General features: G+C 43.1%; 1 protein-coding gene across 1 annotated transcript; it reads left to right on the top strand.

Moving 5' to 3' along the window:
* Positions 1-18,398: 18,398 nt before the first annotated feature.
* LOC135518961 (NGFI-A-binding protein 1-like) lies at positions 18,399-66,597 on the top strand. Its single transcript, XM_064943945.1, has 7 exons — positions 18,399-18,562; positions 33,117-33,952; positions 34,163-34,296; positions 43,464-43,515; positions 53,808-53,991; positions 62,388-62,552; positions 62,706-66,597. The coding sequence occupies exons 1-7, from the start codon at positions 18,538-18,540 to the stop codon at positions 62,774-62,776; spliced, it is 1,467 nt and encodes a 488-aa protein (XP_064800017.1). The 5' UTR covers positions 18,399-18,537; the 3' UTR covers positions 62,777-66,597.
* The last annotated feature ends 5,492 nt before the right edge of the window (positions 66,598-72,089 follow it).

The raw sequence follows: 72,089 nt of genomic DNA, 5'->3' as shown, positions 1-72,089 counted from the left end.
CTCATCGACCCCTTGTCTGTAGGAGGCATTAAAAACTGAAATTCTGTGTGCCTGAGATCATCAAAGCACTTAGAAAGTACATCTTGTTTTTTCTGCAGCTGAGCTAGCAGTCGGAGAATCTCTGCTTGATGATGATACATTTGGGACAGACAAAGAATTTATGGACACATATCCCAATGACTGACATGTGACTCTAATATCAGTGGACTGTGATGCAACTGGTTTTGGAAACATATCCAATGACTGACAGGTGACTCTGATGTAACAGGTTATGTATGCTGTTTCTTCTGACAGGATCTGATTATCAATCAACATTGAGTCCGTCTGTCTATCAGTGGTTGTGGGAAATAATGCCTCATTACATGGGGAGAAGGGGAGAGAGAGAATGGAGGGAGGGATGTATTGAAGGAGAGAAGAAGAGAGTTAGGAAGAGGAAAATTACTGAAGGGAGAGAGAGGGAGGGAGGGGAAGGAGAGGGAGGGAGGGAGGGAGGAAGGGAGAGAGGGAGGGGAGAGGGAGGGAAGGGGAGGGAGGGAGGGAGGGAGGGAGGGAGGGAGCTGAAGGGAGAGGAGGGAGAGAGGGAACTGAAGGGAGAGGGAGGGAGGGAGGGAACTGAAGGGAGAGAGAGGGAGGGAGGGAACTGAAGGAGAGAGGGGAGAGGGAGGGAACTGAAGGGAGTGAGGGAGGGAGGGAGGGAACTGAAGGGAGTGAGAGGGAGGGAGGGAACTGGAAGGGAGAGAGCACCCGGCCTCACCCTACTAGAATTTAAATTAAATGACTGAGAGTGTGTCACCAACCAAGGAGTGCCTACAGCAGCAGAAGATAGATTCTGAGACCTGTGGGTAAGACAAAAACAATGGTGGGAGGGACCCTAGCCATTGTGTAGGCTTAACATTCTGTATACTTTGACCGAAGGGTAAAAAAAGGAACTAAACCCATAAAATAATCAGCATAACTGGGCACTTGTATAGCCTGAGAAAGTAGCAGAAAGGGAGGGACTTACAAATTGGAGTGGAACAGCCACTTTACAATAGTGCATCTAAATCATTAAGGGGGTGAGAAGGATTACTTATCCTATCCTAGGTATTCCTTGAAGAGGTGGGGTTTCAGGTGTCTCCGGAGGGAGGGAGGGAGGGAGGGAGGGAGGGAGGAGGGAGGGAGGGAGGTGGAAGATAACTGAAGGGGAGACTCCGCTGTCCTGGGGTGAGGGAGTTTGTTCCACCATTGGGGGGCCAGAAGAACAGTTTTGACTGGGCTGAGCGGGAACTGTACTTCCTCCCAGGCCAGAGGTGGATCACCCTTGTTTGGGTGTAGGGCCTGATCAGAATTTAAATTAACCATGGTCTACTGTTTGGAAGCCTGGAGAGAGCGGAGGATGACGGGAGAGAACTGGTGCTTCTGTCACAGGCAGGGAGCCCAGCCAACAGCGAGTGCCGGGAGATGACAAGTGCCTGGATTAGGAGCTTCCTGTGTGAGGCAGGGTCGTACGGATGTTGTAGAGCAGAATCTTCTGTCCAGGATCAGATTCTGTCTGGGAGGAGACCAATGTGCCCTGACATTAAATCTCAGTAAGACATCCAAATACACATGGTGTTCCAAAAAAGGTCCAGGTTATGACAGAGCCAAGTGACGGGACAAAAAGATAGAACAGAGCCCTGGGGGACACCATTCCATCTGGACACTGTCAGGTAGGACGCCCTGGGCCGCGCCGGAGATGACCATTGTCTGATGGCTTAAGCCGATTCTGATATACTTTGACGGAGCGCCTCCGTGATACAGAGAAAAGTAGTTGAATGAATTGAAACCTGACTGATTTGGATCAAGAAGGTCATTCTGAGAGAGATAGCGGGAACTGGCCAAACACGTTCAAGAGTTTGGAGAGAAAAGAAAAAGGGATAATCATCGGAGGGATCGAGTGTAGGTTTTTTAACTGAATTTTGAAGACGGAAGGGAACCCGGTCAGGGAAATGAGCGAGGTGAGGTAAGGGAGAAGGTTCCGGAAATGGTCTGGAGAAGAGAGGAGGGGATAAGCGGGCAGCCTGATTTCATCTTCAGCGGTGTCGTTTGACTTCATCTGCAGAGAGGGAGGAGGGGGGAGGGGGATGAAACTTGGAATTTTTGAAAGTGGCTTTAGCAGCAGAGACAGAGGAGGAAAATGTAGAGAGGAGGGAGTGAAAGGATGCCAGGTCCGCAGGGAGGCGAGTTTTTCTCCATTTTCGGCTGCCGGATCTGTGAGCTCGCAATGAGTCGCCGAGCCACGGAGCTGGAGGAGGGGACGGAGTCAAAGGATGAATAAGTCGTCTTGAACTTTGTTGGCAACATAGTGATATATTCTTATATACTGTACCCCAATGCGGGTGAAGGTCGAGCTGGTAGAGGAGGACCCTTACACCATTCAGAAGGTCAGCTGGTGCCCGCAGAGCTGACACGGAGATAGTGGTGAGTGGATGAGAGATGTTTCCTAACCCGCTTCCCCAGTCAGTTGAGGAATTAAACTACAAAATACTTCTCCCATTTTTTTTAACCTTTTCCCCAACCACAAGGTGTACAAACAAAAAGTATTTAAAAATAATAATAAAATAAGATAATGAATACAAAACAAAAATGCAAAGAACATAAATCAATCGACTCTAATTAGCACATGTGGGACAATATGCAAGTGTGTGTGCATGGACTTTGCAGATGTATTTCTCACATGTGCAGCACATAGTATTTATTTTCCAGTCCTTCTTTGGGGGGCAGAATTGGCATCTCCTCCTCTTGCCTGCCCCAGCTGCAGCCTCAGGTGGATCAGGACAAGATTCAGCCACCTGAACAGCTTTCACAAGCGCTGCAGAGGTTGCTGTGCGGTGACGTGCTCTCTTACCTGAATGTTTGGGGTTACAAGTGTCTTTCCCAGCTGCCCCAGGAACACCCTCCTCTTGTTCTGCTTATCAGGCATCCAGGTAGGGTTGATCTTGTTCCATATCACGAAGGCATTGTATGAGGACATATCAATGATGTTATGGAAGATGACCAGGGGCCAGCAGGCAGTCATCCTCCTGCAGCTGTAAGTTCCAATCACCTTGTCCAGGTTGTCCATGCCTCCTTTGTTATGGTTGTAGTCCAGGATGATGGCTGGCTTCCTGTCCTCATAATAACTGATCTCAGCCATTTTGTGCAGTGTGTTCAAGAGGACCACATTCTTGTTCCTCTTTGGGAGGTCAGAAACTTGAGTGGTGGTTGGGGGTCTTGACTCACGGTTGCAAGTCTTGACTTGCAGGTCTTGACTCACGGTTATCAAATCGTAGTATTCTTGAGAAAGTGTGAAAGCCTTTCAGCAGCATTGTGGCACGGAAAATTGCCCTTCCACTCTTTGTATCCCAGAGACTACATGTAGCCTCGCCTCGGGACCTATACACACCTGCTAAGATTAGCAGCCCTATGTAGGCATGCAGGTCAATCTCATCCATCCTTTTCCAGTTGTCCATATTTACGGAAACTCTCCAAATTTGTCATCTCCAGGATGATTTTTTCGATGGCTGGTGTGATGGACATGTAGAATATTTGAGGCGATGGGCATGGGCAACTGTATGTCTTGTGGGCCCTGGGGTCATCCTTATGACCTGGTTGTCATATGGTGACAAAAATGTCTCTCTTTCAGATGGGGATTTCTTCTTCATCTGAAGATGATGGGGCGGCAGGGTAGCCTAGTGGTTAGAGCGTTTGACTAGCAACCGGAAGGTTGTGAGTTCAGACCCCGAGCTGACAAGGTACAAATCTGTCGTTCTGCCCCTGAACAGGCAGTTAACCCACTGTTCCCAGGCCATCAGTGAAAATAAGAATGTGTTCTTAACTGACTTGCCTGGTTAAAAAAAATGTTTTAAAAAATGATGCGTCATGCTCTGGGTTGTATTCTTCCCCATCATCTTCTTCAGATACCTCCTTCTCTTCTAAATCATTGTTCTCTTGTTCCTCCTGGACACCTGAATAAATCAGACCTGCACTCAGGGCTTCAGCAAAGAGAGAACTGGGGGGACTGTAAACTGCTGCACCTTTATAGGCTATGACTGCATTCCCCGTTAGTAACAATGTTTTCAAGAAATGTTTATTTTGTCTGAATTGTTTTTATTTTGTCAGATGTTTCTTTAATTGTGTTGTGTGTGTGTGGGAGGGAGTCATGGAGGGGAGATGCTGCACATGCACAAGGAGGTTTTAGTTTTGTCTGAGTTCAATCAGTTGCACACATAATCTCAATTTCTCATTTGTGTGTGTGTGATTTTTGTATTTTGAGTTTTTGTATTTTGCACTAGCGTCCCACCTAGCCCAAAGCGGTTTTAACAAATGGGCTGTGTACAGGTGCAATGATCAGTAAGCTGCTCTGGCAGCTGATGCTTAAAGTTAGTGAGGGAGATATAGGTCCCCAGCTTCAGTGATTTTTGCAATTCTCCAGTCATTGGCAGCAGAGAACTGGAAGGAAAGGCGGCCAAACGAGGAGTTAACTTTGGGGATGACCAGTGAAATATACCTGCTGGAGCATGTGCTACGGGTGGGTGTTGCTATGGTGACGCACTGTACCACTGAGGAAGTACAGCCCAGCCCAGTCAAAACTGTTCGCTGCTCTGGCCCCCCAATGGTGGAACAAACTCCCTCACGACGCCAGGACAGCAGAGTCAATCACCACCTTCCGGAGACACCTGAAACTCCACCTCTTCAAGGAATACCTAGGATAGGATAAGTAATCCTTCTCACCCCCCTTAAATGATTTAGATGCACTATTGTAAAGTGGCTGTTCCACTGGTTGTCAGAAGGTGAATTCACCAATTTGTAAGTCGCTCTGGATAAGAGCGTCTGCTAAATGACTTAAATGTAATGTAATGTAATGTGACGAGTGAGCTGAGGTAAGGCGGGGCTTTACCTTGCAAAGACTTATAGATGACCTGGAGCCAGTGGGTTTGGCGACAGATATGAAGCAAGGGCCAGTGAACAAGAGCATACAGGTCGCAGTGGTGGGTAGTATATGGGGCTTTGGTGACAAAATTGATGGCACTGTGATAGACTACATCCAATTTGCTGAGTAGAGTGTTGTAGGCTATTTTGTAAATGACAAGCCAAAGTCAAGGATTGGTAGGATGGTCAGTTTTACGAGGGAATGTCTAGCAGCATAGGTGAAGGAGGCTTTGTTTGCGAAATAGGAAGCAGGTTGTAGATATCATTTTAGATTGGAAATACTTAATGTGAGTTTGGAAGGAGAGTGTACAGTCTAACCAAACACCTAGGTATTTGTAGTTGTCCACATATTCTAAGTCAGAGCCGTCCAGAGTAGTGATGCTAGACGGGCGGGCGGGCACGGGCAGCGATCGGTTGAAGAGCATGCATTTAGTTTTACTTTCATTTAAGAGCAGTTGGAGGCCATGGAAGGAGTGTTGTATGGCATTGAAGCTCGTCTGGAGGTTTGTTAACACAGTGTCCAAAGAAGGGCCAGAAGTATACAGAATGGTGTCTTCTGCGTAGAGGTGGATCAGAGAATCACCAGCAGCAAGAGCAATATCATTGATGTATACAGAGACAAGAGTCGGCCCGAGAATTGAACCCTGTGGCACCCCCATAGAGACTGCCAGAGGTCCGGACAACAGGCCCTCCAATTTGACACACTGAACTCTATCTGAGAGGTAGTAGGTGAACCAGGCGAGGCAATAATTTGAGAAGCCACGGCTGTTGAGTCTGCCGATAAGAATACGATGATTGAAAGAGTCGAAAGCCTTGGCCAGGTCGATGAAGACGGCTGCACAGTACTGTCTTAAATCGATAGCGGTTAAGATATTGTTTAGGACCTTGAGTGTGGCTGAGGTGCACCCATGACCGGCTCGGAATCCAGATTGCATAGCAGAGAAGTTACAGTGGGATTTGAAATGGTCGGTGATCTGTTTGTTAACTTGGCTTCCGAAGACCTTTGAAAGACAGGGTAGAATGTATACAGGTCTGTTGCAGTTTGGGTCTAGAGTGTCACCCCCTTTGAAGAGGGGGATGACCGCAGCAGCTTTCCAATCTTTAGGGATCTCAGACGATACGAAAGAGAGGTTGAACAGGCCAGTAATAGGGGTTGCAACAATTGCGGTGGATTATTTCAGAAAGAGAGGGTCCAGATTGTCTAGCCTGGCTGATTTGTAGGGGTCCAGATGTTGCAGTTCTTTCAGAACATCAGCTATCTAGATTTGGGTGAAGGAGAAGTGAGGGAGGCTTGGGCAAGTTGCTGTGGGGGGTGCAGAGCTGTTGGCCGGGGTTGGCGTAGCCAGGTGGACAGCATGGCCAGCCTTGGAAAAATTCTTATTGATATTCTCGATTATTGTAGACTTATCGGTGGTAACAGTGTTTCCTAGCCTCAGTGCAGTGAGTAGCTGGGAGGAGGTGCTCTTGTTCTCCATGGACTTTACAGTGTCCCAGAACTGTTTGGAGTTTGTGCTACAGGATGCGAATTTCTGTTTGAAAAAGCTAGCCGTTGCTTTCCTAACTACCTGTGTATACTGATTCCTAACTTCCCTGAAAAGTTGCATATCGCGGGGGCTATTTGATGCTAATGCTATACGCCACACAATGTTTTTGTTCTGGTCAAGGGCATTCAAGTCTGGAGTGAACAAAGGGCTATATCTGTTCTTCGTTCTAAATTGTTTGAATGGGGTATGCTTATTTAAGATGACGAGGAAAGCACTTTTAAAGAATAACCAGGCATCCTCTTCTGATGGAATGAGGTCAATATCTTTCCAGGATACCCTGGCCAGGTTGATTAGAAAGCCTGCTCGCAGAAGTGTTTTAGAAAGCGTTTGACAGTGATGAGGGGTGGTCATTTGACAGTGGTCCCATTATGGATGCAGGCAATAAGGCAGTGATGGCTGAGATCCTGGTTGAAGACAGCAGAGGTGTATTTAGAGGGCAGGTTGATCAGGATGATATCTATGAGGGTGCTCATGTTAATGGGTTTAGGGTTGTACTTGGTAGGTTCCTTGATAATTTGTGTGAGATTGAGAGCATCTAGTTCAGACTGTAGGAGGGCCGGGGCATATCCCAGTTTAGGTCACCTAAGAGTACTAACTCTGAAGATAAATGGGGGGAAATTCATTCACATATGGTGTCCAGGGCACCATATGTGAATGAGGGCGGTCCATAACAAGCGACAACAGTGAGAGACTTATTTCTGGAAAGGTGGATTTTTAAAAGTAGCAGCTCAAACTGTTTGGGCACAAACCTGGATAGCATGACAGAACACTGCAGACTATCTCTGCAGTAGATTGCAACTCCATCCCTTTGGCAGTTCTATCTTGGTGGAAAATGTTGTAGTTGGGGATGGACATTTCAGAATTTTTGGTGGCCTTCCTAAACCAGGATTCAGACACGGCAAGGACATCAGGGTTGGTGGAGTGTGCTAAAGCAGTGAATAAAACACATTTAGGGAGGAGGCTTCTGATGTTAACATGCATGAAACCAAGGCTTTTACAGTTACAGAAGTCAACAGATGAAAGCATCTGGGGAAGAGTAGTGGAACTGGGGGCTACAGTGCCTGGGTTAACCTCTACATCACCAGAGGAACAGACGGGGAGTAGGATAAGTGTACGGCTAAAGGCTATAAGAACTGGTCGTCTAGTGCATTGGGAACAGAAAATAAAAGGAGCAGATTTCTGGGCGTGGTAGAATAGATTCAGGGCGTAATGTACAGACAAGGGTATGGCAGGATGTGAGTACATTGGAGGTAAACCTAGGCATTGTGTGACGATGAGAGAGTTTTGTCTTTGGAGGCACCAGTTAAGCCAGCTGAGGTCTCTGCATGTCTGTGGGGTGGGACAAAAGAGCTATCTTAGGCATGTTGAGCAGGAATGATTGCTCTACAGTGAAATAAAACAATAAGAACTAACCGAGACAGCAGTAGACAAGGCATATTGACATTATTGAGAGGCATAAAGCAATCACAGGTGTTGATCAGGAGAGGTGAGACAACAACGGGTAAATGGCATTGAATGGGCAGAGCAGGTCAGTTAGGTACAAACAGGACCTGAGTTCGAGGCTGGGGCCGACAGATAAACAAAATGACATGCTGTGTTATTGAAACAGTCCAGGAGGCATCAGCTGTGTAGCCGAGTGATCATAGGTTCAAAAGAGCAGCAATAGGTGAGTCAGGGGGCGTTCGGTAGTCACAACGACGCTAGGCGAGCAGGGGACACAGCGTTCAGAAAGCTAGTGGGCCGGGGCTAGCAGATGGTTCTTCGGCGATATTGTAACAGAATAGCCTGTTGAGACCACATTGGGCGATCACGTTGGCAGTCCAGTCGTGATGGATCGGCGGGGTTCCGTGTCGACAATAAAGGGTCCAGACCAATTGGCAAAATATTGATATTGTAGCCCTAGAATTAGCTGGTATATCAAATCAAATCAAATCAAATGTTATTTGTCACATACATATGGTTAGCAGATGTTAATGCGAGTGTAGCAAGATGCTTGTGCTTCTAGTTCCGACAATGCAGTAACAACCAACAAGAAATCTAGCTAACAATTCCAAAACTACTACCTTATAGACACAAGTGTAAGGGGATATGAATAATAATATAAAGAATATGTACATAAAGATGTATGAATGAGTGATGGTACAGAGCAGCATAGGCAAGATACAGTAGATGGTATCGAGTACAGTATATACATATGAGATGAGTATGTAAACAAAGTGGCATAGTTAAAGTGGCTAGTGATACATGTATTACATAAAGATGCAGTAGATGATATAGAGTACAGTATATACGTGTACATATGAGATGAATAATGTAGGGTATGTAAACATTATATTAGGTAGCATTGTTTAAAGTGGCTAGTGATATATTTTACATCATTTCCCATCAATTCCCATTATTAAAGTGGCTGGAGTTGAGTCAGTGTGTTGGCAGCAGCCACTCAATGTTAGTGGTGGCTGTTTAACAGTCTGATGGCCTTGAGATAGAAGCTGTTTTTCAGTCTCTCGGTCCCAGCTTTGATGCACCTGTACTGACCTCGCCTTCTGGATGATAGCGGGGTGAACAGGCAGTGGCTCGGGTGGTTGTTGTCCTTGATGATCTTTATGGCCTTCCTGTGACATCGGGTGGTGTAGGTGTCCTAGAGGGCAGGTAGTTTGCCCCCGGTGATGCGTTGTGCATGGGCCTAGCTCGAGGCTAGCTCAAGGCTAACTGGTGCTTGCTTCGAGGTAGAGGCGTTAGCCAACAGTAGCCACTCGTTTGCAGCTAGCTAGCTGCAATTATCCGGTGTAATGATCCATCGCGGCAGGAATCCAGTGATGTGGTAGAGAGAAGCAGTCCGATAAGCTCTGTGTTGATATCGCGCTGTGCAGACTGGCAGGTATTGTCCGAGCTAAAGGTGAAGCCGTGGCTAACAAAGACTAGCAGCTAGTTAGCTGGCTAGCTCCTGATGGAGTTTCCAGTTATAAGGAATAAAAATAGCAGATCCGACCCACATTGGGTGAGGCGGGTTGCAGGAAAGTATATTTAGATTGTAGATAGAAAGTGAGATTAAGACACTGTATATACGGGAAAAAAACGTCTATTTACACAGGACAAGACACGGGATAAGACAAAGACAACACACGTCCGACTGCTACGCCACCTTTGTTATTACAGTATTTCCCCAAATCACAATGTTAATCATTAATTATTCAAGGTACTCCTCCCTCTTTTGTTTGGGTTTCAACCCTGTGTTTTTGATGTGTGTTTGTTTGGTCTTCATCCCTGTGCCTTTACATGGCACACTGTAATTTGGGGCATAATTTAAAAAAAACTGTTAGACTATTAGACATTCCTGCGCCTGTCTCTCGAATCTCTTCATACCAGCGTGACAAATACATTTTGATGATTTTTGTACTTTTGTACATCTGTGGTGTTCCCGGTCAAAATGACCGGTCATTAGATATGAATGGGTGAGACTACAATTAGTGTATAAAATTGAGTTCAGGCACATGCCCATTCATCAGATGGACACACTCTCCCAGACCCCCACATGCATGTGTGTTTGAACACACACACACACACACACACACACACGCACACACGCACACACACACACACCTCACTCCCCTTCTTGGCTTCCATGGCAACCCCCACGGGAACCTTTCCCCAATAGAATCTTGTCCCACAGGAACCACACCTGTTGGCATTCTCACAAACAATCACAACATTGTTTCAATAATACTTAGAACTTTTCTCGCAGCTCTGGTATATAAAGCATTTTTGAGGCCTTGCTCACAATTCATTCTGTGGTAGCACAATGACCAAACGATATACTGTATGTGAGGCTCTTGATCATATCTTTGATCATGACACTGGTGAGGAGGAGAGAGTCCTTGTTAAACGTTGACACAAAGTAGTCTGTGATAAATAGCACAATATGTTTCATCTGAGTATTTGTTATAGTCAAAATAATCCATACATTGTTTTTTTCTCAAAAACGAGTTGTATGAGCTCAGGTCAATGAGGCCTACAGGCCATAAATAGCAAATAGAAGTTCAAAACCTGTAATGTTCACAAGAACTTAAGTTGATAAAAAGATCTAACACAACATTAGGTAATAATATATGTATTATTATGGATTTATAATCAGCTATAATGGGGTGGTCATTTTGGACCGGGAAAACAGAATTAATGAACATGAAACGAACACAACAGAAGGGTTAAGACCACACAAGGGCTAGAGCATAGAAAAACTATACATACCTCGGCCTAAACATCACCGCCACAGGTAGCTTCCAAAAACCTGTGAACGATGTGAGAGACGAGGCAAGAAGGATCTTCTATACCACCAAGAGGAACGTAAAATTTGACATACCAATTAGAATCTGTCTAAAAAATACTTGAATCAGTTATAGAACCCATTGCCCTTTATGGTTGTGAGATTTTGGGTCCACTCACCAACCGAGAATTCACAAAATGGGATAAAAACCAAATTGAGACTCTGCATGCAGAATTCAGCAAAAATATCCCCCGTGTGCAACTTAAAACACCAAATAATGCATGTAGAGCAGAATTAGGCCGATACCTGCTAATTATCAAAGTCCAGAAAAGAGACGCTAAATTCTACAACCACCTAAAAGGAAGCAATCCCCAAATCTTCCATAACAAAGCCATCACCTAAAGAGAAATGAACCTGTAGAAGAGCCCCCTAAGCAAGTGTAACGGATGTGAAATGACGAGCTTAGTTAGCGGTGCGCGATAAATAGCAGTGACGTCACTTGCTCTAAGACCTTGAAGTAGTAGTTCCCCTTGCTCTGCAACGGCCCGTGGCTTTTGTGGAGCGATGGGTAACGATGCTTCGTGGGGGACTGTTGTTGATGTGTGCAGAGGGTCCCTGGTTCGCGCCCGGGTATGGGGCGAGGGCACGGTCTAAAGTTCTACTGTTACACAAGCTCGTCCTGGGGCTCTGTTCACAAACAGAGCCCCAGGACAGCAACACAATTAGACCCAACCAAATCACGAGAAAACAAAAAGATAATTACTTGACACATTGTGCAGCCAGCGGGTTTCTCCACGCATCGCGCCGACAGAAACAAACACCTTTCTGGTAAGAAGAGGGGCAGGGGCGTATGCCTTATTTATTTATTTCACTTTTTTTCACCTTTATTTAACCAGGTAGGCTAGTTGAGAACAAGTTCTCATTTGCAACTGCGACCTGGCCAAGATAAAGCTTAGCAGTGTGAACAGACAACGCAGAGTTACACATGGAGTAAACAATTAACAAGTCAATAACACAGTACAAAAAAAGGGGAGTCTATATACATTGTGTGCAAAAGGCATGAGGAGGTAGGCGAATAATTACAATTTTGCAGATTAGCACCGGAGTGATAAATGATCAGATGGTCATGTACAGGTAGAGATATTGGTGTGCAAAAGAGCAGAAAAGTAAATAAATAAAAACAGTATGGGGATGAGGTAGGTGAAAATGGGTGGGCTATTTACCAATAGACTATGTACAGCTGCAGCGATCGGTTAGCTGCTCAGATAGCACATGTTTGAAGTTGGTGAGGGAGATAAAAGTCTCCAACTTCAGGGATTTTTGCAATTCGTTCCAGTCACAGCCAGCAGAGTACTGGAACGAAAGGCGGCCAAATGAGGTGTTGGCTTTAGGGATGATCAGTGAGATACACCTGCTGGAGCGCGTGCTACGGATGGGTGTTGCCATCGTGACCAGTGAACTGAGATAAGGCGGAGCTTTACCTAGCATGGATTGTAGATGACCTGGAGCCAGTGGGTCTGGCGACGAATATGTAGCGAGGGCCAGCCGACTAGAGCATACAAGTCGCAGTGGTGGGTGGTATAAGGTGCTTTAGTGACAAAACGGATGGCACTGTGATAAACTGCATCCAGTTTGCTGAGTAGAGTGTTGGAGGCAATTTTGTAGATGGCATCGCCGAAGTCGAGGATCGGTAGGATAGTCAGTTTTACTAGGGTAAGTTTGGCGGCGTGAGTGAAGGAGGCTTTGTTGCGGAATAGAAAGCCGACTCTTGATTTGATTTTCGATTGGAGATGTTTGATATGAGTCTGGAAGGAGAGTTTACAGTCTAGCCAGACACCTAGGTACTTATAGGTGTCCACATATTCAAGGTCGGAACCATCCAGGGTGGTGATGCTCGCCGGGCATGCGGGTGCAGGCAGCGATCGGTTGAAAAGCATGCATTTGGTTTTACTAGCGTTTAAGAGCAGTTGGAGGCCACGGAAGGAGTGTTGTATGGCATTGAAGCTCATTTGGAGGTTGGATAGCACAGTGTCCAAGGACGGGCCGGAAGTATATAGAATGGTGTCGTCTGCGTAGAGGTGGATCAGGGAATCGCCCGCAGCAAGAGCAACATCATTGATATATACAGAGAAAAGAGTCGGCCCGAGAATTGAACCCTGTGGCACCCCCATAGAGACTGCCCGAGGACCGGACAGCATGCCCTCCGATTTGACACACTGAACTCTGTCTGCAAAGTAATTGGTGAACCAGGTAAGGCAGTCATCCGAAAAACCGAGGCTACTGAGTCTGCCGATAAGAATATGGTGATTGACAGAGTCGAGACGTGGTGTGATCACAGAAACATACAGGAACTCAAATCCTTCTGTTCACCTGATTTAGAATTCCTCACAATCAAATGTCGACCGCATTATTTACCAAGAGAATTATTTTCGATTATAATCACAGCCATATATATTTCCCCCCAATCAGACACGTCGATGGCTCTGAACAAACTTTATTTGACTCTTTGCAAACTGGAATCCATGCATCCTGAGGCTGCATTCATTGTAGCTGGGGATTTTAACAAGGCTAATCTGAAAACAAGACTCCCTAAAATGTATCAGCGTATCGATTGCGCCACCAGGGCTGGCAAAACCTTGGATCACTGTTATTCTAACTTTCGCGACGCATATAAAGCCCTGCCCCCTTTCGGAAAAGCTGACCACGACTCCATTTTGCTGATCCCTGCCTACAGACAGAAACTGAAACAAGAAGCTCCCACGCTGAGGTCTGTCCAATGCTGGTCCGACCAAGCTGATTCCACACTCCAAGACTGCTTCCATCACGTGGACTGGGACATGTTTCGTATTGCGTCAGGCAACAACATTGACGAGTACGCTGATTCGGTGTGCGAGTTCATTAGAACGTGCGTTTAAGATGTCGTTCCCATAGCAACGATTAAAACATTCCCTAACCAGAAACCGTGGATTGTTGGCAGCATTCGCGTGAAACTGAAAGCGCGAACCACTGCTTTTAATCAGGGCAAGGTGACTGGTAATATGACTGAATACAAACAGTGCAGCTACTCCCTCCGTAAGCCTATCAAACAAGTTAAGCGTCAGTATAGAGACAAAGTAGAATCTCAATTCAACGGCTCAGACACAAGAGGTATGTGGCAGGGTCTACAGTCAATCACGGACTATAAGAATAAATCCAGCTCAGTCACGGACCAGGATGTCTTGCTCCCAGGCAGACTAAATAACTTTTTGCCTGCTTTGAGGACAATACAGTGCCACTGACACGGCCTGCAACGGAAACATGCGGCCTCTCCTTCACTGCAGCCGAGGTGAGTAAAACATTTAAATGTGTTAACCCTCGCAAGGCTGCAGGCCCAGACGGCATCCCCAGCCGCGCCCTCAGAGCATGCGCAGACCAGCTGGCTGGTGTGTTTACGGACATATTCAATCAATCCCTATACCAGTCTGCTGTTCCCACATGCTTCAAGAGGGCCACCATTGTTCCTGTTCCCAAGAAAGCTAAGGTAACTGAGCTAAACGACTACCGCCCCGTAGCACTCACTTCCGTCATCATGAAGTGCTTTGAGAGACTAGTCAAGGACCATATCACCTCTACCCTACCTGACACCCTAGACCCACTCCAATTTGCTTACCGCCCAAATAGTTCCACAGACGACGCAATCTCAACCACACTGCACACTGCCCTAACCCACCTGGACAAGAGGAATACCTATGTGAGAATGATGTTCATCGACTACAGCTCGGCATTTAACACCATAGTACCCTCCAAGCTCGTCATCAAGCTCGAGACCCTGGGTCTCAACCCCGCCCTGTGCAACTGGGTACTGGACTTCCTGACGGGCCGCCCCCAGGTGGTGAGGGTAGGCAACAACATCTCCACCCCGCTGATCCTCAACACTGGGGCCCCACAAGGGTGCGTTCTGAGCCCTCTCCTGTACTCCCTGTTCACCCACGACTGTGCGGCAACGCACACCTCCAACACAATCATCAAGTTTGCGGACGACACAACAGTGGTAGGCTTGATTACCAACAACGACGAGACGGCCTACAGGGAGGAGGTGAGGGCCCTCGGAGTGTGGTGTCAGGACAATAACCTCACACTCAACGTCAACAAAACTAAGGAGATGATTGTGGACTTCAGGAAACAGCAGAGGGAACACCCCCCTATCCACATCGATGGAACAGTAGTGGAGAGGGTAGTAAGTTTTAAGTTCCTCGGCATACACATCACAGACAAACTGAATTGGTCCACTCACACAGACAGCATCGTGAAGAAGGCGCAGCAGCGCCTCTTCAACCTCAGGAGGCTGAAGAAATTCGGCTTGTCACCAAAAGCACTCACAAACTTCTACAGATGCACAATCGAGAGCATCCTGGCGGGCTGTATCATCGCCTGGTACAGCAACTGCTCCGCCCACACCCGTAAGGCTCTCCAGAGGGTAGTGAGGTCTGCACAACGTATCACCGGGGCAAACTACCTGCCCTCCAGGACACCTACACCACCCGATGTTACAGGAAGGCCATAAAGATCATCAAGGACAACACCCACCCGAGCCACTGCCTGTTCACCCCGCTATCATCCAGAAGGCGGGGTCAGTACAGGTGCATCAAAGCTGGGACCGAGAGACTGAAAAACAGCTTCTATCTCAAGGCCATCAGACTGTTCAACAGCAACCACTAACATTGAGTGGCTGCTGCCAACACACTGACTCAACTCCAGCCACTTCAATAATGGGAATTGATGGGAAAGGATGTAAAATATATCACTAGCCACTTTAAACAATGCTACCTAATATAATGTTTACATACCCTACATTATTCATCTCATATGTATACGTATATACTGTACTCTATCATCTACTGCATCCTTTTGTAATACATGTATCACTAGCCACTTTAACTATGCCACTTTGTTTACATACTCATCTCATATGTATATACTGTACTCGATACCATCTACTGTATCTTGCCTATGCTGCTCTGTACCATCACTCATTCATATCTTTATGTACATATTCTTTATCCCCTTACACTGTGTATAAGAAATTAGTTTTGGAATTGTTAGTTAAATTACTTGTTGGTTATTACTGCATTGTCGGAACTGGAAGCACAAGCATTTCGCTACACTCGCATTAACATCTGCTAACCATGTGTATGTGACAAATAAAATTTGATTTGATTTGATTTGATTTGACACATTGGAAATAAAAACATTTAAACCCAGAGAAAACTAGAATGCTTTTTGTCCCTAAACAGAGAGTACACAGTGAATACCTGACCACTGTTACTGACCCAAACTTAAGGAAAGCTTTGACTACAGACTCTTGCTCGTGAGAAAGGCTGCCATAGGCAGACCTGGCTCTCAAGAGAAGACAAGCTATGTTCACACTGCCCACAGAATGAGATGGAAACTGAGCTGCACTTCCTAACCTCCTGCCAAATGTATGACCATATTAGAGACATATATTTCCTTCAGATTGCACAGACCCACAAAGAATTCGGAAACAAACCCAGTTTTGATAAACTCCCATATCTACTGGGGGAAATTCCACAGTGTGCCATCACAGCAGCAAGATTTGTGACCTGTTGCCACTAGAAAAGGGCAACCAGTGAATAACAAACACCATTGTAAATACAACCCATATTTATGTTTTTGCACATCATTACAACACTGTAATATAGACATAATAAGACAATTGAAATGTCTTTATTATTTTCGAACTTCCATGAGTGCAATGTTTACTGTTAATTTGTATTGTTTATTTAACTGTTTTTTTATCTACTTCACTTGCTTTGGCAATGTTAACATATGTTTCCCATGCCAATAAAGCCATTGTATTGAATTGAGAGGCAGGGAGAGGAAGAGGAGAAGAAGATATATGAAAGGTAAAGAGAGAGGATGAGAGAGAGCCCATCCCTGGTGTCTGCTAGTGAAGTAGTGTGTGTGTGTGTGTGTGTGTGTGTGTGTGTGTGTGTGTGTGTGTGTGTGTGTGTGTGTGTGTGTGTGTGTGTGTGTGTGTGTGTGTGTGTGTGTGTGTGTGTGTGTGTGTGTGTGTGTGTGTGTGTGTGTGTGTGTGTGTGTGGGTGTGTTTGTGCGTGCGTGCGCGTGTGTGTGTGTGTGTGTGGGTGTGTGGGTGTGTGTGTGTGTGGGTGTGGGTGTGTGTGGGTGTGGGTGTGGGTGTGTTTGTGCGTGCGCGCGTTTGTGCGCGCGTTTGTGCGCGCGTGAGTGGACGCGTTTAACTATGCTTGTGAGGACCACAAGAATAGTAGAAGAACAAAAATTGGACCAAATGGGGATATTTTGTTCGTCCCCACAAGGTCAAATGCTATTTCTAAGGGGGTTTAGGGTTAAAGTTAGAATTAGTTTTAGGGTTAGAATTACGTTCAGGGTTAGGAGCTAGGGTTATGGTTAGGAGCTAGGGTTAGGTATAGGAGCTAGGGTTAGGGTTAGGGGTTAGAGAAAATATAATTTTGAATGGGAGTGAATTGTGTGTTCCCAGAAGGTTAGCTGTAGAAGACTGTGTGTGTGTGTGTGTTTGGAGAGACTGCTTGCCTGCTAGCTGAATCACTCAGTGTGGGAGTGTAAATATCCTGTAGTGCCTGCTGCATGTGGGACCTCATCCTGTCCTCTCCCGCTCTGTCACTCTTTCTCCATCTCCTGTAGTTCATCTTTTACATTACATTTACATTTAAGTCATTTAGCAGACGCTCTTATCCAGAGCGACTTACAAATTGGTGAATTCACCTTCTGACATCCAGTGGAACAGCCACTTTACAATAGTGCATCTAAATCATTAAGGGGGGGTGGTGAGAAGGATTACTTATCCTATCCTAGGTATTCCTTGAAGAGGTGGGGTTTCAGGTGTCTCCGGAAGGTGGTGATTGACTCATCTCTCTTCCTTCTCTTCTCCTTCTCCCTCCACCTCTCTCCACCTATCTCTGATTCTCTCCCTCCACCTCTCTCCCTTTATCTCTCTCCACCTATCTCTGATTCTCTCCCTCCACCTCTCTCCACCTATCTCTTATTCTCTCCCTTTACCTCTCTCCACCTATCTCTGATTCTCTCCATCCACCTATCTCTGATTCTCTCCCTCCACCTCTCTCTTAACCTCTCTACTCCTCTCTCTCTCCCTTCACCTCTCTCTCTATCTCTCTCTTCCTATCTCTCTGTCTCTCTTCCTCCACCTCTCCCCCTCGTTGACCTAAATTACTCCTCTCTTGATCTTTTTCTCTCTCTTTCCCTGTCTTCTCTCTCTCTCTTTCTCCTTTCTCCTCTCTCCTTCCATCTTTCTCAGATATCACTGAAAAAAATAAGTGAAAAGAAGGTGGCAATGGAACACACTTGAATCGCAACAAAAACATAGTGGAGAGGTTGCCCCAAAGACAGTAAAATAGGCTACATAATGCTTTTGTGAACCGCTGCTTATTTGGTTGACAGTGTTAATTGACATTTGGGCGTAGACCTATTTTCAGTATGCTACAATTGGCTTTTCAAAATGAAGTCAAACCTCTGCCATCCCTCTGACCGCGGTCGCTGCCTGGTGTGATAGGATGCTTGGTATTCCACACAGCGGCTCCCACGCCCCCAGACACACACGTGGGGATCTGCGTCACGCAGTCGCGTGGGAGTGAGAGATGTAGCGAGGGAGGAGCAGCCCAACAGTAGGGGAGTTGGGTGGAACGTATAGTTAGCAGGTCCTTTATTCTAAAACTCTATTTCACGTACTCATAATTTGTTTTCTCGCCGTGAGAGAACAGAGAAGTGAAGAACGGAACGAGAGGTTGGATGAGCGGCGTGAAGAGTTCTGCAGGTAGGCTATAGATGTTTTCTTTCCTTTTCTAGCAGGGCGCAAACTTGAGACGCATCCATAGACGATCTTGGTTGGACTTTAATTGGCTAAATAATGTTGTAGACATGAAATGGCATGACCAATATCACAAAGAAGGGAGTGATAAGACTAATTGTTGATAAGCGTACCTATTGTTGATGAAGTGCACGTCCTGTAAGTGTCTTTCATTATGTTGGCACATAAACTAATTGATACGTTTTGTATGACTTTTGTATGCGGAGAGTAGAGTTGTGAACTGCTCTGCATTTGGGCAACAATGACAGTGGAAGCGGGACGGAGTTTTTAGGCTAGTCTATGAGTGGGAAACTCAAACCCATTATTCCCGGGCGCGCAGGGACACAACCGGTTGGTGTCTACACTACCCCAATGTGTTGTCACTACTCAAAACATTTGAGGAATATGAAGAAACCTGTTGCACTTAGTATATCTGAGTACAATTAATTAAAGTGATTTTGTTGTCATTACTAAAACCGAAAATTACAACAACAACAAAAACACACACAGCTGAAGTCTATTGATGCACCTGTGCGTCAACCTAATTAACATTTAAAAAAAAAACATCAAAATCCGCCAGTTTAAACGAGAGAGATCCGTTTTTTTTTGTTGTTGTTGCATGGGCTGCATCTCAATCCACCACATCCGCCTTGTCGGCCTTCAGCATCTGCAGTGGAAAGTGGCAGAGCAACAGCACTGTTTGACAGATTTGGAGATATCCAGGAAATCGGTTTTACCGGGAAAACATCTGGAGTGACTGAACCATTTGGGTTACAAACTAATATGACCCCACTATGTACTGTATTTTTTTTTTAATTCAGGTGGTTAGTAAACTATACTTGAAAATACAATTATTTTGACTTAAGTTTTTTGTTGTCATCTTTAGTGATTATAATTACTACTTCACTGTATGTCACTTAGCAAAACCAATGAATTCAACATAAGATAAATGCATCATTTTTAAACAAATATTTGTGTGTAAAAACAATTACAAGGAAAATTGTGTCTAATTAATTGACTAAATATTTCCTTTCAACTGAACTTTACTATACATTTACACACTGTTGTATGGTTGAAGAAAGAAAAGCGCATTTCTATATTAATATCAAACTATTTGCTATGCTAGGACATGTAATGGATCATTACCATTCTCACCGTTAGCCAGATCATGCCGCCACTCTTGACAGAGGCAAATGCATCAAGCTACAGTACAATGCTTGCAGCTTGACCTCCAGTTAGTGTTAGTGGAATGAGCACTGCGCTCAACAATTCCTGCTAATGAATTGAGATGAAATGCATAAATCCTTGTTCAACACTAAGACACGATCATTGAAAGTAAAATATATAAAAAAAAAAAATATATATATATATATATCTCCTAGATACAGGACAAACCCGTTACTCCTTACGATGAGGTTTTTGACTGTCTGTTCTTCATTTCTATCGGCTATAGTAGTAATGCCCACGACCCGCATGCAATATTTTTTATCAAATAATTGTTTAATATTTTTTCAGATACCAACAGGGGTCCTAAAATTCCAATATCAAATGGCTAAACTACCCCCCCCCCCCCCCCCCACACCGCCCCGCCCCCATTTTGAGAAAGTTAGAGGACGTTTACTGTAAAACTTAAATTCATAGGCGTTTATTTGCTTTCATCACTGGACACAACAGCCGCTAATTAGAGACAGGCGTCGATTTCCTGAATGCATACAGCTTTTGCTAATTTGCATAGTTAATTGTTTCATTCCAGAATTTTAATCAATTTCTTAATTTCCTGCAATAATGTGTTCACACAATGTCATGTTTCTTTTGTCTTCGTATGGCTCTATAAAAAATAGTTTTCCTTGACAGAATAATTAATTATTCTCCTCTTTTGACTGTGCATTTTCGTCAATTCTTACTTACGCCACTAGAAGGTGATCAGATGATTTCTTAGGGCTCTGTTCTCTCGAAATGGTTGATTGTTTTTTGTGCTTGCCGGTTACCTAGCGGTTCTCAGCTGTTACCAGCCAATGGCTAGCAGTTTCTTACTGCCAATAATAGAGGATGATTGCCATAATTTGTTCAAATCAAATGTTAAACCTCATAAACAATTCATGGTAATCTTGTAAACAATTCATTTAGACCAGGTGTTTATTTTTTTATGTCACCTTTATTTAACCAGGTAGGCTAGTTGAGAACATGTTCTCATTTACAACTGCGACCTGGCCAAGATAAAGCATAGCAGTGTGAACAGACAACAACACATTGCTGAAATGTATGCTGGTGCCTGGCTATGAAAAGTGACAGGCGGCTATTTGAGTTGAGTTGAATTGAAGTTTTACGGTATTTTTTTAAACCTTTGTTTAACTAGGAAAGTCAGTTAAAAAAATTCTTATTTACAATGACGGCCTAGGAAGTTGTACGGTACAAGGTTAACCTCCTTGTTCAGGGGCAGAACTACAGATTTTTACCTTGGCAGCTCAGGGATTCGATCTAGCAACCGTGCGGTTACTGGCCCACTAGGCTACCTGCCCGCTCCAGCACAGGGTATGTGCACAGCTGTCTCTGTAGTGTCCTGGGTAAGGGTGTGTGGAGGTAGACTAGGTGTGTGTGTCGCTCTCGTGTGCTGGGTTAGGCTGTGTGTAGTTAAGCAAGGTGTAAAGCTTGTTCCACGGTTTCTGACTTTGGACGGGGGAAAAAGGAAGCCCATGCAGCACCTGTCTGTCTGGATCAGGGTGACTCACAGACAGGGAGAGAAGGGGAAGGAGGGAGAGGCAGGGGCGAGAAGGAGAGAGGCAGGGACGAGAAGGAGAGAAGGGGAGAGGAGTGTGAAGAGAGAGAGAGGATATGTGGAATAGTAAGTGACTGAGAGAAAGAAGATAACAGAGAGATACTGACATTACCACCATGCTAGCTGCACTCATCCTCCTCTAGCCTTCTTGCCCTGTCCAATTGTAATTGATCTTTAATTGAGATGTCAACTGACACCATTTAGGAGTACTGGGACTCAGCCACAGAGCAGTGGGACTCAGCCACCGAGCAGTGGGACTCAGCCACCGAGCAGTGGGACTCAGCCACCGAGCAGTGGGACTCAGCCACAGAGCAGTGGGACTCAGCCACAGAGCAGTGGGACTCAGCCACAGAGCAGTGGGACTCAGCCACAGAGCAGTGGGACTCAGCCCACAGTTCGAGACTATATAGTACGGATGTTTGAATCTCAATGCTACATTCAAATCTCCCTATCATGATATCATTCAAATCTCCCTATCATGATATCATTCAAATCTCCCTACCATGATATTATTCAAATCTCCCTATCATGATATCATTCAAATCTCCCTATCATGATATCATGATATCATTCAAATCTCCCTATCATGATATCATTCAAATCTCCCTATCATGATATCATTCAAATCTCCCTATCATGATATCATTCAAATCTCCCTACCATGATATCATTCAAATCTCCCTACCATGATATCATTCAAATCTCTCTATCATGATATCATTCAAATCTCCCTATCATGATATCATTCAAATCTCCCTATCATGATATCATGATATCATTCAAATCTCCCTATCATGATATCATTCAAATCTCCCTATCATGATATCATTCAAATCTCCCTATCATGATATCATTCAAATCTCCCTAACATGCCTATCATGATATCATTCAAATCTCCCTACCATGATATCATTCAAATCTCCCTACCATGATATCATTCAAATCTCCCTATCATGATATCATTCAAATCTCCCTATCATGATATCATGATATCATTCAAATCTCCCTATCATGCCTAACATGATATCATTCAAATCTCCCTATCATGATATCATTCAAATCTCCCTACCATGATATCATTCAAATCTCCCTACCATGATATCATTCAAATCTCCCTACCATGATATCATTCAAATCTCCCTATCATGATATCATTCAAATCTCCCTATCATGATATCATGATATCATTCAAATCTCCCTATCATGATATCATTCAAATCTCCCTAACATGATATCATTCAAATCTCCCTATCATGATATCATTCAAATCTCCCTACCATGATATCATTCAAATCTCCCTATCATGATATCATTCAAATCTCCCTATCATGATATCATTCAAATCTCCCTATCATGATATCATTCAAATCTCCCTATCATGATATCATTCAAATATCCCTATCATGATATCATTCAAATCTCCCTATCATGATATCATGATATCATTCAAATCTCCCTATCATGATATCATTCAAATCTCCCTATCATGATATCATTCAAATCTCCCTACCATGATATTATTCAAATCTCCCTATCATGATATCATTCAAATCTCCCTATCATGATATCATTCAAATCTCCCTATCATGATATCATGATATCATTCAAATCTCCCTATCATGATATCATTCAAATCTCATGATATCATCAAATCTCCCTATCATGATATCATTCAAATCTCCCTATCATGATATCATTCAAATCTTCCCATGATATCATTCAAATCTCCCTATCATGATATCATTCAAATCTCCCTATCATGATATCATTCAAATCTCATGATATCATTCAAATCTCCCTATCATGATATCATTCAAATCTCCCTATCATGATATCATTCAAATCTCCCTATCATGATCATTCATGATATCATTCCCTATCATGATATCATTCAAATCTCCCTATCATGATATCATTCAAATCATGATATCATTCCTATCATGATATCATTCAAATCTCCCTATCATGATATCATTCAAATCTCCCTATCATGATATCATTCAAATCTCCCTATCATGATATCATGATATCATTCAAATCTCCCTATCATGATATCATTCAAATCTCCCTATCATGATATCATTCAAATCTCCCTATCATGATATCATTCAAATCTCCCTATCATGATATCATTCAAATCTCCCTATCATGATATCATTCAAATCTCCCTAACATGATATCATTCAAATCTCCCTATCATGATATCATTCAAATCTCCCTAACATGATATCATTCAAAATCCATCATGATATCATTCAAACCTATCATGATATCATTCAAATCTCCCTATCATGATATCATTCACATTTCCCTAACATGATATCTAATCCAATATGACACCAATGTCGATGAAATTTCAAAAATAAACCGAGCTCAATATCTAGGCATTGGATAAGAACGAGACTTCAGCATCTGTAGCCTAGTGTATAGAGCATTGGACTAGTAACCAAAAGGTTGCAAGTTCAAATCCCAGAGCTGACAAGCTACCAAATCTGTCGTTCTGCCCCTGAACAGGCTGTTAACCCACTGTTCCCAGGCTGTCATTGAAAATAAGAATTTGTTCTTAACTGACTTGCCTAGTAAATTAAAGGTAAAAAAAAACATCTATAAAGTGATCATTAAACTTGCCACCTTGTCGGACTGAAAACGTTTATGGTGCAACAGTTTTGATTAAATGTATAATATGTCGCTCTCACATGCTCATTTCTGTAAATTAAGAACCAACGATATGCTACTTTTTTTTAGCATTTCTGACTATGCTAACATCTATTTTAGCCGAAGCGCAGAGTTCTAACACTGGGTCGGTTGCTCGGCAACAACACAGTTGCTTGCACCAGACTGACAGTCATAAGAAGCCTATGTGAACTAACCTAGGATACTGTAAATAGCTAGCTACAGTGCCTTCAGAAAGTATTCATACCCCTTATTCCACATTTTGTTGTGTTACAGCCTGCATTGTAAATGGATAAAATACTTGTTTCATCTCACCCATCTGAACACAGTACCCAATAATGACTAAGTGAAAACAGAAATATGAAATACAGAAATATCTAATAGAAAAAGTACATTTCTTTGCCACATTTTTTTGCAGTATTACTTAAGGATGCACCATGCGGAAATCACTCCACCATTTCATGCTTCCTGAAATTATAACAAGCGTAATGTAAAGAATCATTGTACCATTTAAACCGTGAAATATATAGTTTTCATACCCCCCCCCCAAAAAAATCCCAGTTGTTTTGGAGTAGAAAACTGAAAGTAAAAGACACAAAAATTACATTTTAAAAACGGAAAGCATAGAAATAGAACATATCTACCACTTCTTAGACTTGCTTTTAATGAGAATTTGAGTTCTATACCTTGCATTTCTTTGTGAATATGGTCAGGTCGCCCAAAAAGTGACATATTGCAGCTTTAAGTGCCTCGTTGAACTGTACAGACGTTCTTCTTTTCACTCTGTCATTTAGGTTAGTGTTGTGGAGTAACTACATTTTCAGCTTTCTCATATCTCAACGATTAAACTCTGCAACTGTTTTAAAATCACTATGTGGCCAATGGTGAAATCTCTGAGTAGTTTCCTTCCTCTCTGGCAACTGAGTTAGGTAAGACGTCTATCTTTGTAGTGACTGGGTGTATTGATACACCATCCAGAGTGTAATTAATAACTAGGGATATTCAGCATCTGCTTTTTATTTTATTTTTTACCCATCTACCAATCAGTGCCCTATGCGAGGCATTGGAAAACCTCCCTGGTCTTTGTTGTTGAATTTGTGCTTGAAATTCACCACTCGATTGAGGGACCTTTACAGATAATTCTATGTCTGAGATTGGGTACTCATGCAAAAATCATGTTAACAACTTTTATTGAACATGGAATGATTCCATGCAACTTATTTTGTGACTTGTTACGCATATTTCTACTCCTGAACTTATTTAGGCTTGCCATAACAAAGGGTTGAATACTTACTGACTCAATACATTTCAGCTTTTAATGCTTTATTAATTAAAAAATATTCTACAAACAAAATTCCACTTTGAAATTTTGGGGTATTGTTTCTAGATCAGTGACACAAAATATCAATGTGATCAATTTTAAGGAGTGTGAATACTTTCTGCAGGTACTGTTGGTTACTTTTCCCACATGTTGTTATGTTGCAGCTCTATTGTGCATTTTTTTTTTAATTTAGTCCATTTTACATCAATCTACACACAATACCCCAAATTGACAGAGCAAAAATAGTTTTTTTTAATTTTTTGCGAATGTATTAAAAATATAAAACGGAAATACCTTATTTACATAAGTATTCAGACCCTTTGCTCAGGTGCATACTGTTTCCATTGATCATCCTTGAGATGTTTTTACAACTTCATTGGAGTCCATCTGTGGTAAATTCAATTGATTGGACATGATTTGGAAAGGCTCACACCTGTCTATTTAAGGTCCCACAGTTGACAGTGCATGTCAAAGCAAAAAGAAGTTTTCCGTAGACCTCTGAGACAGGATGTGGCAAGGAACAGATTTGGGGAAGGGTACCAAAAAATGTCTGCAGCATTGAAGGTACAAGAACACAGTATCCGCCATCATTCTTAAATGGATGAAGTTTCGAACCACCAAGACTCTTCCTGGAGCTCGCTGCCTGGCCAAACTGAGCAATCGGGCCTTGGTCAGGGAGGTGACCAAGAACCCGATGGTCACTCTGACAAAGCTCTAGAGTTCCTCTGTTGAGATGGTTCGCCTTCTGGAAGGTTCTCCCATGTATGCAGCACTCAATCATGCGTTTATGGTAGAGTGACCAGGCGTAAGCCACTTCTCAGTAAAAGGCACATGACAGCCCGCTAGGAGTTTGCCAAAAGGCACCTGAAGACTCTGACCATGAGAAACAAGATTCTCTGGTCTGATGAAACCTAGATTGAACTATTTGGCCTGAATGCCACGCATCACATCTGGAGGAAACCTGGCACCATCCCTATGGTAAAGCATGGTGGTGGTGGCAGCATCATGCTGTGGGGGTGTTTTTCAGGGACTGGGAGACTAGTCAGGATTGAGGCAAAGATGAACGGAGCAAAGCACAGAGAGATCCTTGATGAAAACCTGCTCCTGAGCGCTCAGGACCTCACACTGGGGCGAAGGTTAACCTTCCAACAGGACAGCAACCCTAAGCACACAGCCAAGACAACGCAGGAGTGACTTTGGGACAAGTCTCTGAATGTCCTTGAGTGGCCCAGCCTGAGCCTGGACCTGAACCCGATCGGACCTCTCTGGATAGACCTGAAAATAGCTGTGCAGCAATGCTCCCCATCCAACTTGACAGAGCTTGAGGGCATCTGCAGAGAAGAATGGAAGAAACTCCCCAAATACAGGTGTGCCAAGCTTGTAGCGCCATACCCAAGAAGACTCGAGGCTGTAATCGCTGCCAAAGGTGCTTCAACAAAGTACTGAGTAAAGTGTCTGAATAATTATGTAAATGTAATATATATTCAATACAGTAGCAGTGAAAAGTTTGAACACACCTTGGGTGGCAGGGTAGCCTAGTGGTTAGAGTGTTGGAATAGTAACCAAAAGGTTGCAAGTTCATATCCCCGAGCTCACAAGGTACAAAAATGTAATTTTCCCCCTGAACAGGCAGTTAACCCACTGTTCCGAGCCTGTCATTGAAAATAAGAATGTGTTCTTAATTAACTGACTTGCCCAGTTAAATAAAAGGTCAAATTTAAAAAATCCAGGGTTTTCTTTATTTTTACTATTTTCTACATTTTAGAATAATAGTGAATACAAAAAACTATAAAATAACACATGGAATCATGTCGTAATCAAAAATGTGTCAAACAAATCCAAATATACTTATTTGAGATTCCTCAAAATAACCACCCTTTGTCTTGATAACAGCTTTGCACACTCTTTGTATTCTCTCAACCAGCTTCATGAGGTGCATTTCAATTAATAGGTGTACCTTGTTAAAAGTTAATTTGGGGAATTTCTTTCCTCCTTCATGCGTTTGACTCTATCAGTTGTGTCGTGACAAGATAGAGGTGGTATAGAGAAGTTAGCTCTATTTGGTAAAAGACCAAGTCCATATTATGGCAAGAATAGCTCAAATAAGCAAAGAGAAATGACAGTCCATCATTACTTTAGGTAAGTCAATCCGGAAGAACTTTGAAAGTTTCTTCAAGTGCAGTCGCAAGAACCATCTCTGCGCTATGATGAAACTGGCTCTCATGAGAACCGCCACAGGAAAGGAAAACCCAGAGACACCTCTGCTGCAGAGGATAAGTTCATTAGAGTTACTAGCCTCAGAAATTGCAGCCCAAATAAATGATTCACAGAGTTCAGGTTACAGACACATCTCAACATAAACTGCCAGAGGAGACTAGGTGAATCAGGCCTTTGTGGTCAAATAGCTGCAAATAAACCACTACTGAAGGACACCAATGAAAATAAGAGACTTGCTTGGGCCAAGAAACACGAGCATTGGTCATTAGACAGGTGGAATCTGTCCTTTGATCTGATGAGTCCAAATTTGAGATTTTTGGTTCCAATCACTGTGTCTTTGGGAGACGCAGAATAGGTGAACGGATGATCTCTGCGTGTGGTTCCCACCTTGAAGCATGGAGGAGGTGTGATGGTGTGGGGGTGCTTTGCTGGTGACATTGTCTGTGATTTATTTAGAATTCAAAGTACACTTAACCAGCATGGCTACTACAGTATTCTGCAGCAATACGCCATACCATCTGGTTTGCGCTTAGTCCCACTATCATTTGGTTTTCAACAGGACCATGACACAACACATCTCCAGGCTGTTTGACCAAAAAGGAGAGTGATGGAGTGCTGTATCAGATATCCTGGCCTCCACAATCACCCGACCTCAACCCAATTGAGATGGTTTAGGATGTGTTGGACCGCAGAGTGAAGGAAAAGCAGCCAATAAGTGCTCAGCATATGTGTGAACTTCTTCAAGACTGTTGGAAAAGCATTCCAGGTGAAGCTGGCTGAGAGAATGCCAATAGTGTGCAAAGCTGTCATCAAAGTGGCTACTTTGAAGATTCTCAAATTGAGAAAAATATTTTGATTTGTAACTTCTTGGTGACAGGGGGCAGTATTTTCACGTCCGGATTAAATGCATGCCCAAATTCAACTGCCTGCTACTCATCCACAGAAGATAAGATATGCATATTATTAGTAGATTTGGATAAAAAACACTCTGAAGTTTCTAAAACAGTTTGAATCATGTCTGGGAGTATAACATAACTTATTTAGCAGGCGAAACCCCGAGGACAAACTATTCAGATTTTTGAAGTCTCTTTTTTCAATGGGTATTCATTGGGAATCCATTCTTGTAGTTCCTATCGCTTGCACTGGATGTCAACAGTCTTTAGCAATTGGTTGAGGTTATTCCTTTGTGTAATGAAGAAGTTTGGCCATCTTGAACGAGGGTCACTTGAAGTGTACTGTTAGATAGAGGCGCGTGACCAGAAAGCATTCTTCAGTTTGTTTTCTTCCTGTATTGAACACGGATCATCCCGTCTTCAATTTGATCGATTATTTACGTAAAAAATACCTAAAGTTGTATAACGAAAGTAGTTTGAAATGTTTTGGCAAAGTTTACTGGTAACTTTTGAGATATTTTGTAGTCACGTTGAGCTAGTTGGAACCGGTGTTTTTCTGGATCAAACGCGCCAAATAAATTGACATTTTGGATATATATCGATGGAATTAATAGAACAAAAGGACCATTTGTGATGTTTATGGAATATATTGGAGTACCAACAAAAGAAGATTGTCAAAGGTAAGGCATGAATTATATTTTTATTTCTGCGTTTTGTGTCGCGCCTGCAGGGTTGAAATATGCATTCTCTCTTTGTTTACTATGGTACATTTTCCCTGGCTTTTGGCCAGGTGGGACGCTAGCGTCCCACATATCCCAGGGAGGTTAACACTTTTTTGGTTACTACATGATTCCATATGTGTTATTTCATAGTTCCGATGTCTTTACTATTATTCTACACTGTATGAGTAGGTGTGTCCAAACTCTTCACTGGTACTCTGTATAAAGTAGCAAACATAAAAAAAAACATACACTCAATTAGTATTTGGTAGCATTGCCTTTAAGTTGTTTAACTTGGGTCAAACGTTTCAGGTAGCCTTCCACAAGCTTCCCACAATAAGTTGGGTGAATTGTGGCCCATTTCTCCTGACAGAGCTGGTGGAACTGAGTCAGGATTGTATGCCTCCTTGCTCGCACACGCTTTTTCAGTTCTGCCCATAAATGTTCTATAGGATTGAGGTCAGGGCTTTGTGATGGCCACTCCAATACCTTGACTTTGTTTTCCTTAAGCCATTTTGCCACAACTTTGGAAGAAGATTTGGGATCATTGTCCATTTGGAAGACCCGTTTGCGACCAAGCTTTAACTTCCTGACTGATGTTTTGTGATGTTGTTTCAATATTATCCACATGATTTTCCTTCATGTTCCATCAATTTTGTGAAGGGCACCAGTCCCTCCTAAGGCAAAGCACCCCCGCAACATGATGCTGCCACCCCCGTGCATCACGGTCGGGATGCTGTTCTTCGGCTTGCAAGCCTCCCCCTTTTTCCTCGAAACATAACAATGGTGATTATGGCCAAACAGTTCTATTTTTGTTTCATCAGACCAGATGACATTTCTCCAAAAAGTACCAACTTTGTCCCCATGTGAAAACTGTAGTCTGGCTTTTTTTATGTCGGTTTTGGAGCAGTGGCTTCTTCCTTGCTGAGCGGCCTTTCAGGTTATGTAGTTATAGGACTCGTTTTACTGTGGATATATATTCCTCCAGCATCTTCATAAGACTCTTTGCTGTTGTTCTGGGATTGAGTTGCACTTTTCGCACTAAAGTACGTTAATCTCTAGGAGACAGAACGCGTCTCCTTCCTGAGCGGTATGACTGCTCCGTGGTGCCATGGTGTTTATACTTGTGTACTATTGTTTGTACAGATGAACGTGGTACCTTCAGGCATTTATAAATTGTTCCCATGAATGAACCATACTTGTGGAGGTCTACACAATGTTTTTTCTGAGGTTTGATTTTCTTTTGATTTTCCCATGATGTCAAGCAAAGAGGCACTGAGTTTAAAGGTAGGCCTTGAAACACATACACAGGTACATCTCCAATTGACTGAAATTGTCAATTAGCCTATGACATTTTCTGGACTTTTCCAAGCTGTTTAAAGGCACAGTCAACATTTGTTTGTAAACGTCTGACCCACTGGAATTGTGATACATTGAATTATAAGTGAAATAATCTGTCTGTAAACAATTGTTGGAAAAATTACTTGTCATGCACAAAGTAGATGTCCTAACCGACTTGCCAAAACCATAGTTTGTTAACAAGAAATTTGTGGAGTGGTTGAAAATTAGTTTTAATGACTCCATCCTAAGTGTATGTAAACTTCTGACTTCAGCTGTAGGTAGCCAGCTAGCTAGCTAATGTTCAGTTGCTTGTCCAAAGTCCAGCAGCTAGCCTCTCTCGCTAGCCTCTCTTGCTAACAACAGTCAGCTGAATGCTAGCTAGATTTATTTGTTTTGATTTGTCACTAAGATACAGGCATCTTTCCTATCTCAGTTGCCATAGAGGAAGGAAACCACTCAGGGATTTGACAATGAAGCCAATGGTGTGTAATGGCTGTGATAGGAGAAAACTGAGGATGGATCGACAACATTGTAGTTACTCCACAATACTAACCTAATTGATAGAGTGAAAAGAAGGAAGCCTGTACATAATACAATTATTCCAAAACATGCATCCTGTTTGCAATAAGGCACTAAAGTAAAACTGCTAAAAATGTGGCAATTAACTTTAAAATTAACTTTTTGGCCACAAAGTGTTATGTTTGTGGCCAATCCAACACAACACATCATTGAGTACCACTCACCATATTTTCAAGCATGGTGGTGGCTGCATTATGTTATGGGTATGCTTGTCATTGGCAAGAACTAGGGAGTTTTTTGGGGATACATCTAAACAGAATAGTGCTATGCACAGGCAAAATCCTAGAGGAAAACCTGGTTCTGTCTGCTTTCCAACAGACACTGGGAGACAAATTCACCTTTGGACAATAACCTTAAACACAAGGCCAAAAATACACTGGATTTGCTTTCCAAGACAACATTGAATGTTCCTGAGTGGCCTAGTTACAATTCTTACTTAAATCAGCTTGAAAATATATGGCTAGACTTGAAAATAGCTGTCTAGCAATGATCAACAACCAACTTGAAAGAGCTTGAAGAATTCAAAGAAAGTTTAAAAGTGCAAATATTGTACACTCCAGGTATGCAAACCTCTTAGAGACTTACCCATAAAGACTCACAGCTGTGATCACTGCTAACTGTGATTTTAACATGTATTGACTCAGGGGTGAGAATACTTATGTAAATTTGATATTTCTCCATTTCATTTCCAATACATTTGTAAAACCTTCTAAAAACACATTTTCACTTTTTGATTATTAATTTTTGAATTCAGGCTGTAACAGGCTGCAAAATGTGGAATAAATCAAGGGGTATGAAAACTGGGATTAAGTTGATTTAAAATTGCACATTGGGATTGGCTGAAGTTTGTGTGTGTGTGTGTGTGTGTGTGTGTGTGAAATTCTCAGGGTACAACCCACTTTTTGTGCGCAGATGCAGTGCAATGTAATGCAAATGGGCCACTGTGATAGACAGCAACCTGCCTTGTTGCTCCATTTCACTCCCTACTCCCTGTCACTTTTCTCACTGGCTCTGTTGGGTAGCTAGCTATAAACTGTACTGGGGACAGGGAGTGGGGGAGGAATTCACACATACAATACATACACACACAATGGTTGACTCCATGCTGAGAGAGAGACTACTAGAATCTGAAGTCAAATGTCTACTCTTTGCTGATGATCTGGTGCTTCTGTCCCCAACAAAGGAGGGCCTGCAGTAGCAATTAGATCTTCTGCACAGATTCTGTCAGACCTGGGCCCTGACAGTAAGTTTCAGTAAGACAAAAATAATGGTGTTCCAAAAAAGTTGCCAGGACCACAAATACAAATTCCAACTAGATACCATTGCCCTAGAGCACACAAAAAAAACAATACATACCTCGGCCTTAACATCAGTGCAACAGGTTACTACCACAAAGCTGCGAGAGGTAGAGAGAGAGAGAGAGAGAGAGTAAAATATTTTAAAGAGCATAAACCAATAGTGAACAGGATAACATTATATTGATCTACAATGCCTAACGGATCTAAAGAGAGAGAGAGCGAGCAACTACGTGTGCTGAAGAGTATGTATGATGTGTAACTCTCCTTGGTCTCCAGGAGTGTTGCATGCTGGGATGGGTGCAGAGCTGCCTCTCTGTGTCTGCATGCTCCACTGCTTCATCTTCTCTATCCCTCTAATCTACAGGACATTAGAAGTGTATATATCCGGTATATTTTTGCTGTGTTTTTTTATATTCATAGATCATTTATGATTTATTTATTGTTCAGGTGTTTCACTGCTGAAATTGACTTTGTATTTCTGGAGTTTGAATATGAACAATTTATTTGTATTATGTGCATGTGGCTGGTTTTATAATTTCATAGTGGTTTTCACAGTGTTAAGACTATCCCTTCTCAGACTTCACATACCATGTTATGCCATCATTTTTATGACTGTTAAAGTATATGGCAATACTGTGTGTGTGTGTGTGTTCTGTCAGGTATGTTGGCAGCATTGAAACTAAGTTGTCAGTGTGTTCTGTCAGGGATGGCGGCGGTGTTACCCAGGACCCTGGGGGAGCTCCAGCTCTACAGGATTCTCCAGAGGGCCAACCTGCTGTCTTACTACGGGGCCTTCATCCAGCAGGGCGGCGACGACGTGCAGCAGCTGTGTGAGGCGGCCGAGGAGGAGTTCCTGGAGATCATGGCCCTGGTGGGCATGGCCAGCAAGCCCCTCCATGTTAGGAGGCTCCAGAAGGCCCTGCGAGACTGGGTCACCAACCCGGCCCTGTTCAACCAGCCCCTGGCCTCTCTCCCTGTCTGCAGCATCCCCGTCTACAAGCTGGAAGCTAACGGTAATTCCAAGGCTAGCGCCCACGTCACGGTGCCCACTCTCTCACTGGCGGCGGAATGTGTGGGGGAGCCCATGAGGGGTGCGGTGGCGTCAGGGGTGGGGGGCGAGGGACGAGGATGTTCGGCCTCTGGGTCTCCAGTTCAGATTGGTAGCGAACCTCGTTTCTGGGGCTCCTTGTCCTCTCGCGGCGGGGGAGCGGAGAGCGAGCGAAGCCTGTCCCCTGCTGAGACCCTGGGTCTGGGTTCTCCTTCGCCGCCGTCCCCCCGCTGCGAGGAGGTACTAGATGCTGCAGCGTTGAGGTCGCTGGCAGAGTGCGTGGAGCGGCTGGCCCAGGCGCTGCCCCGGACCGACCCGTCCGAGGTGAAGGAGGGGCTGCGGGGCAACAAGAAGCTGTCCAAGGTGATCTGCCACATCCTGGACATGGAGGAGGAGGACCCGAGGAGGGCAGAAGAGATACGCAAGTACAGCGCAATCTACGGACGCTTTGACTCCAAGAGGAAGGATGGCAAGCACTTCACGCTTCACGAGGTAGATGGGGAAAGGGGTTTTGTGTGCATGTCTGTTTGTGTCTGTTTGTCTGTGTGTGGCATCAGTGTGCAAAAAAGTAACATTTTCAGATATTTGGGAACTTGATTGTTGTTATTCAACTTTCCCGAAATTGAGAACTCGTTATAACAATGACCCTCCAACTCCTCTTCTTCCCCTCCTCTCCTCCTCCTCCCCCTTCTCTGTGTCAAGCTGACAGTGAATGAGGCAGCAGCTCAGTTGTGTATGAAGGAGGTCTCCCTGCTGACCAGGAGAGAAGAGTTGTTTGGTCTGGCTAGACAGGTCTCTCGCGAGGTCACCTACAAGTACACCTACAGGACTAGCAAGTGAGAACACACACACACACACACACACACACACACACACTGAAAGTAGTGTGATTTCGTAAGCAGTCCAAGCATCAGGAGGATGATTGGAAAAACTTTCAATGTGTATAAAGGTAATCCTCCTAATGGGTCATACATACATACATACATACATACATACATACATACATACATACATACATACATACATACATACATACATACATACATACATACATACATACATACATACATACATACATACATACATACATACATACATACATACATACATACATACAGTGGGGCAAAAAAGTATTTAGTCAGCCAACAATTGTGCATGTTCTCCCGCTTAAAAAGATGAGAGACCTGTAATTTTCATCATAGGTACACTTCAACTATGACAGACAAAATGAGAAAAAAAATCCAGAAAATCACATTGTATGATTTTTAATGAATGTATTTGCAAATTATGGTGGAAAATAAGCATTTGGTCACCTGCAAACAAGCACGATTTCTGGCTCTCACAGACCTGTAACTTCTTCTTTAAGAGGCTCCTCTGTCCTCCACTCGTTACCTGTATTAATGGCACCTGTTTGAACTTGTTATCAGTATAAAATACACCTGTCCTCAACCTCAAACAGTCACTATATATACAGTGCCTTGCGAAAGTATTCGGCCCCCTTGAACTTTGCGAACTTTTGCCACATTTCAGGATTCAAACATAAAGATATAAAACTGTATTTTTTTGTGAAGAATCAACAACAAGTGGGACACAATCATGAAGTGGAACGACATTTATTGGATATTTTAAACTTTTTTAACAAATCAAAACTGAAGAATTGGGCGTGCAAAATTATTCAGCCCCCTTAAGTTAATACTTTGTAGCGCCACCTTTTGCTGCAATTACAGCTGTAAGTCGCTTGGGGTATGTCTCTATCAGTTTTGCACATCGAGAGACTGAAATTTTTTCCCATTCCTCCTTGCAAAACAGCTCGAGCTCAGTGAGGTTGGATGGAGAGCATTTGTGAACAGCAGTTTTCAGTTCTTTCCACAGATTCTCGATTGGATTCAGGTATGGACTTTGACTTGGCCATTCTAACACCTGGATATGTTTATTTTTGAACCATTCCATTGTAGATTATGCTTTATGTTTTGGATCATTGTCTTGTTGGAAGACAAATCTCCGTCCCAGTCTCAGGTCTTTTGCAGACTCCATCAGGTTTTCTTCCAGAATGGTCCTGTATTTGGCTCCATCCATCTTCCCATCAATTTTAACCATCTTCCCTGTCCCTGCTGAAGAAAAGCAGGCCCAAACCATGATGCTGCCACCACCATGTTTGACAGTGGGGATGGTGTGTTCAGCGTGATGAGCTGTGTTGCTTTTACGCCAAACATAACGTTTTGCATTGTTGCCAAAAAGTTCAATTTTGGTTTCATCTGACCAGAGCACCTTCTTCCACATGTTTGGTGTGTCTCCCAGGTGGCTTGTGGCAAACTTTAAACAACACTTTTTATGGATATCTTTAAGAAATGGCTTTCTTCTTGCCACTCTTCCATAAAGGCCAGATTTGTGCAATATACGACTGATTGTTGTCCTATGGACAGAGTCTCCCACCTCAGCTGTAGATCTCTGCAGTTCATCCAGAGTGATCATGGGCCTCTTGGCTGCATCTCTGATCAGTCTTCTCCTTGTATGAGCTGAAAGTTTAGAGGGACGGCCAGGTCTTGGTAGATTTGCAGTGGTCTGATACTCATTCCATTTCAATATTATCGCTTGCACAGTGCTCCTTGGGATGTTTAAAGCTTGGGAAATATTTTTGTATCCAAATCCGGCTTTAAACTTCTTCACAACAGTATCTCGGACCTGCCTGGTGTGTTCCTTGTTCTTCATGATGCTCTCTGCGCTTTTAACGGACCTCTGAGAGCATCACAGTGCAGGTGCATTTATACGAAGACTTTATTACACACAGGTGGATTGTATTTATCATCATTAGTCATTTAGGTCAACATTGGATCATTCAGAGATCCTCACTGAACTTCTGGAGAGAGTTTGCTGCACTGAAAGTAAAGGGGCTGAATAATTTTGCACGCCCAATTTTTCAGTTTTTGATTTGTTAAAAAAGTTTGAAATATCCAATAAATGTCGTTCCACTTCATGATTGCGTCCCACTTGTTGTTGATTCTTCACAAAAAAATACAGTTTTATATCTTTATGTTTGAAGCCTGAAATGTGGCAAAAGGTCGCAAAGTTCAAGGGGGCCGAATACTTTCGCAAGGCACTGTGTGTATATATATATATATATATATATATATACAGTTCAAGTTGGAAGTTTACATACACTTAGGTTGGAGTCATTAAAACTTGTTTATCAACCACTCCACAAATTTCTTGTTAACAAACTATAGTTTTGGCAAGTCGGTTAGGACATCTACTTCGTGCATGACACAAGTCATTTTTCCAACAATTCCAGTAGGTCAGAAGTTTACAAACATTATGTTGACTGTGCCTTTAAACAGCTTGGAAAATTCCAGAAAATGGTGTGATGGCTTTAGAAGCTTCTGATAGGCTAATTTGAGTCAATTGGAGGTGTACCTGTGGATGTATTTCAAGGCCTACCTTCGAACTTAGTGTCTTTTTGCTTGACATCATGGGAAAATCAAAAGAAATCAGCCAAGACCTCAGAAGAAAATAGTAGACCTCCACAAGTCTGGTTCATCCTTGGGAGCAATTTTCAAATGCATGAAGGTATCACGTTCATCTGTACAAACAATAGTACGCAGGTATAAACACCATGGGACCAGGCAGCAGTCATACCGGTCAGGAAGGAGATGCCTTCTGTCTCCTGGAGATGAACGTTCTTTGGTGCGAAAAGTGCAAATCAACAGCAAAGGACCTTGTGAAGATGCTGGAGGAAACAGGTACAAAAGTATCTATATCCACAGTAAAACAAATCCTATATCGACATAAACTGAAAGGCCACTCAGCAAGGAAGAAGCCACTGCTCCAAAACCGCCATAAAAAAGCCAGACTACAGTTTGCAACTGCACATGGGGACAAAGACTGTAGTTTTTTGGAGAAATCTCCTCTGGTCTGATGAAACAGAAATAGAGCTGTGTGGCCATAATGACCATCGTTATGGTTGGAGGGGAAAGGGGGGGCTTCCAAGCCCAAAAACACCATCCCAGTTGTGAAGCATGGGGGTGGCATCATCATCGTGTTGTTGGGGTGCTTTTCTGCAGGAGGGACTGGTGCACTTCACAAAATAGATGGCATAATGAGGGGTGAAAGTATGTGGATATATTGCAACATAAGCAACATCTCAAGACATCATTCAGGAAGTTAAAGCTTGGTCGCAAATGGGTCTTCCAGATGAACAATGAGCCCAAACATACTTCCAAAGTTGTGGAAAAATGGCTTAAGGAAACAAAGTCAAGGTATTAGTGGCCATCACAAAGCCCTGACCTCAAGCCTATAGAAAATGTGTGGGCAGTACTGAAAAAGCATGCACGAGCAAGGAGGCCTACTTATTTTTTTTACCTTTATTTAACTAGGCAAGTCAGTTAAGAACAAATTCTTATTTTCAATGACGGCCTAGGAACTGTGGGTTAACTGCCTGTTCAGGGGCAGGACGACAGATTTGTATCTTGTCAGCTCGGGGGTTTGAACTTGCAACCTTCCGGTTACTAGCCCAACACTCTGATTACTAGCCCAACTCTCTAACCACTAGGCTACCCTGCTGCTACAAACCTGACTCGGTTACACCAGCTCTGTCAGGCGGAATGGGCCAAAATTCTCCAACTGAACAATTTAAAGGCAATGCTACCAAATACTCATTGAGTGTATGTAAACTTCTGACCCACTGGGAATGTGATGAAAGAAATAAAAGCTGAAATAAATCATTCTCTCTACTATTATTCTGACATTTTACATTCTTAAAAGAAAGTGGTGATCCTAACTGACCTAAAACAGGGAATTTTTACTGGGATTAAATGTCAGGAATTCTGCAAAACAGAGTTTAAATGTATTTGGCTAAGGTGTATGTAAACTTCCGACTTCAACTGTAAAATTTATTTAATAAGAATATTTCATTCATTCAGATCTAGGATGTGTTATTTTAGTGTTCCCTTTATTTTTTTGAGCAGTGTATATATATATTTATAGAAAAGAGGATTAGAAATTATGCGAGTAATGTCATTTGATACTCTAATTCTATATTCTAATTTCATAGCTGATCAATCCCTGATCAAATACTTTTATTTGACAGCATTGCCTTCTCATGACTGGTCCTTGAGAATAAAGTTGAAGTAGAAAATACCACATGAGTTATTTAAGTATAAAATCTCATGTTCCATCTTGGAAGTTGCCAGATTGCTTGTGCCAGCCACTCCTTCTTTACTCCTTCTTGATGACAGAGGTTTTAATCAGACATGCAGGTGCTTCCTGGCTGGCAACCACGACGACGGAAAATTCCACCCAACGCCTGTGTCTTTCTCACTTCTTCGCGTCGTGACGTTGTTGCATGTTGATTCATAAATAATTATTTTTATGGGACGGACATTGTCCCCGCTTCCACCATCCTTTTGGCTTAGTTGATGTAACCTGAATGTTTCAATTATTAAAATGATTATTATTATTTCAATTTATTAAAAAATAATCACTGATTTTACATTTTTTTTCATAACATTAAATGCACTATGCATTAATGTGGGTTAAATGTGGGTTAAATGCTGTGATAAAACAGAATAAATCGATTAATAGAAGTCCCATGTAGTAACTGTCCATTAGTGCTTATCACTTATTAACCGTCATTTATCCAAATACAATGTTTGTCACATGCGTCGAATACAACAGGTACTGTGAAGCCCTTAACCAACAATGCAGTTTTAAGAAAAATAAAGAGTTAAGAAAATATTTACTAAATAAACTCAAGTTAAAAAAATATATAATAATAAAATAAAGTAACACGGTAAAATAACAACAATGAGGCAATAATGTACAGGGCTTTTCACAATTACTTAAAATATTTCAGTTGTGTATATTACAGTTGATGACTTTATTATTTCATTCCAAGTCAACATCTCATCTATATAGAGCTGCTGTCTATGCTGTTTGACAAAATCACTATTATGTAGTTCTTTAAAGTAAATAAGGAATACTATTATGACTATTACTACTATTATGACTGCTGAATACCAAACTGTCAATCAATTAGATCATGTATGTTCAGTTAGAGATACCTCGCAAAGCAACTGCTCTCTATCCCTCTCCATTGCACACTATTCTCCCTCTCTTTCTCCGTCTTCCCCACACTAACTTAATGTGACAGGTGTAAAAGAAACAGACTGGACAAGTAGGCGCGCAATGGATTATGGTCATATATCGGTGAACATATCGGAATCGGACGATATTAGCTAAAAATGCCAACATCGGTATTGGCCCGACGTCAATAATAACTCCGATGTTATAAACCGATGTCAAAGCTGCCGTGCATACCTATAATGTAGTTACATGACGTAATGATGCCACGTAAAATGTTGCGCTACACGTGCAACACGGCATTCCTCACCTAGCCCACAATGTCTGCTGTGTGGATCGAGCAGTCAACAAGTCCAGCAGTCATTTGAAAGAGTAAGAACATTTCAGTGAGACAACTCAAAAGCGGAATCCATTAAAGCCAAGATAATGGAATTCATTCCCCTTGACAATGAACCGTTCTCTGTCGTGGGTGAGGTTGTCTTTCGCCGACTGGTCGAGCACCCGTACACACTACCAAGTGTGCTATTATTCAGATGTTGCCCTACCGGAGTTGAACGGTAATGGCGTCACTGCTATTAGCTTCATGAAATACATACTATGGAATGCTGTTTCGGTCTTTGTGTGTCAAAAAAAAGTAACACTGTAAAAGCTGTACAAAAAGGTCTGCAAACACCGGCCACGAACGATGTTTACAATAACTCATTGGTAATAAAGCATAATTTGTTCAACCACAACTTCTTGGGTAGCTAGCTTTAGCTTGGTACCTAGCTAGCACCAATACAACCAGCCTGAAAACAATGACCAGTAGAAACTGCAGTCATTTTCATTATTCTTAGCAATGATTTAGGAATCCTTGTGAGTAAATATTAGCTAGGTTGCTACTTGTTGTTCGCCTATTGAAATTGAACTTCAGTTCATGAAAGTAAATAGCTAGCCAGCTACTTAACCCTGTTGCCCAAATCTAAGGTCATCTGGCTAGTGAGGCTCAACCAGACTGGGTTATGTGTTGTGAAGCAAGCCACAATAAGAATTAGGCACAATAGTGGAATTTCTGGTTTGCCTTCAAAATAAAATGTATGTCATTGAAAGGGGACGCAAATGAATACAAATAGTATAATTATGCCATACTTTTATTTTGAAGGCTAACCGCAAAGTCCACTATTGTGACAAATCCTTATTGTGGCTAACTTCACATAGATGGGTCCGACCACCATTAATCAAATAAGAACTGTCTTATAAATTAGGGTTATTTTAGATGATGACACCTAGCTAGATAGTTAGCTAGCTAACTATAGCTACTGAAGCAGATTATGTTGTTATTGTCAGGACCCGGTTACGAACCTGGGTCTCCGGAGTGAGAAACAGTCACTTAACCAACTGAGCCACGAATAGTCAGCAGAACCCAGAAGATGAGGCAGACACAGCAGTACTTAAGACGGTGTATTTAATAAAGTAAAAAAGGAGAAGTCCTTCAATACAAAAATGGCAAATCCAAAAGGTGGTAGGAATAGCACAAAAAAGCCTCAAGAGATACTCAAAAACAAAATTCCACAAGAGCATCCACCGGAATCGACAAGAATACACAGAACACTAGGGCTGGGTGCTAACATACAAACACAGAGCACAGAACTGAGGGAAACTAAGGGTTCAAATACAATCAGGGAAAACGAGGCACAGGTGCAAATAATAATGGGGAACAAGGGAAAAAACATAAGGTCAAAAAGCACAATGGGGGCATCTAGTGACCAAAACCCGGAACAACCCTGGCCAAATCCTGACAGTTATGCTATATTTTAGGGGAAGAACATTGTTTGCATCCATGAGCTAGCTAGCTTTTTAATGACCAGCACTGTAGGTGCGCGAGACAACTTTACCTGCATCATGACATATGTATTAATGAATTGTTGTAACATATGAAATACGAGTGATAGTGTAATAACTATGTAAAAACTGTACAAAGGCGTTAAATTGTGTGACGTGTAGTCATATTCAGGTCCTGATTGAGTGGCAACCACAACCACGTAAAATTCCACCCAGCGCCGTGTGTCTTTCTCACTTCTTAGTGTTATTTGACATGTATCTTTTTTGACACGCAAAACCACAACCGCGTTCCATAGCAAAGACCCAAACGGCGTTCCATAGCAAAGACCCACACGGCGTTCCATAGCCAAGACCCAAACGGCGTTCCATAGCCAAGACCCACACGGCGTTCCATAGCCAAGACCCACACGGCGTTCCATAGCCAAGACCCACACGGCGTTCCATAGCCAAGACCCACACGGCGTTCCATAGCCAAGACCCACACGGCGTTCCATAGCCAAGACCCACACGGCGTTCCATAGCCAAGACCCACACGGCGTTCCATAGCCAAGACCCACACGCCGTTCCATAGCCAACACCCACACGCCGTTCCATAGCCAAGACCCACACGCCGTTCCATAGCCATGTATATAGAATATTGACCTGTTGGAAACTACAACTCCCTACTACATTGCCCAGTTCGGGCTTGGTCTGATTATCTCTAAAAAAACTGAGCATTATGTGCATTGAGCTTGCAAAATTGTTCAAATAAAATGGAATTCTAATAATTTAACCAACATTGGTCAATTAGTTGTTTAACAAAAAATAACTGACATTTCGGTTAATCGGATTAAATGGGCATGTTTGGATAGTGAAATCTGTACATTTGTTTTTGAAGTGGGCTTTATGGCAAGAATGGGAAAGGGGGATACATAGTCAGTTGTTCAACTGAATGCATTCAACTGAAATGTGTCTTCCTGCATTTAACCCAACCCCTCTGAATCAGAGAGGTGCGCGGTGCTACCTTAATTGATGTCCACGTCATGGGCGTCTGGGGAGCAGTTGTTGTTGGGGGTTAACTGCCTTGCTCAAGGGTGGAACGGCACATTTTTCCACCTTGCCGGTATTGCGTCATTGGTGTTGCACCATAAATTAAAAATAAATAAATCAGCATTTGACAATATTTTACAGGAGTTTTCATATGTACCATTTTTCCTTTAGGCATTATAGATCCTTTAGGGATTACCAGATCCTTTAGGGATTACCAGATCCTTTAGGGATTACCAGATCCTTTAGGGATTAACAGATCCTTTAGGGATTACCAGGTCATTTAGGGATTACCAGGTCCTTTAGGGATTAACAGATCCTTTAGGGATTACCAGATCCTTTAGGGATTAACAGATCCTTTAGGGATTACCAGATCCTTTAGGGATTACCAGATCCTTTAGGGATTACCAGGTCCTTTAGGGATTAACAGATCCTTTAGGGATTACCAGATCCTTTAGGGATTACCAGATCCTTTAGGGATTAACAGATCCTTTAGGCATTATAGATCAATATAATGTTATCCTGTTCACTATTTGAAGGTTTATGCTATTTAAAATGTTCCTCTCTCTCTCTGGTCTCTCCCTCTCTCTCTGGTCTCTCCCTCTCTCTCTCTGGTCTCTCCCTCTCTCTCTCTCTCTGGTCTCTCCCTCTCTCTCTCTCTCTGGTCTCTCCCTCTCTCTCTCTCTCTGGTCTCTCCCTCTCTCTATCTGGTCTCTCCCTCTCTCTATCTGGCCTCTCCCTCTCTCTATCTGGTCTGGTTTCTCTCTCTGGTTTCTGTCTCTCCCTCTCTCTCTCTGGGCTCTCTCGTTCTGGTCTCTCTCTTTCTTTCTTTCTTTCTTTCTTTCTTTCTTTCTTTCTTTCTTTCTTTCTTTCTTTCTTTCTTTCTTTCTTTCTTTCTTTCTTTCTTTCTTTCTTTCTTTCTTTCTTTCTTTCTTTCTTTCTTTCTGGTTTCTCTCTCTCTCTCTCTCTCTCTCTCTCTCTCTCTCTCTCTCTGGTCTCTGTCTCTCCCTCTCTCTCTCTTTCTTTCTGGTCTCCCCCTAAAACACTCTCTGGTCTCTCTCTCTCTCTCAATCTCCTGTAGGTCTCGATGTTGTGACAGAGATGATCCTTCTCACAAGATGATCAAAACAGAGGTGAGCTCATCTCTTTCCTCTCACACCGCATGTTCTGATGAGCACCACGTTTGTCTATATATAATTTAAAGCTCATTCCTACATCTTCAGTTTCCTAACAACTTGTGTGTTAGTATATTAAAAAGGGTTAATCCATTAACAATCTGATTCCCACAGACAGACAGACAGACAGACAGACAGACAGACAGACAGACAGACAGACAGACAGACAGACAGACAGACAGACAGTGCATGGTTCTGGCTGGGTGTGTTCAGCGCCTTAATGTTTACTTAGCTGACAGGCAGCCAGCTTGGCTGTGTGGGCGTGGCTCGAATGAGAGGGAGCGTGTCCCTCAAGACTACTGGGTGTCATAATGTAAGTGAGCACTCAAAGTTCACTGCAATAAGAACTTTCTCTGTCGAATCAGGTCACCTCCTCCGCACCTTAAGTCACGCCCTAAGAATCCACATTGAGCGACTGACACACCTCCTTGCATCCCCTCCTTGTCTTTAGAAGTGCGTCAGACGCTGCGTAGTAGGGCCTTGTCTGTCAGTGTGTCAATGCCTCTATTTCCATTCCTCACAGTGTAGTGCAGCTGTTGAGTAAAGAGTTTCCCCAGAAACTCCTCTGAATTGTTCTGAGCTGTTGAGTAAAGAGTGGCTTTGTGTAGTGAGCTGTGTGAGATCGTGGCAGCTGTTCATTCATCTCTCTCCAGTGGTTCGTTTGATGACGGTCCAAACCTCTGTGAGTGATCAAACTCCACGCATCCACAGTACAGGGGTGGGCCAGGGTAGGACCAGCTAGGTAGCAGACACACTCCCCCATCTCCTTCCTCCTGTTTCTCAATCATTTGGGGCAGTCACATTGCAGAACTTTGTAGAACACATATACAGAGTTATTTGTTTGAAGGGAAAGGGGGAATACCTAATCAGTTGTACAACTAAATGCAATTAACTGAAATGTGTCTTCATGCATGTAACCCAACACCTCTGAATCAGAGAAGTGCGGGGGAGGGGGGGGGGGGGCTGCCTTAATCGACATCCACATCTTCGGCGCACGGGGAACAGACTGAATGAATGAATGTTTTGGAGTGGATTCTTTTCAAAGGACATATGTTTTCTGTAACTTATTGGAGTCTACTGAAGACCCAGTTTGTTACATACATTAAACACATTTTCCTTAAAACAACTTTTGGAGTTGTTTTCATTTTGAGGCACTTTTCTCTTGCTCAAGGGCCAATTGTTCTCACGACCTGGTGGTTTTCTTTTGACTGTACATGACTGTGTGTCCTTCTTGAGAAGTTTTACATATTTACCACAACAAAGGAGTTAACGACCGACCGAGTTCTAAAATGAATCCCCACCCACCTGCCTTCCTGCTGCTGTTTCAGTCCTCTCCATACCACACATACACACTGCCGCCACCCTCCCATTAAGGGCCAGGCACACGCCCATGTGGACTCTAACAACAGAAATGCCCAAATGAGTGCAGTCGCGCCTACCCATATGCCTGATGACATCACCATGTGGGCGCTCTCTGAATCACCCAAACCCATACACTTGCACAGTTGAGTTGTCTGCACACATACTCACACCGTCATATGGTCTTTAACTCTCCTTCTGTCTCTCCCACATATACACACACACAGTCTGACTGGACACCTTCTGTGGGTTCTGTAAAAGAGTGGCACATCATAAGGTAGGGTTAGCTCAGGGTTGATCGACCAGCAGACATGCGTTAACCTTCCTCGTCCAATCTTCACTAACCCCAGTACAGCAGGAGGATCCACCTCAGGTGGTAGGTTTACTTACTGACTTTATTGTCCCCATGGGGAAGTATTGTTGCAGTGTCATGTACACGTTTAAAGTGGCGTTTGAATACAACACTACATTGACAATACAATTGCCATAAGTTACGTACCAGCCTGCTGGCTTTACTGAGTCGACAGGAACATTATCCTGCTGGCCTTACTGAGTCGACAGGAACATTATCCTGCTGGCCTTACTGAGTCGACAGGAACATTATCCTGCTGGCCTTACTGAGTCGACAGGAACATTATCCTGCTGGCCTTACTGAGTCTATAGGAACATTATCCTGCTGGCCTTACTGAGTCGACAGGAACATTATCCTGCTGGCCTTACTGAGTCTATAGGAACATTATCCTGCTGGCCTTACTGAGTCGATAGGAACATTATCCTGCTGGCCTTACTGAGTCGACAGGAACATTATCCTGCTGGCCTTACTGAGTCGACAGGAACATTATCCTGCTGGCCTTACTGAGTCGACAGGAACATTATCCTGCTGGCCTTACTGAGTCGACAGGAACATTATCCTGCTGGCCTTACTGAGTCGACAGGAACATTATCCTGCTGGCCTTACTGAGTCGACAGGAACATTATCCTGCTGGCCTTACTGAGTCGACAGGAACATTATCCTGCTGGCCTTACTGAGTCGACAGGAACATTATCCTGCTGGCCTTACTGAGTCGACAGGAACATTATCCTGCTGGCCTTACTGAGTCGACAGGAACATTATCCTGCTGGCCTTACTGAGTCGACAGGAACATTATCCTGCTGGCCTTACTGAGTCGACAGGAACATTATCCTGCTGGCCTTACTGAGTCGACAGGAACATTATCCTGCAGGCTTTACTGAGTCGATAGGAACATTATCCTGCTGGCTTTACTGAGTCTATAGGAACATTATCCTGCTGGCTTTACTGAGTCGACAGGAACATTATTCTGCTGGCCTTACTGAGTCGACAGGAACATTATCCTGCTGGCCTTACTGAGTCGACAGGAACATTATCCTGCTGGCCTTACTGAGTCGACAGGAACATTATCCTGCTGGCCTTACTGAGTCGACAGGAACATTATCCTGCTGGCCTTACTGAGTCGACAGGAACATTATCCTGCAGGCTTTACTGAGTCGATAGGAACATTATCCTGCTGGCTTTACTGAGTCTATAGGAACATTATCCTGCTGGCTTTACTGAGTCGACAGGAACATTATTCTGCTGGCCTTACTGAGTCGACAGGAACATTATCCTGCTGGCCTTACTGAGTCGACAGGAACATTATCCTGCTGGCCTTACTGAGTCGACAGGAACATTATCCTGCTGGCCTTACTGAGTCGACAGGAACATTATCCTGCTGGCCTTACTGAGTCGACAGGAACATTATCCTGCTGGCCTTACTGAGTCGACAGGAACATTATCCTGCTGGCCTTACTGAGTCGACAGGAACATTATCCTGCTGGCCTTACTGAGTCGACAGGAACATTATCCTGCTGGCCTTACTGAGTCGACAGGAACATTATCCTGCTGGCCTTACTGAGTCGACAGGAACATTAACCTGCTGGCCTTACTGAGTCGACAGGAACATTATCCTGCTGGCCTTACTGAGTCGACAGGAACATTATCCTGCAGGCCTTACTGAGTTTATAGGAACATTATCCTGCTGGCCTTACTGAGTCGATAGGAACATTATCCTGCTGGCCTTACTGAGTCGACAGGAACATTATCCTGCTGGCCTTACTGAGTCGACAGGAACATTATCCTGCTGGCCTTACTGAGTCGACAGGAACATTATCCTGCTGGCCTTACTGAGTCGACAGGAACATTATCCTGCTGGCCTTACTGAGTCGACAGGAACATTATCCTGCTGGCCTTACTGAGTCGACAGGAACATTATCCTGCTGGCCTTACTGAGTCGACAGGAACATTATCCTGCTGGCCTTACTGAGTCAATAGGAACATTATCCTGCTGGCCTTACTGAGTCAATAGGAACATTATCCTGCTGGCCTTACTGAGTCAATAGGAACATTATCCTGCTGGCCTTACTGAGTCAATAGGAACATTATCCTGCTGGCCTTACTGAGTCAATAGGAACATTATCCTGCTGGCCTTACTGAGTCTATAGGAACATTATCCTGCAGGCCTTACTGAGTCTATAGGAACATTATCCTGCTGGCCTTACTGAGTCAATAGGAACATTATCCTGCTGGCCTTACTGAGTCGACAGGAACATTTGCCCGAGCTATTTAGGAGGAATATCACACCTGGGTAAATGAGAAGAAATGAAGTGAGGAAACAACTGCATATAATCAGCAAAGTTATTGACAAGCTGTTTTCTTTCCTCTCAGCTTATCTTGTTTCTAGTTGAGGGGAAAAAAACGGAATCATGAAAGCAGTCACTCGTCCATGCCTTCCTCCACATCTGTCAAGACATCATCCACTGTGCTTAAACAGATACTTCAGGATTTTGGCGGTGAAGCCCTTTATCTACTTCCCCAGTCAGATGACTCCATTTTTATGTGTGCAGTTTGAATGAAGTTGCTAACTAGTCATGGTCAATTGCTAACTAGCATTAGAGCAAAGACTGGAAGTCTATGGGTATATGCTTCCAGTCTTTACACTAATGCTAGTTAGCATTGGCTCACGAAACTACGTCTAACCTCCTTCCTACTGAACACAGAGACAAAAAAAATGGTATCCACAAATTCATCTGACTGGGGAGGTAGATTGATTAATTGTTAAATGGCCACTCACACTATTTACACCTTTTGTTTTTACACTGCTGCAACTCGCTGTTTATTATCTATGCATAGTCACTTTACCCCTACCTACATGTACATATGACCTCAATTACCTCAACTAACCTGTTTATTATCTATGCATAGTCACTTCACCCCTACCTACATGTACATATGACCTCAATTACCTCAACTAACCTGTTTATTATCTATGCATAGTCACTTTACCCCTACCTACATGTACATATGACCTCAATTACCTCAACTAACCTGTTTATTATCTATGCATTGTCACTTTACCCCTACCTACATGTACATATGACCTCAATTACCTCAACTAACCTGTTTATTATCTATGCATTGTCACTTTACCCCTACCTACATGTACATATGACCTCAATTACCTCAACTAACCTGTTTATTATCTATGCATAGTCACTTCACCCCTACCTACATGTACATATGACCTCAATTACCTCAACTAACCTGTTTATTATCTATGCATAGTCACTTCACCCCTACCTACATGTACATATGACCTCAATTACCTCAACTAACCTGTTTATTATCTATGCATAGTCACTTTACCCCTACCTACATGTACATATGACCTCAATTACCTCAACTAACCTGTTTATTATCTATGCATTGTCACTTTACCCCTACCTACATGTACATATGACCTCAATTACCTCAACTAACCTGTTTATTATCTATGCATAGTCACTTCACCCCTACCTACATGTACATATGACCTCAATTACCTCAACTAACCTGTTTATTATCTATGCATTGTCACTTCACCCCTACCTACATGTACATATGACCTCAACTAACCTGTTTATTATCTATGCATAGTCACTTTTCCCCTACCTACATGTACATATGACCTCAACTAACCTGTTTATTATCTATGCATAGTCACTTTACCCCTACCTACATGTACATATGACCTCAATTACCTCAACTAACCTGTTTATTATCTATGCATAGTCACTTCACCCCTACCTACATGTACATATGACCTCAATTACCTCAACTAACCTGTTTATTATCTATGCATAGTCACCTCACCCCTACCTACATGTACATATGACCTCAATTACCTCAACTAACCTGTTTATTATCTATGCATAGTCACTTTACCCCTACCTACATGTACATATGACCTCAACTAACCTGTTTATTATCTATGCATAGTCACTTTACCCCTACCTACATGTACATATGACCTCAATTACCTCAACTAACCTGTTTATTATCTATGCATAGTCACTTTACCCCTACCTACATGTACATATGACCTCAATTACCTCAACTAACCTGTTTATTATCTATGCATAGTCACTTCACCCCTACCTACATGTACATATGACCTCAATTACCTCAACTAACCTGTTTATTATCTATGCATAGTTACTTTACCCCTACCTACATGTACATATGACCTCAATTACCTCAACTAACCTGTTTATTATCTATGCATAGTCACTTCACCCCTACCTACATGTACATATGACCTCAATTACCTCAACTAACCTGTTTATTATCTATGCATAGTCACTTTACCCCTACCTACATGTACATATGACCTCAATTACCTCAACTAACCTGTTTATTATCTATGCATAGTCACTTTACCCCTACCTACATGTACATATGACCTCAATTACCTCAACTAACCTGTTTATTATCTATGCATAGTCACTTTACCCCTACCTACATGTACATATGACCTCAACTAACCTGTTTATTATCTATGCATAGTCATTTCACCCCCACCTACATGTACATATGACCTCAACTAACCTGTTTATTATCTATGCATAGTCACTTTACCCCCACCTACATGTACATATGACCTCAACTAACCTGTTTATTATCTATGCATAGTCACTTTACCCCCACCTACATGTACATATGACCTCAATTATCAAATCAAAATCAAATCAAATCAAATTTATTTGTCACATACACATGGTTAGCAGATGTTAATGCGAGTGTAGCGAAATGCTTGTGCTTCTAGTTCCGACAATGCAGTAATAACCAACAAGTAATCTAACTAACAATTCCTAAACTACTGTCTTATACACAGTGTAAGGGGATAAAGAATATGTATATAAGGATATATGAATGAGTGATGGTACAGAGCAGCATAGGCAAGATACAGTAGATGGTATCGAGTACAGTATATACATATGAGATGAGTATGTAAACAAAGTGGCATAGTTAAAGTGGCTAGTGATACATGTATTACATAAGGATGCAGTCGATGATATAGAGTACAGTATATACGTATGCATATGAGATGAATAATGTAGGGTAAGTAACATTATATAAGGTAGCATTGTTTAAAGTGGCTAGTGATATATTTACATCATTTCCCATCAATTCCCATTATTAAAGTGGCTGGAGTTGAGTCAGTGTCAGTGTGTTGGCAGCATCCACTCAATGTTAGTGGTGGCTGTTTAACAGTCTGATGGCCTTGAGATAGAAGCTGTTTTTCAGTCTCTCGGTCCCAGCTTTGATGCACCTGTACTGACCTCGCCTTCTGGATGATAGCGGGGTGAACAGGCAGTGGCTCGGGTGGTTGATGTCCTTGATGATCTTTATGGCCTTCCTGTAACATCGGGTGGTGTAGGTGTCCTGGAGGGCAGGTAGTTTGCCCCCGGTGATGCGTTGTGCAGACCTCACTACCCTCTGGAGAGCCTTGCGGTTGAGGGCGGAGCAGTTGCCGTACCAGGCGGTGATACAGCCCGCCAGGATGCTCTCGATTGTGCATCTGTAGAAGTTTGTGAGTGCTTTTGGTGACAAGCCAAATTTTTTCAGCCTCCTGAGGTTGAAGAGGCGCTAACCTGTTTATTATCTATGCATAGTCACTTCATCCATATTTACATGTACAAATGACCTCTAACTTGTACCCCCGCAAACTGACTCTGTACCGGTACCCACTGTATATCGCCTCCACAATGACTCGGTACCGGTACTCCCTGTATATAGCCTCCACACTGACTCTGTACCGGTACCCCCTGTATATCGCCTCCACAATGACTCGGTACCGGTACTCCCTGTATATAGCCTCCACACTGATCCGGTACCCCCTGTATATAGCCTCCACACTGACTCTGTACCGGTACCCCCTGTATATCGCCTCCACACTGACTCGGTACCGGTACCCCCTGTATATAGCCTCCACACTGATCCGGTACCCCCTGTATATAGCCTCCACACTGACTCTGTACCGGTACCCCCTGTATATCGCCTCCACACTGACTCGGTACCCGTACCCCTGTATATAGCCTCCACACTGATCCGGTACCCCCTGTATATAGCCTCCACACTGACTCGGTACCGGTACCCCCTGTATATAGCCTCCACACTGATCCGGTACCCCCTGTATATAGCCTCCACACTGATCCGGTACCCCCTGTATATCGCCTCCACACTGTACCCCCTGTATATCGCCTCCACACTGACTCGGTACCCGTACCCCCTGTATATAGCCTCCACACTGATCCGGTACCCCCTGTATATAGCCTCCACACTGACTCGGTACCGGTACCCCCTGTATATAGCCTCCACACTGATCCGGTACCCCCTGTATATAGCCTCCACACTGATCCGGTACCCCCTGTATATAGCCTCCACACTGATCCGGTACCGGTACCCCCTGTATATAGCCTCCACACTGATCCGGTACCCCCTGTATATAGCCTCCACACTGATCCGGTACCGGTACCCCCTGTATATAGCCTCCACACTGATCCGGTACCCCTGTATATAGCCTCCACACTGATCCGGTACCCCCTGTATATAGCCTCCACACTGACTCGGTTCCGGTACCCCCTGTATATAGCCTCCACACTGACTCGGTACCGGTACCCCCTGTATATAGCCTCCACACTGACTCGGTACCGGTACCCCCTGTATATAGCCTCCACACTGATCCGGTACCCCCTGTATATAGCCTCCACACTGACTCGGTACCGGTACCCCCTGTATATAGCCTCCACACTGACTCGGTACCGGTACCCCCTGTATATAGCCTCCACACTGATCCGGTACCCCCTGTATATAGCCTCCACACTGATCCGGTACCCCCTGTATATAGCCTCCACACTGATCCGGTACCCCCTGTATATAGCCTCCACACTGATCCGGTACCCCCTGTATATAGCCTCCACACTGATCCGGTACCCCCTGTATATAGCCTCCACACTGATCCGGTACCCCCTGTATATAGCCTCCACACTGATCCGGTACCCCCTGTATATAGCCTCCACACTGATCCGGTACCCCCTGTATATAGCCTCCACACTGATCCGGTACCCCCTGTATAAGCCTCCACACTGATCCGGTACCCCCTGTATATAGCCTCCACACTGATCCGGTACCCCCTGTATATAGCCTCCACACTGATCCGGTACCCCCTGTATATAGCCTCCACACTGATCCGGTACCCCCTGTATATAGCCTCCACACTGATCCGGTACCCCCTGTATATAGCCTCCACACTGATCCGGTACCCCCTGTATATAGCCTCCACACTGATCCGGTACCCCCTGTATATAGCCTCCACACTGATCCGGTACCCCCTGTATATAGCCTCCACACTGATCCGGTACCCCCTGTATATAGCCTCCTTATTGTTATGTTTTTGTGTTACGTTTTATAATTTTTTACTTTAGTTTATTTGGTAAATATTTTCTTAACTTTTCTTGAACTGCACTGTTGGTTAAGGGCTTGTAAGTCAGCATTTCACTGTAAGGTCTACATTTGTTTTATTCAACGCATGTAACAAATACAATTTTATTTTATTTGATAAAGGGCCTCACTGCCAATGTCCCAAAGTATCCATTTAATATAACTCCTAATAATCCCTCGTGAAATTACAGGTTTCTTTTCTGTCGTTTCGGAGAGACAGGCAAAGCAGGAAATGGCTGACAGATACGTGCATAAACAACCAGTATCTAGACAGGAGAACAGATACGTGCATAAACGACCAGTATCTAGACAGGAGAACAGATACGTGCATAAACGACCAGTATCTAGACAGGAGAACAGATACGTACATAAACGACCAGTATCTAGACAGGAGAACAGATACGTACATAAACGACCAGTATCTAGACAGGAGAACAGATACGTACATAAACGACCAGTATCTAGACAGGAGAACAGATACGTACATAAACGACCAGTATCTAGACAGGAGAACAGATACGTACATAAACGACCAGTATCTAGACAGGAGAACAGATACGTACATAAACGACCAGTATCTAGACAGGAGAACAGATACGTACATAAACGACCAGTATCTAGACAGGAGAACAGATACGTGCATAAACGACCAGTATCTAGACAGGAGAACAGATACGTGCATAAACGACCAGTATCTAGACAGGAGAACAGATACGTGCATAAATGACCAGTATCTAGACAGGAGAACAGATTTTGTTTATTTTTGTTTATTTCTAACTCTGCATGCCTCTATCTGTGTGTGTGTCCGTGTGTGTGTGTGTCCGTGTGTGTGTGTCTCCATCTGTGTGTGTGTGTGTGTCTCCGTGTGTCCACGTCTGTCCATCTGTGTCCGTGTGTCTGCGTCTGTCCATCTGTGTGTGTGTCTGCATCTGTGTGTGTGTGTGTGTGTGTGTGTGTGTGTGTGTGTGTGTGTGTGTGTGTGTGTGTGTGTGTGTGTGTGTGTGTGTGTGTGTGTGTGTGTGTGTGTGTGTGTGTGTGTGTGTGTCTATGTGGTCTGTTCATGCGGGTGTGTTAGCTGCAGCTGGAGCGTCTGCTGACCAGACAGATGGAGATCCATCACGAAGCGCAGGCCCAGGACAGACTGCAGGCTCTGGAGTGGAAGGTCCCTCTGGGGGCCTTCGGGTTGAGACACAACACTAACCCAGAACACCGTCACCATGTCAACGGAGTCTCCACTGATAGCACCAGTCTACCACCAGGTCAGTCATTCCACATTCATGTTAGGAAGTGTATATTGGACCGGCAGAACGAAAATGTAAAGTTGAATGAATTAGGTGTTGAGGTTAAGTTTAGGAACCAGGGTTAAGGTTGGGGATGGAGTAAGGAGACAGGATAAAACGTTAACATTGGGTCAGTGGTACCACTGTTCGCCACCCTTCTACTTCTGCTGGTTAAATATACACTGTCTTTATGTTTCATTTCCTAGTCACACTTTCATTTCTCTCAGTCATTGGTTTTTGGGGGGAGTTTTGGGGACTTTCAGGATGGGTCCAGGTGTGTGTGTGTGTGTGTATTTTATTACATCCCCATTAGCTGTCATGAAGCAGCAGCTACTCTTCCTGGGGTCCACACAAATAGCACATGTAGCATACATATCAATATTTACACACAAACTATCTAGGTCCTCAGAAAACAGACGTGTGTGTGTGTGTGTGTGTATATATAAAGGTTATAAATGCTCTGAGTTGTTTTTTAAGTTTGCTTTGAGGCAGTTATTGATTTACCCTGAAACCCTCTTAAATGGATAATTCACCCAAATTACAATATGAAACATTGATTTCTTGACCCTGTAAGCAATCTGTGGACACGGTATGACAGCAATCCATGCTTTGGTGTAGTTTCCCTGACACTGTTTCCACATACTAAACGTTTTAACATTTGTAGCACAAATCCCATTCAAGTCATGGGACTGATATTAGCATTTTTCGCACATGAGACAATAAAAATGCTGCCAGTTGGCTGGCGCCTAGTCGAACTCAGCTAGTACGAAACAAACAAGTGTGCTCGCATACTCCCTTAAAAGACCTTTGCTTGAAAAGACCTTCGCTTGAAAAACAGAGTGGCAATAGTACTGTTTGTCCATTTTGAGTTTGTCCAAATAGTCCAAATTAAATCTTAATATATCTCAAGAAATCTGTCATGAATTTTGACATTTTTGCCAAGGAGATCTTATTCGTACAATTTTACATCTAACTAAGATGTTTAGTGCAGTATTTGTCAATTAAAACGTGCATGAAAACAAATTGTCTCTCATTGAAAGATAACAAAGACTTTATTGAATAATCCCTACTGTTGATCAATCACCCACAAAGGGGCGTAGACTTCGGCTCTGAACATCGGCTTGGATCCAGGAAACATTTTGTGTGCTCCAACAGCTGGAAAAAACCCTCAATGATGTCCAAAACAAAAACGCCACAAAATATCATCATAATATATGCACAAAGTCTTCGGAAACGGTTTCGACCGGAAAACGTGCGTCATTTGAGACAACGAAGAGTGTGTGGTGAGCACTGAGGATGAAGGATGACACGTCCTCTCTACTTTCACAAACTCAACCTCACACAGTCAACAGCATGACACCGCAATGTCAACACGTTCACCTGCTTCCTCTGTTTCCTTTTATGCTCGCACGGCGCGTAACCACACACACTGAAACACAATAAAACACACACTCACATGTACACAGACTGAATTCTCTTCCTTTGTGCTCTACCTCTGGGTCTTCATAAACAGCATTGAGCGCAATATAACAGGTGTAGACCTTACAGTGAAATGCTTACTTACCTTTTTTTTTTTACTTAAAAAGTATTAGGTGAACAATAGATTAGTATAAATAAAAAACAACAGTGAAAAATAACAGTAGCGAGGCTATAAACAGTAGAGGCTACATATAGACAGTTAGTCAGGCTGATTGAGGTAGTATGTACATGTAGATATGGTTAAAGTGACTATGCATATATGATAAACAGAGAGTAGCAGAAGCGTAATCAAATCAAATTGTGTTTGTCACATGCGCCGAACACAACAGGTGTATTCACCTTACAATGACCTTTACATTTCACCTTACAGTGAAATGCTTACTTACGAGCCCCTAACCAACTATGCAGTTATAAAAATAAAAATATGAATAGGAAATAAAAGTAACAAGTAATTAAAGAGCAGTCTGTCCATTACAGGTTAAATTACAGCTCTCTGCCTCAGTACAGGTTAAATTACAGCTCTCTGCCTCAGTACAGGTTCAATTACAGCTCTCTGCCTCAGTTCAGGTTCAATTACAGCTCTCTGCCTCAGTACAGGTTCAATTAGAGCTCTCTGCCTCAGTACAGGTTCAATTACAGCTCTCTGCCTCAGTACAGGTTCAATTACAGCTCTCTGCCTCAGTTCAGGTTCAATTACAGCTCTCTGCCTCAGTACAGGTTCAATTAGAGCTCTCTGCCCCAGTACAGGTTCAATTACAGCTCTCTGCCTCAGTACAGGTTCAATTAGAGCTCTCTGCCTCAGTACAGGTTCAATTAGAGCTCTCTGCCTCAGTACAGGTTCAATTAGAGCTCTCTGCCTCAGTACAGGTTCAATTAGAGCTCTCTGCCTCAGTACAGGTTCAATTAGAGCTCTCTGCCTCAGTACAGGTTCAATTAGAGCTCTCTGCCTCAGTACAGGTTCAATTACAGCCATTGTCCAAATCAAATCAAAGTTTATTTGTCACTGCGCCGAATACAACAGGTGTAGACATAACATTGAAATGCTTACTTACATGCTCTAACCAATAGTGCCTCTCCCCCAAAAAAGGTATGTGTGTGTGTGGGTAAGTAAAGAAATAAAACAACAGTAAAAAGACATTTGAAAAAAGAGTAACAAGGCTATTTACACACACTGGTTAGTCAGACTTATTGAGGTAGTATGTACATGTAGGTGAGGTTAAAGTGACTATGCATATATGATGAACAGAGAGTAGCAGAAGCGTAAAAAGAGGGGTTGGCGGGTGGTGGGACACAATGCAGATAGCCCGGTTAGCCAATGTGTGAGAGCACTGGTTGGTCGGGCCAATTTAGGTGGTATGTACATTAATGTATAGTTAAATTGACTATGCATATAAGATAAACAGAGAGCAGCAGCAGAGTAAAAGAGGGGTTGGGGGGGGGGGGTACACAATGCAAATAGTCCAGGTAACCATTTGGTTACCTGTTCAGGAGTCTTATGGCTTGGGGGTAAAAACTGTTGAGAAGCCTTTAGGTCCTAGAATTGATGCTCTGGTACCGCTTGCAATGCAGTAGTAGAGAGAACAGTCTATGACTGGGACTAGGGACTTCCTCTGACACTGCCTGGTGTAGAGGTCCAGGATGGCAGCTTGGCCCCAGTGATGTACTGGGCCTTCCTCTGACACCGCCTGGTGTAGAGGTCCAGGATGGCAGCTTGGCCCCAGTGATGTACTGGGCCTTCCTCTGACACCGCCTGGTGTAGAGGTCCAGGATGGCAGCTTGGCCCCAGTGATGTACTGGGCCTTCCTCTGACACCGCCTGGTATAGAGGTCCAGGATGGCAGCTTGGCCCCAGTGATGTACTGGGCCTTCCTCTGACACCGCCTGGTGTAGAGGTCCAGGATGGCAGCTTGGCCCCAGTGATGTACTGGGCCTTCCTCTGACACCGCCTGGTATAGAGGTCCAGGATGGCAGCTTGGCCCCAGTGATGTACTGGGCCTTCCTCTGACACCGCCTGGTGTAGAGGTCCAGGGTGGCAGCTTGGCCCCAGTGATGTACTGGGCCTTCCTCTGACACCGCCTGGTATAGAGGTCCAGGATGGCAGCTTGGCCCCAGTGATGTACTGGGCCTTCCTCTGACACCGCCTGGTGTAGAGGTCCAGGATGGCAGTTTGGCCCCAGTGATGTACTGGACCGTACACACTACCCTCTGTAGTGCCTTGCAGTCGGAGGCCGAGCACCTGCCATACCAGGCAGTGATGCAACCGGTCAAGATGCTCTCGATGTTGCAGCTGTAGAACCGTTTGAGGTGAAATAACAGCTCCCTGTCTAATTACAGGTTAAATAACAGCTTCATGTCTAATTACAGGTTAAATAACAGCTTCATGTCTAATTACAGGTTAAATAACATCTCCCTGTCTAATTACAGGTGAAATAACATCTCCCTGTCTAATTACAGGTGAAATAACAGCTCCCTGTCTAATTACAGGTGAAATAACAGCTCCCTGTCTAATTACAGGTGAAATAACAGCTCCCTGTCTAATTACAGGTGAAATAACAGCTCCCTGTCTAATTACAGGTGAAATAACAGCTCCCTGTCTAATTACAGGTGAAATAACAGCTCCCTGTCTAATTACAGGTGAAATAACAGCTCCCTGTCTAATTACAGGTGAAATAACAGCTCCCTGTCTAATTACAGGTGAAATAACAGCTCCCTGTCTAATTACAGGTGAAATAACAGCTCCCTGTCTAATTACAGGTGAAATAACAGCTCCCTGTCTAATTACAGGTGAAATAACAGCTCCCTGTCTAATTACAGGTGAAATAACAGCTCCCTGTCTAATTACAGGTGAAATAACAGCTCCCTGTCTAATTACAGGTGAAATAACATCTCCCTGTCTAATTACAGGTTAAATAACATCTCCCTGTCTAATTACAGGTGAAATAACAGCTCCCTGTCTAATTACAGGTGAAATAACAGCTCCCTGTCTAATTACAGGTGAAATAACATCTCCCTGTCTAATTACAGGTTAAATAACAGCTCCCTGTCTAATTACAGGTGAAATAACATCTCCCTGTCTAATTACAGGTGAAATAACAGCTCCCTGTCTAATTACAGGTGAAATAACATCTCCCTGTCTAATTACAGGTGAAATAACAGCTCCCTGTCTAATTACAGGTGAAATAACAGCTCCCTGTCTAATTACAGGTGAAATAACAGCTCCCTGTCTAATTACAGGTGAAATAACAGCTCCCTGTCTAATTACAGGTGAAATAACAGCTCCCTGTCTAATTACAGGTGAAATAACAGCTCCCTGTCTAATTACAGGTGAAATAACAGCTCCCTGTCTAATTACAGGTGAAATTACAGCTCCCTGTCTAATTACAGGTGAAATAACAGCTCCCTGTCTAATTACAGGTGAAATAACATCTCCCTGTCTAATTACAGGTGAAATAACATCTCCCTGCCTAATTACAGGTGAAATAACAGCTCCCTGTCTAATTACAGGTTAAATAACATCTCCCTGTCTAATTACAGGTGAAATAACAGCTCCCTGTCTAATTACAGGTGAAATAACATCTCCCTGTCTAATTACAGGTGAAATAACATCTCCCTGTCTAATTACAGGTGAAATAACAGCTCCCTGTCTAATTACAGGTGAAATAACATCTCCCTGTCTAATTACAGGTGAAATAACAGCTCCCTGTCTAATTACAGGTTAAATAACAGCTCCCTGTCTAATTACAGGTTAGATAACAGCTCCCTGTCTAATTACAGGTGAAATAACAGCTCCCTGTCTAATTACAGGTGAAATAACAGCTCCCTGTCTAATTACAGGTGAAATAACAGCTCCCTGTCTAATTACAGGTGAAATAACAGCTCCCTGTCTAATTACAGGTTAAATAACAGCTCCCTGTCTAATTACAGGTGAAATAACAGCTCCCTGTCTAATTACAGGTGAAATAACATCTCCCTGTCTAATTACAGGTGAAATAACATCTCCCTGTCTAATTACAGGTGAAATAACAGCTCCCTGTCTAATTACAGGTGAAATAACAGCTCCCTGTCTAATTACAGGTGAAATAACAGCTCCCTGTCTAATTACAGGTGAAATAACAGCTCCCTGTCTAATTACAGGTGAAATAACATCTCCCTGTCTAATTACAGGTGAAATAACATCTCCCTGTCTAATTACAGGTGAAATAACATCTCCCTGTCTAATTACAGGTGAAATAACATCTCCCTGTCTAATTACAGGTTAACTAACATCTCCCTGCCTAATTACAGGTTAAATAACAGCTCCATGCCTAGTTGCAGGTTCAAGGGACACTTCAGGATTTTGTCAATGAGGCCCTTTATCTACAGTACTTCCCTAGAGTCAGATGATCTCGTGGATACCATTTTCCTGCCTGGCGAATACTCATAGACTAGCGGATACCGATAGACTTCCAGTCATTGAGCTAATGCTGGTTAGCATTTGCTTGCGAAAGTGCCCTTAACTTCCTTCATACTGGACACGGAGACATAAAATGGTATCCACGACTTCATCTGACTCTGAGGAAGTAGATAAAGAGCCTCATTGCCAAAATTACAAAGTATTCCTTTAAATAACAGCGGTGGTTTATTTTGTTTGTATCCTAGCTTTGTCCTTATGCGAGCCAATGTACATAATGTTTCTGCTACCAGCTCTTTATGATTAAGAGCTTCTGGAAATCAGAACAGCGATTACTCACCTTGAACAGGACAAAGAATTTAACTTTAATGAGTTAGACGGAAGGGATTTACTCCAGACACCCGAACAAGCCCTCATCCCCGTTATTCACAGGAGAAAGAGACGGTGAAGATATAGCAGAAAGAGATCGAGGTGCCTTGTGAGGATCCGCTGATGAGTGGCGAATCTGCCCTCTCCATCCGTACTACTGGCCAACGCACAATCGGCAGAAAATAAACTGGGAGAGCTAAATGCATGTATATCCCACCAACGGGACATTAAAAACTGTAATATCTCATGATAAGCTGTAGACCACACTATCTACCTAGAGATTTTTCATCTGTATTTTTCGTAGCAGTCTACATACCACCACAGACCGAGGCTGGCACTAAGACCTCACTCAATGAGCTGTATATCGCCATAAGCAAACAGGAAAACGCTCATCCAGAAGTGGCCGGGGACTTTAATGCAGGGAAACTTAAATCTGTTTTACCTCATATCTATCAGCATGTTAAATGTGCAACCAGAGGGGGAAAAAACTCTAGGCCACCTTTACTCCACACACAGAGATGTGTACAAAGCTCTCCCTCTCCCTCCATTTGGCAAATCTGACCATAATTCTATCCTCCTGATTCCTGCTTACAAGCATAAAATTAAAGCAGGAAGCACCCGTGACTCGGTCAATAAAAAAGTGGTCAGATGAAGCAGATGCTAAGCTACAGGACAGTTTTTCTAGCACAGACTGAAATATGTTCCGGGATTCTTCTGACTAAATGACTACCGACCCGTAGCACTCAAGTCTGTAGCCATGAAGTGCTTTGAAAGCCTGGTCATGGCTCACATCAACTAATTATCCCAGAAACCCTAGACCCACTCAAATTTGCATACCGCCCCAACAGATCCACAAATTATGCAATCTCTTTTGAACTCCACACTGCCCTTTCACACCTGGACAAAAGGAACACCTATGTAAGAATGCTATTCATTGACTACGACTACAGCTCAGCATTCAACACCATAGTACCCTCAAAGCTCATCACTAAGCTAAATACCTCCCTCTGGATCTGGATCCTGGACTTCCGATGGGCCTCCCCCAGGTGGTAAGGGTAGGTAACAACATATCCACCACACTGATCCTTAACACGGGGGCCCCTCAAGGGTGTGTACTTATTCCCCTCCTGTACTCCATGTTCACTCATGACTGCAAGACCAAGCACGTCTCCCAACGCCATCATTAAGTTTGCCGATGACACAACAGTGGTAGGCCTAATCACCAACAACAACGAGACAGCATATAGGGAGGAGGTCAAAGACCTGGCTGTGTGGTGCCAGGACAACAACCTCTCCCTCAACGTGTCTAAGACTAAGGAGATGATTGTGGACTACAGGAAAAGGAGAGCCGAGCACGCCCCCATGCTCATCAATGCGGCTTTAGTGGAGCAAGTTGAGAGCTTCAAGTTCCTTGGTGTCCAAATCACGAACAAACAAACATGGTCCATGCACACCAAGACAGTCGTGAAGCGGGCACGACAAAACCTATTCCCCCTGAGGAGACTGAAAAGATTTGGCATGGGGCCTCAAATCCTCAAAAGGTTCTACAGCTGCACCATCAAGAGTATCCTGACTGCTTGCATCAGTGCCTGATACGGCAACTGCTCGGCCTCCGACCGTAAGGCACTACAGAGGGTAGTGCGTACGTCCCAGTACATCACTGGGGCCAAGCTTCCTGCCATCCAGGACCTCTATACCAGGCGGTGTCAGAGAAAGACATAAAGAATTGTCAAAGACTCCAGCCAACCCAGTCGTAGACTGTTCTTTCTGCTACCACAAGGCAAGGGGTACCGGAGCACCAAGTCTTGGTCCAAGAGGCTTATAAACAGCTTCTACCCCCAAGCCATAAGATTCCTGAACAGCTAATCAAATGGCTACCCAGACTACTTGCTTCCCCCCCCCCACCCCATATAGCCTCGCTATTGTTATTTTACTGCTGCTCTTTAATTATTTGTTAGTTTATTTCTTATTTTTTTTAGGTATTTTTCTTAACTGCATGGTTGGTTAAAGGCTTGTAAGTAAACATTTCACTGTAAGGTCTACACTAGTTGTATTCGGCACTTGTGACACATACAATTTGATTTGACCTAGCTGTCTGTATCCTAGCTTCATCCTTACCTAGCTGTGTGTTCCTGCAGGGGAGAGGCCACTGAACCTGCAGGTGGAGGGTCAAAAGTCGAATGGAGACACACCCCTGGGGAAACAACTAGCCAATGAGCTGAAGAGGCATCACGGCAACAGGGAGGGAAAGACCCCGCCCACGAGTCACCATAGCAATGTCAAGTGCAAAACTCTGACCATAGGTCTGCCCCTAGAGATGCTCTCTTATTGTTCATTCACAATTCATCATTTGATACTGAGATACTGAATTAGTTTGTTGATTCTTTGTCATAGTTCTCTCATGCTGAATCATGAGATATCCAACTCCTATTTATTTATTTTCTCTCTCATTCCAGAAAATGGGAACGGGGCTGACTTCTCCCAAGGGGCTCTCAGCCTTTCTGACAAGAAGACCATCAAATCATAGCCAGAGGATTCCGGATAGCACCTCTTCTTCTCCTCCTCTTCCTCCTTGCGCATCCCTCTTTCACAACACAGTCGTCGTTGGGCAATACTAAACAAGCACAGCTGCATTAGAGCCTTAACAACCAATGTTGCCTCAAGATAAGGGATTTTACATGTAGTTTCTTTTTTGCCAAAGCACCAAGAGAGCCTTTATTTCTCTACTCGTAGAAGCCCATTTTGTTTGTATTTTCACTGACTGTGTTGATTCCCCCTCCCTTCCCTACTCTACCGTTCTCCTTTCTTACTTTCAAGACTGACGGCGATGGGTCTGTAGATGTATTTGTACATACAGAATTCTGACACTGAAAAGTGTTTATTTGTCGTTGATGTCATTTAAATATGTGCTGTGTAAAATTAGGACGTCAGTTACCAGGACAACACTAGAAGTTCCATCGACTTTGAGTCAACCAAGATTTGGCTCAGAAAAGTCTTATTTATCTTGACAAAGTGCCGGGTTACCATGGTGTTGCATGGTGTTACCATGGTGTTGCCATGGGTTGACTCATCCAAGGTTCTATTGGTGATAAAAAAAAACTTAAAGGCTTTCATTTATGACACCAACTTAAATATTTATTACAATTCAGTGAGAGCCTTCATTTGGAATTTACATATGGGATGACAACAACATTTACATTTTTACCTTTATTTAACTAGGCAAGTCAGTTAAGAACAAATTCTTATATTCAATGATGGCCTAGGAACAGTGGGTTAACTGCCTTGTTCAGGGGCAGAAAGACAGATTTTTACCTTGTCAGCTTGGGGATTTGATCTTGCAACCTTTCGGTTACTGGTCCAACGCACTAACCACTAGGATACCTGCCGCCCCAATATATGGGACGACGACAACATATAGGGGGACGACATATGGCAAAATATTTGGACGACAACATATGGGATGACAACCTATGGGACAACAAAGTACCATATTTGTATATTACTGCAAGACAGTTTCCTGTGGTAACATTGGGTGTGTATGATAGCCATCAAGAATAAGCACAAGTAGTGCTTTTCATGACAATGGCCTCAGAGGCCATATAAATGGAGACGTTGACGTACTCTGTCTTACTAAATGGAAGGGAAATCCTAGAAGTAGTATAGTCTGAACTACAAAACAGTAATAACAGTGTTTACATCCCACCTTCTCACTTTAACTAGTACAAAACCAAGTGTGTATAAGTAGAGCAACACCGACAATGTGTTGTTGAGAAACCCAGTGTCAATGTCTAGTTTTCCCAGTTGTGGGGATCGTGGTCACTGTGCAGTAGGTCTATTTCCTGTTGACTAGCATTAGCCATAGTCTAAGTTCCCATCAAGATGACCTCGAACAGATACAGTCAGAAGTTTACATACACTTAGGTTGGAGTCATTAAAACTTGTTTTTCAACCACTCCACAAAACAAACTATAGCTTTGCATGACACAAGTAATTTTTCCAACAATTGTTTACAGACAGTTTATTTCACTTATAATTCACTGGATCACAATTTCAGTGGGTCAGAAGTTTACATACACTAAGTTGACTGTGCTTTTAAACAACTTGGAAAATTCCAGAAAATTATGTCATGGCTTTAGAAGCTTCTGATAGGCTAATTGACATCATTTTAGTCAATTGGAGGTGTACCTGTGGATGTATTTCAAGGCCTACCTTCAAACTCAGTGCCTCTTTGCTTGACATCATGGGAAAATCAAAAGAAATCAGCCAAAAATAGTTGACCTCCACTCATCTGGTTCATCCTTGGGAGCAATTTCCAAATGCATGAAGGTACCACGTTCTTCTGTACAAACAGTAGTACGCAAGTATAAACACCATGGAACCACGCAGCCATCATACCTCTCAGGAAGGAGACACGTTCTGTCTCCTGGAGATGAACGTTCTTTGGTGCGAAAAGTGCAAATCAATCCCAGAACAACAACAAAGGACCTTGTGAAGATGCTGGAGAAAACCGGTACAAAAGTATCTATATCCACAGTAAAACGAGTCCCATATCGACATAACCTGAAAGGCCCCTCAGCAAGGAAGAAGCCACTGCTCCAAAACCGCCATAAAAAATCCAGACTACGATTTGCAACTGCACATGGGGACAAAGATCGTACTTTTTGGAGAAATGTCCTCTGGTCTGATGAAACAAAAATAGAACTGTTTGGCCATAATGACCATTGTTATATTTGGAGGAAAAAGGGGAGGCTTGCAAGCTGAGGAACACCATTTCAACCGTGAAGTACGGGGGTGGCAGCATCATGTTGTGGGGTTGCTTTTCTGCTGGAGGGACTGGTGCACTTCACAAAATAGATGGCATTATGAGGGGGGATGTAGATATATTGAAGCAACATCTCAAGACATCAGTCAGGAAGTTAAAGCTTGGTCGCAAATGGGTCTTCGAAATGGACGTTGACCCCAAGCATACTTCCACAGTTGTGGCAAAATGGCTTAAGGACAACAAAGTCAAGGTCTTGGAGTGGCCATCACAATGCCTGACCTCAATCCTATAGAAAATTTGTGGGCAGGAATGAAAAAGAACGTGAGAGCAAGGAGGCCTACAAACCTGACTCAGTTCCACCAGATCTGTCAGGAGGAATGGGCCAAAATTCACCCAACTTATTGTGGGAAGCTTGTGGAAGGCTACCTGAAACGTTTGACCAAAGTTAAACAATTTTAAAGGCAATGCTACTAAATCTTAATTCAGTGTATGTAAACTTCTGTGATGAAATAAATAAAAGCTGAAATAAATCATTCTCTACTATTATTCTGACATTTCACATTCTTAAAAGAAAGTGGTGATCCTAACTGACCTAAAATAGGGAATTTTTACTCTGATTAAATGTCAGGAATTGTGAAAAACTGAGTTGAAGTGTATTTGGCTAAGGTGTATGTAAACTTCCCACTTCAACTGTATGTAGTACTGCTTGATTCAAAAATGCATTGTCATGTTTTTAGATTCTATAAGTATTTATTTTATATATATTTTATATATATTTTTTAAATTTCTCATATTCTCCCATGAATGACTATGATGTGATGTACATGTTACTTTATAAAACGCTTCAGTAATGTATTCAATTACTACATGAGTCCCTGGGATACTATCTTAATGTCACTTTAGATCAAGCAGTTTAACAAAAAAAGTTTCAGTCTCAAATTCATCTTTCGGTATTGTACCTAGTTAAGCTGTTTCACTAACTGTATTGGTGTTTAAAATGAGTACCTCTTCTTTCAGTTACATTCATGCATTCTGTTATCCATTTTCATGCAATAGTTAGTGACAGTGCACAAAAAAATATACATTTAAATTATTTTCCACTTGGCTTAAATTGGAATACAGTGCCTGTACAGTAACATGCTATAAATGACATCAGAGCTCAGGCTCTGCGCTTCACAGCTCTGTAAGGGTTGAGCTGATCTGAACTTGAGCACCACATGCAACAAGAAGTTGCCCCCATCCCTCCTGCTAATGGGAAACCTTTGCAAATGTTATGTTGTCTCAGGGAAATGCTGTAAATTAAGATGACTGGATTAAGATGAGACTTCGAGGATTCTAATAAATATCTATTTGATGTCAGAAAAGCAAGTCAAACACCTTTGAGCCCAAATGTGCACTTCACATTTCCATTTCACAACTCATGTCATATACAGTGTCAATGTTTATGATCTCTATGTTTGATGTACAGCTACAAGGTGACACGGCCGTCATACCCTGGGTTGTTCTGAACAGAATGAGTCTATGTTTGATGTACAGTCGTTATTGTATAACTTCGTCATCTTGGCAATATAAAAAGCTGACACAGATTGTGATTTATAATGGACCGTTTCTGGATTGCATACAGAACAACGGTAATTGTGTGATGGCAAACAAAACAACGACAAGTGTGCGTGCTCGAGTTCCTGCTCTAGAGCTCAAAAAAGCACCTTAGAGTTAAAGACTCTTCTTTTAAAGTGCATTGAAATTACTTAGGAACTGGGCACACTTTGGAGTTAGTTCTGTCACTCAAACCCCTGTCATTTTTTGTCTTGTGTTGCACCTACCCCACATTTTCCACAAATATTCTTGTAATATTGCTGAATGTATCCAGAATATTTTCAGATTGCTGTTACCTTTTGGTCAGATAATTTCCTCATAACCTCCCAACTGTTCCCTTACAATTGTACTGTACCATGCTTATGCATATGTATTTCATATTTCGTCATGAAGAAACATTTCAATTTAGCCCAACACCCACAAGTGTAAAAGGTTAAAGCACAGTATTCAATGATGATTTAGTCAGGAGAAGCTAGCCAGAGGATATTGACACATACACAGTAGCCAGGATAAGCACTTAACAACTGTAGTATTGTGCGTTGACTTACCCTAGTAGGAGAAAATAGTGTGCATTTGTATATTTAGTGAACTAACCAACGTGTGAGTGTAAAATATACATTTGTATAATTTATTGGAGGTATTTTTGTTCAGAACACATCATTTACTGCATGCAAATCTTTGACCATTTTCATAAGTGAGATTCATTAAATAATGGCCTAATGAGCATCTACATCCACCCTCACCATGAAAACTGTATTGTGAAATTATTAGAACGTCTAAATTGTTTCCCCTTAAGTCATGAAAAAGTGTTGGCAGGATGATTGATTCAGTAATCTTCACCTGAATTCTACCTATACATAAAAGCAAAATGTAGCTTGGCTACCTGACTGTTTCAGTATTTTAAAAAAAGCTACCTCCAAATACAGTAAGAGGCAGACTGGTTCCCAGGCAACCAGCTTCACAAGAAGGATGATGTCTGAACTACCTTAGTTCCTTGTAAGTTTCCTCTGCAGCAGCGACCTTTGACCTGACCCTGTGTTGTGACTCGTAACAGCTTTGTATACTATACAGTAGAATGATACATTACTAACTTTGGGATGAACCTGTTTTTGTTTGTCAGTAGAATTTGTTCTTGTCAGAGTTGTTGTTGGTAAAAGCATCATTAGATTATGTCATGCACCCTATTGTTTTGTAAACACTTACATTTAATGTGTTATACAGCACATGAACAATAAACTCTTTTTTAGTTTTATCTGATGGTGGATCACCTTTCATGGGGCTGTCCTGTTTCCCCCCCAAAAAAATTAGTTGAACTCAAATTTTAAAACAATGGTGGATAGCACATAGTTTCTAAGAACTTTAGCTAGACAAGCCAAAACAACTTCTGAGAATTTATGTTTAGGTAAAGGTAAATGTCCTCTGTGATAGGGCTGCAGATGCTCTCTAGGAATCAAGATAACAACCTGACTAGATAAGTTCTAGTGAACATTTTGTGTTCATCAGAAATACTGTTCTAGTTTCGCTTTCAGAAAACTCCAGAGTTATGTCTTATGACTCACCATATTGTGATCCTGAAGGGTCACCGTACTTTGACAAAACGTTGTTATGCGAGCTCAGGTAAATGGGCATGTTCGAGTGGTAGCGGATAAACTTGTGTTGTTGATAAAGAACAAAGTCTTGTTCTTCCAACACAACAGTAAAAATGTAGTAGTGAAAAGACAATTCAGCCTCTACACAGTTATTTTTCATCTCCTTGCAAAAAAATAACTACCTAAAAATGACATTTTTAACAAGAGTTCTGCCCATGCAGTGCTTCTGAACCATGTTATTCAGACAGCATATTCCAGTTCATACTCAAACTTTCGACTCTCAAAACCATCTCAGTGTCCTTATTCATGTGTATCCATCTCAACTCAGTTACCCTTTGAACATTTTTGAAAAACTTGAGAGGAGAGGAAAGTTTCACGACACTGCTATATTCTGGGAAACAAAAGGTATCGCACAACACATACAGTACCGTGAAAATGTATCAGCCCCCTTTCTGATTTTTTTCTATTTTTGCATATTTCTGATACTGAATGTTATCAGAATGCAGTGTTGGGTTTTTGCCTGGCATAATGGGACCCATGTCATCCATGAAGTTCTACTTTTGACTCATCTGTCCATAGAACATTCTTCCAAGAGTCTTGAAGATCATCCAGGTAGAAGGAACCATAAATTCTGCTCTTTATCAGAATTCTACAGGAGAACGTCAGGCCATCCGTTTGTGAGCTGAGCCTGAAGCGCAGCTGCGTCATGCAGCAGGACAATAATCCAAATCACACTATCAATACAATGGTGCCGGAGGAGATGTCTGCCGTTTTATGGGCTCCTAACCATTTTGCTATTTTGTGGGGGTTTTTCGTGTTGTTTGTAACTTATTTTGTACATATTGTTTCTGCCTCCGTCTCTTATGACCTAAAATAACTTCTGGATATCAGTACAGAGAACTGGACAATTTTTTATTTAATGACGCAAAGGATTTACTGCTGCTTCAAGACCAGGCCCAAATCCCCGTCATTCGCATGAAGAGACGCCGACGATACAGGGAATGCTAATCTGGGTGCCTTGTGAGAATTCCTCGGTGAATGAGTGGATAACCCGCCTCTATTATCCATCCTATTGGCCAAGGTGCAATCATTGGAGAATAAACTGGATGAGCTCCGTTCTAGACTATCCTACCAACGGGACATTAACAACTGTAATATCTTATGTTTCACTTAAGTCGTGACTGAATGATGACATGAATACTATACAGTTGGCTGGGTTTTCCGTGAATCGGCAAGACAGAAAAGCTGCCTCCGGTAAGACAACGGGTGGAGTTCTGTGTCTATTTGTCATTCAACCAAGATCTTTGCGATCACTGCCTCATTGCCTGCATCCGTAATGGGTCAACGACCTCCACACATCACTGTCAAACGCTCCTTGAAACACTTCAGCGAGCAGGCCTTTCATAATCGACCTGGCCGGGGGTATCCTGGAAGGACATTGACCTCATCCCGTCAGTAGAGGACGCCTGGTTATTTTTTTTTATAATGCCTTCTTCACCATCTTAAATAAGCATGCCCCTTTCAAGAAATTTAGAACCAGGAACAGATATAGCCCCTGGTTCTCTCCAGACCTGACTGCCCTTAACCAACACAAAAACATCCTATGGCGTTCTGCATTTGCATCGAACAGCCCCCGTTCAGGGAACCTAGAAACCAATACACACAGGCAGTTAGAAAAGCCACGGCTAGCTTTTTCAAGCAGAAATTTGCTTCCTGCAACACAAACTCAAAAAAGATCTGGGACACTGTAAGGTCCATGGAGAATAAGAACACCTCCTCCCAGCTGCCCACTGCACTGAGGATAGGAAACACTGTCACCACCGATAAATCCACTATAATTGAGAATTTCAATAAGCATTTTTCTACGGCTGGCCATACTTTCCACCTGGCTACCCCTACCCCGGTCAACAGCACTGCACCCCCCACAGCAACTCGCCCAAGCCTTCCCCATTTCTCCTTCTCCCAAATCCAGTCAGCAGATGTTCTGAAAGAGCTGCAAAATCTGGACCACTACAAATCAGCCGGGCTAGACAATCTGGACCCTTTCTTTCTAAAATGATCTGCCGGAATTTTTGCAACCCCTATTACTAGCCTGTTCAACCTCTCTTTCGTGTCTTCTGAGATTCTCAAAGATTGGAAGGCAGCTGCGGTCATCCCCCTCTTCAAAGGGGGGGACACTCTTGACCCAAACTGCTACAGACCTATATCTATCCTACCCTGCCTTTCTAAGGTCTTCGAAAGCCAAGTCAACAAACAGATTACCAACCATTTCGAATCCCACCATACCTTCTCCGCTATGCGAGCTGGTTTCAGAGCTGGTCATGGGTGCACCTCAGCCACGCTCAAGGTCCTAAACGATATCTTAACTGCCATCGATAAGAGACATTACTGTGCAGCCATATTCATTGACCTGGCCAAGGCTTTCGGCTCTGTCAATCACCACATCCTCATCGGCAGACTCGATAGCCTTGGTTTCGCAAATGATTGCCTCGCCTGGTTGGCCAACTATTTCTCTGATAGAGTTCAGTGTGTCAAATTGGAGGGCCTGTTGTCCGGGCCTCTGGCATTTTCTATGGGGGTGCCACAGGGTTCAATTATTGGACCGATTCTCTTCTCTGTATACATCAATGATGTCGCTTTTGCTGGTGGTGAGTCTCTGATCCACCTCTACGCAGACGACACCATTCTGTATAATTCTGGCCCTTCTTTGGACTCTGTGTTAACAACCCTCCAGACGAGCTTCAATGCCATACAACTCTCCTTCCGTGGCCTCCAATTGCTCTTAAATACAAGTAAAGCTAAATGCATGCTCTTCAACCTATCGCTACCTGCACCTGCCCGCCCGTCCAACATCACTACTCTGGAAGGTTCTGACGTAGAATATGTGGACAACTACAAATACCTAGGTGTCTGGTTAGACTGTAAACTCTCCTTCCAGACTCACATCAAATCTCCAATCCAAAGTTAAATCTAGAATTGGCTTCCTATTTCACAACAAAGCCTCCTTCACTCATGCTGCCAATCATACCCTTGTAAATCTGACCATCTTACCGATCCTCGACTTAGGCAACGTCATTTACAAAATAGCCTCCAATACCCTACTCAATTAATTGGATGCAGTCTATCACAGTGCCATCCGTTTTCTCACCAAAGCCCCATATACTACCCACCACTGCGACCTGTACGCTCTCGTTGATGGGCACTCGCTTCATACTCGTCGCCAAACCCACTGGCTCCAGGTCATCTACAAGACTCTGCTAGGTAAAGTCCCCCCTTATCTCACCTCGCTGGTCACCATAGCATCACCCACCTGTAGCACGCGCTCCAGCAGGTATATCTCTCTGGTCACCCCCAAAACCAATTTTTACTTTGGCCGCCTCTCCTTCCAGTTCTCTGCTGCCAATGACTGGAACGAACTACAAAAAGCACTGAAACTGGAAACACTTATCTCCCTCACTAGCTTTAAGCACCAGCTGTCAAAGCAGCTCACAGATTACTGCACCTGTACATAGCCCATCTATAATTTATCCCAAACAACTACCTCTCCCCCTACTGTATTTATTTATTTTCCTCCTTTGCACCCCCATTATTTCTATCTCTACTTTGCACATTCTTCCACTGCCATTCCAGTGTTTTACTTGCTATATTGTATTTACTTCGCCACCATGGCCTTTTTTGCCTTTACCTCCCTTATCCCACCTCAATTGATCACATTGTATATAGACTTATTTTTCTACTGTATTATTGACTGAATGTTTTTTTTACTCCATGTGTAACTCTGTGTTGTTGTACCTGTCAAACTGCTTTGCTTTATCTTGGCCAGGTCGCAATTGTAAATGAGAACTTGTTATCAAATTGCCTACCTGGTTAAATAAAGGTGAAATAAAAATACA

The sequence above is a fragment of the Oncorhynchus masou genome, chromosome 29, assembly GCF_036934945.1.
Source record: "Oncorhynchus masou masou isolate Uvic2021 chromosome 29, UVic_Omas_1.1, whole genome shotgun sequence".
Lineage (NCBI taxonomy): Eukaryota > Metazoa > Chordata > Actinopteri > Salmoniformes > Salmonidae > Oncorhynchus > Oncorhynchus masou.
The sequence above is the reverse complement of the archived record's forward strand: the minus strand, read 5'-3'. Positions and strand labels throughout refer to the sequence as shown.

Bases quoted from the DNA above. Each gene is read 5' to 3' on its own strand.
- LOC135518961 (XM_064943945.1), top strand. From the start codon at position 18,538: ATGAGCGGCGTGAAGAGTTCTGCAG. The intron at 34,297-43,463 runs GTGAGAACACAC...AATCTCCTGTAG, and splicing joins TACACCTACAGGACTAGCAA to GTCTCGATGTTGTGACAGAG. The intron at 43,516-53,807 runs GTGAGCTCATCT...CGGGTGTGTTAG, and splicing joins ACAAGATGATCAAAACAGAG to CTGCAGCTGGAGCGTCTGCT.